Source organism: Nicotiana tomentosiformis, chromosome 5 (assembly GCF_000390325.3).
Source record: "Nicotiana tomentosiformis chromosome 5, ASM39032v3, whole genome shotgun sequence".
In the NCBI taxonomy this organism is placed as follows: domain Eukaryota; kingdom Viridiplantae; phylum Streptophyta; class Magnoliopsida; order Solanales; family Solanaceae; genus Nicotiana; species Nicotiana tomentosiformis.
This window is the reverse complement of record NC_090816.1, coordinates 78,997,898-79,069,986: the sequence shown is the minus strand read 5'-3', so window position 1 is coordinate 79,069,986 and position 72,089 is coordinate 78,997,898. Positions and strand designations below refer to the sequence as shown.

Below are 72,089 nucleotides of genomic sequence, written 5' to 3'. Positions count from 1 at the left end.
GAAACGACTACGCGCTTGGGTGACCACCTGATGTACCTGTCTCAGTACCTGCACAATTAGTGCAGAAGTGAAGTATGAGTACGTAAATCAACGCGCACCAAGTAAGTATCTAGTCTAAACTCAAAGAAGTAGTGATGAGGGGTCGATATCAACACTGACTAGTGGTCCAATAATAACATACATAAAAGTAGACAGGTATGAAACACAACAAGTAGCAATGAAATAGATAGATATAAATAACATGATTCTCCACGTAAGAATAATTATGAAATCATCAAATACCAATAACTGTCTCGAAGGAAATAAAGATAAATAGTATCAAATACGATATCAAATCTCAAGTCAGGAAAACTCATATGTACTATGACTCCCTATCGAATATAAGGGACGAATACTGCCAAGGTCGTATGGCCTGATCCACAAGAATAGTCTTACATAACACCACCGAGGTCGTACGTCTCGATCCATAGATGCATCTCATAATACTTCTGATGTCGTACGGCCCGATCCATAATAATATTTCATAGCACTGTAGAGGCATACGATCTAATCCCGTAGGAATAGAAAACTTTTATCGGGCCACTAGCCCCACTCGCGAAGGTATGTGCGAGTCAAGAAGTCTCGGAACTACCGATCACATAAACACAACCCGAGGATATGAATGCAAGAAAAACATAATTGTTACTGACAATCAAATATCCTGCCAAAACTCAACGTAAAGAGGCTCGATCAAATACGTAAATTCTAGTCTCAAACTCAGTTATAAATTAAAGTAATCAACCATGCAAGATTAATTCAAGTAGTATAGTTAAGGCATGATGTAGGTCTAAGTCTACATGGACATAAACAAAAATTTGGCTTACACACGGACACTTGTCACCTCGTACGTATGTAGAACCCCTTGCACGTAGCACATAAAAAAATAAAATACCTACGCAGATAATCCCTCTTACAAGATTAGGCAAGAGACTTACCTTGCTTCCAAGTCCATTACTCGGCTCCCACACCTCACTAACACCTCAAAACAACGACGAGCAACTCGAAACTAGCCAAAGGACCAGGCAAACCAATCAATATATGTTCGAGAACTCATAATTTACTATTAGAATCAATTCCCAAACCCATCCAGAAAGTTAACAAAAGTTAACCCCAAGCCCACATGCCCGGATTCCAGAATTGTTTTAAGATAAATATTACCCATGGCTTCACGAACTCAAATATATAATTTATTTCTAATTCCATAATTAATTTCGTGATCAAATCTCATTTTTTACAATTTCTAGGTTTTCTTATCAAAATCCAAAAATTTCACTAGTTTCCATGTTAATATACTCTCATAATACATGTATTTTACTTATAATAAGCAGAAATCACTTACCTTATGCAAGTTGTTGAAAATGACTCTTCCAAATCGCCCAAAATCACCTTTGAAAGAGAGTAGATAGATAAAAATGAGCCAAACTCGAGCTCCCAACTTATATTCTGCCCAGGTATTACCCTTTGCTATTGCCATCCAAAGCACCGTAATGTTCGGTCAAAAATGCATATATTTAACCATTGTTACCTTACATTCTAGTACTTTTAATCATCTTTTGACAATTAATTATATTATTTTATGCTTAATATTATATTTTAACTATGTAGGAATTAAGCGGTGCGAAGATGAAGAGATATGAAGCAAAATTGAATAAAACATGAAAGAAAAAAAAGAAGGAAAATAAACAAAAAAAGGAGACAAAGGGGGGACACCCTTTAGTGTTTGTTCCCCCCTAGTGAAAGACAAGAAAAAAAAGGAAATAAGCAACAATTAAATAAGGCTTCTAACGCATTAAAGGAATTGAAGGCAAAAACGCTATTGCCTCCACCTGTGTGCAGGTTTTTCTATTTCGCCCGGGACAATGTTATTTCGGCCATACATGGTCTCAACTCGTATAAAAGGGGTCCTAAATATATCTTTGGGAGGAGAACACGCCACATTGGAGGGGAGAACGCAAACCATACTTGGAGGAGGCTTCCAACTAGTTTTTCTTCTCTCCTCTTCCTTTAATTTCATTGTTTATTAGTTTTAGAGTTGTGGGGTGCTACATGAACATCGTAGTTTGTAGCTTGAATTATTCTTATTATTTCATCGTATTGGTTTATTTATTGAATCTTGTGCTTAATTATTGAATTTCTTGATCACCAATTGAATACTATCTACGAATCTAGAATTGAACTCGGGAGAGAGAATTCTAGATTACATATAAGATTGAGTAGAGCAAGATCTTTAACCTAAGCATCGGGAACAAATTTGCGGTTAGGATAGGAATATACCTAATCGCCTTGCTTGGTTATTATGCATGAATTACTAATGCATTCTTATTAATCCTAATTCCATAGGAATATAGGCGTTAGGTTAGATTGAATAGGCGAGTAGTGCTTCGGGAGAATACTACGAGTAATATTAACCTTGTCAATCCATAAACCAGATAAATTAGTTAGACAATTTAAGTGAAAGACTCAACGGGATTGTTAGTAACCCATAGCTCTGGAATATTTTCTCCCATTGCATTCATCTCTAAGATTGTCGACTTATTTTCTGTAATTGCTTAGTTTGCTACTCTAGATTAGTTTTAGTTAAATATTCATAAAATCGCTTGCAAGATTAATTGTCTTTGTTTAATTTAGTAAATAGTTAATTACAAGTCCCTGTGAGGATGATATCTGGACTTACAATCCTATATTACTTGTACGACCACGTATACTTGTGTGTGCGTTTGGGAGCAACAAGTTTTTGGAGCCGTTACAGGGGACTTAAAAATTAGCTGTTTTTCTAGATTAGAATTTTTTTATTTAGCAAATATACCACTAGGTTGGCTTCCTAGTGGCTAATATATAAATAATAATCCAAAAAACAAGGATCCAATGTTTACAATTTGTCCAAAATCAAAGCTAAAAGATGTAAAGCTAAAGCTAACTAAGCTATAAATGCTAACTATTACAAGTGATATCCTAGACAACTCCCAGCATATGTTGGTGTGTATATGCACAAGCCAAGAGCAAAACCTCAATGTAGCACCTCTAAAGCTCTCACAAGGCGCCAAGTTTTGCATTCCAAAGACAAGGCAAATGTGAATCTCCAAACAACACCATCAACCTTTGGGACTATCCAATCATCCAAGCAGTATGCATATGCAATGAGTATGCGCTTAAACATCCAAAATCTGAGCAGCACAGTATAGCATGAGAGTCTTCTCTTCCCCGTACCAAAGTATGGCTGCAAATTAGACCAAGAGACACACATAGACAAGCAATCTTTCTTCTGGATCATAGGATGTAACATGAGCTGCCAGTAGCAGCCTGTATACAGGCTCCTTTCATGCATTCCAATCCACAAATATGCACTGCCATGACACCTCCAGAATGGGCATGTAAACATGCCAATACCACTGAACAATGTCATTACAGTACACATAAAACCAATAGCAGACAACATAACTTTTAAAACCATTGGATCCTAGCTTAAGTTCAACATTTGAAGCTTTAGAAACCACTAATAAGTTAGAACCATGAGCAAACTATGTGTATATCCTGTAGCTAGTGCATAATCTGTAACCAAACATATAAGTGCATAGGACATACAACAAACTAGAACTAGACATTAAGACAGAATGTGTCCTTATATGATGAGAAGTCCACTGCCTGCTTGCATGAACACTTCCATATACCATTAGAACACATCCAGAACGAGCATGATAGCATGATAATACTACTAGAAAGTACCCTAACAGTTTACATAATACAATTATAACAAAACAACATGCAAGAACATGCATTACCAATAATAACATACTCATCAATCAAGAGCTCTTCTTTTGGCAACCCTAACCTTAAGATTAGGAGTTTGTGACTTGCCAAGATTGATGAGTCTCCTCCCTGCACTTGGCAGTTCAGAGAAAGAGTGAAACTGGATTGTACCTACAAAAGAAAAAAACAAGGTTAGCTAAAACATCTACCACAGAGTTGCCCTACCTTAGCACATGCTGGAATATCACATTAAAGTGCTCCTTTATCTCTTTGATTCTCTTAACCTCAACCACAATACACCAAGGTGGATCTCATTCTCCATCAATGATCCTCTTCATCACATGTGAATCTGTCTCCATTAAAAGAGGATGTAAATCATGATCCACACAGAAAGATAGTCCATCTTTAATTGCCCTAGCCTCAACTACAATATTTGTTGTTTCCTCCAGTAGTTGTGACCTAGCATAAACCAAATCACCTTCACTATCCCTCACACAAAAACCTATAGAACTAAGCTTTGGATTGCCTCTTGATGCTCCATCTGTATTGCACTTATAACATCCAGTGTGTCGGAATTGCCAAGCTACTCTTATGGTCACAATAACTGGCTTGTACTCCTCAAAGAACTTGATCACGTCTGACCAAAGATAAGGTATATAAGGCAGCCAACTATACCTAGCCTTTACCAAGAAGTGCAGTGTCTTGTTGATCTCATGAATAACCCCATTAACTGACATTGATCCCCCATTCCTGTTTGTGTTTCTCATCTTCCACAGCTCCAAAGTAACAACTGCTGATACAATGGCTTCAGTTTTGGACAACAATCAGCATTCCACCATGCCCTAATCACCTGATGTACCTGCACTAATTGAACATTGATCCCAACAACATTCAAAATTATCCTCCAAACCATAGTAGCAGTAGTTCATGTCAAGAAAAGATGCTCAAAGGATTTCTCTTGTAGAGATTGACAGCACCAAACTGGACATATATAGGTATCCTTGCCTTCTCCACATGTCATCAGTATATAATTTGAACCACCATAGCCTCCAAATGAAGAATGAGATCTTGAATGGCAAGCCCTTAATCCACATGTGCTTGAATTTTGTATTAGGATTTTCCCTATGCCTCACTAGATGCCAAGCACTACTCACAGTAAACATGCCTGGAGATGTAGGTTTCCACCAAGGTCTATCCCAGTATCCGTCACGGCCTTCAAACTACACCAGTTTCTTAATATGATCAGCAATGTCTTCTGGAAATGATTGATCAATCAACATCTCATTCCATCCATCTCCCTACCTTAGTTCTACCACTTTCTGTAGCTCCTCATTGATGTGAAATTCAGGAGGCACTAGGTGATACAATGCCCCTAATCCTGTCCAATTTTCATGCCAAACATTAGTGGTACCAGTCTTCATCTCCCACCAAATCTTATGTTCCACTTCATGTCTAGCATTTAGCATTTGTCTCAAAATATGTGAACCTTCCCTAAACTGTACAACCGTGGGCAACTCCTTCTTCCAGTTTTTATTCCACATAAATTTGACCACAAAGACGTAGTGATTCTAAATCTCCACTACAGCTTTGCAAACAATGCTTTGGAGACACCAAACAAGGATCTGAAACCTAGTCCTCCTTCCTCTTTTGGGAGACATAACTTCGGTCATTAGACCAATGTCTGCTTCTCCCTTCCTCCTTTTTACTCCAAAAGAACCTTGCAAATAGCTTATGCAAATGTTCTATAATGTTGTTAGGTGGATCTAGTACTGATAGCAAGTGAATTGGTATACTTTGAAGGACATTATTCATCAACGTTGCCTTGCCACAATAATATAGTAATTTCCCCTTCCATGAATGCAGCGTGGCCTTCACCTTCTTAATAAGATCATCATAATAGTCCTTCCTTCTTCTAGTATAGAATATTGGAAAACCTAAGTATATAAAAGGAAATGCACCTCTAGAGAAGCTTGTGATATCCTCAACTGTTTGAAACAAAGCATTGGACACCCTAGGATGAATATAGTAGGAGCTCTTAGCCTTGTTGATTAGCTGACCTGAGATCTTTTCATAACCACTCAACACTGCCATAATCTTCTTTAATGACTTTGAATGAGCTGATGCAAATATGATAGTATCATTAGCATATGCAAGGTGATTCAAGGGGTCAGTCTACTTTGGCATTCCAAAGCCTACAAAAGATTTGTCATCAAACAGTTTGTTCAATAACCTAGATAAAACCTCAGCTAATAGAATGAATAAGGCAGGAGACAGTGGATCTCCTTGTTTCACCCCTCTACTGGACTTGAAAAATTCTGAACACTGCCCATTCACCAAGACTGAATACCATTTGTTTGACAATAAACTCCAGATCATAGTGATAAAATGCTCAGCAAATCCCATCTTCCTTAACATATGTAGCAAATATTTCTAGGAAACCCTATAATATGCCTTAGTTATGTCCAGTTTAATAACCCCATTAGCATGTTTGGCCCTCAATCTAATATCAATAACAATCTTCTCTGTTAGGAGGATGCTTTCAAAAGTACTTCTACCTTTCACAAATCCTGATTGATTGGAGGATATCAATGAAGGCAGGAACTGCTCCAATCTATCATGAAGTACTCTAGACATCACCTTGTTGATGAAGTTGCTCAAGCTTATTGGCCTCAAATCTGAGAAGATTTGAACCATTGGCTTTTTTGGCAGTAACACCAAGTTAGTGTGTGTGATGGACTTAGGCAAAGCTGCTCCCCAATAGAATTGCAACACCATAGAAAGAATGTCATTGCCAATGATCTCCCATCATTCTTGATAGAATGTACCAGTGAATCCATCAGGACCACTGACACTATCCTCACTAAGTGCAAAAATAGCTTGCTTAACTTCATCTAGGGTAGGATATCTACACAGCTCAAGATTTTGCTCCATTGTCACAATGGCAGGGATATTTGAAAGGAAAGAGAAGTCATTAGGGTCTTCTTCTTGTGTAAATTGTTTCTCATAAAACTCCACCGCAACCTTAGACATATCTTCATGATTTTCAATCTAGTCACTATCACCATTTTGTATCATTTTCAGTTGTAGTTTCTGCCTCTTGCCATTCATATGATTGTGAAGGAATCTAGTGTTTCTGTCTCCTTCATTAAACCATATCATTCCAGCCTTCTGCTTCCTGTATCGCTCTTCAATGCTTAGATACTTCTTCAATTTAGCTTGAGCATTTTGAAGCACAATTCTATTCTCCACAGTTGGATCCTCTTCAAACATCATCTCCTTCACCCTTACTATGTCTTCCCTAATTACAAGCTGCTTAAAAATGTCTCCATATGTCTCCTTGCTCTATTTAGATAGATAAATCTTCACCCTCTTCAATATTTGCTTAAACATAATGAAAGGATCACCTATGAAATTAGCCAATCAGTTTTGCCTCACAACCTCTTTAAAGTTTTCATGTTTAGTCCAGAAATTCAAGAACTTAAATAGCTTGACAAACTGAGATGCTTGTTCACCACAACTCAGCAACAAAGGAGCATGATCAGATCCTATTCTTATTTGATGTTCCACTTCAATAGTAGGCAAGACAGTTTGAAATGGTAAGTTCACAAAGATCCTATCTAGTCTTTTGAACATGCATTCAGCGTTAGGCCTTCCATTCCACCAAGTAAAAGGGTTGCCTTTATACCCTAGGTCAAATAGTCCACTCGAGTTCACACAAAATGCAAAATCTTCATACTCAGGTGGATGAACTGGAAGACCTCCAATCTTTTCATCTTCATGCATTACAACATTGAAATCTCCACCTACCAGCCAAGGCATCTTTATGTCACTTGCTAAGTAGTATATGTTATCTCATAATTCTAGTCTTTCTAGAGCAAAACATTTAGCATACACATATGTACACATGATGTGTTGGCCAGTGTCCTGATGATACATCTTGATAGTCACCTACTGCTCAGTCTCCATTACTAGTTCCCACACCACTGAAGCATCCACAAACAACCAAATCTTCCCATTAATGTTTGACAATGCAACTTCCATATTGAGTCTTCTCTTGTACCTCTGAATATGCCTTGAGTTCTGAAAAGGTTCCATTAAGGCAATGAAAAAGAAGCCATGTTCCCTTTGCATGTTGATCACCCTCTGAAAGGCCTGTTGTGTATTTACAGACCTTATATTCCATATCAATGCCTAGATCATCATTTAGATTGTGAGACTGCCCTCTTGGGCAAGATTCTTGTAGGTTGCAGTGCTTCTTTATTCTGTTGTTTCTTGCCTTTTTTTACCACTCTTAGCTTGAGCTCTAGGTGAAAAATCAGCCTCCCTAGCTATTTCCTTAAAATTGCCTGCAGTGGATTCATCATCACCTTCTTCCCCAACTTGCATATGATCCTTCATTGCATTCTGCATCTCTAATGGTGTGATATTGTGTGTGACAATGTCTTGTAATACCTGAATTGGATTCTTCAGTGGTATGTTAAGCTGAATTTGCAAAGGCTGCCCAGTTCCTGAGGCACAAGCCATTGGCATTGGCTCCATGCCTCTTGCTATCGTTGGTACAATTTCTTGCTCTGTTAGATCATACACCAACTTGTTTACCTCCTCTAACACTTGCTTATTCTGATCCTTATCACCAACAACCTTCTGAATAGCCCAGAATTGAAGCTCATAGACATACCATAGGCTAGGGTTTACTATAGCACCAAATGCAGAATTTACTATTCCATTGAGATCAACAGCCTTATCAACAACTGTTGATGCACTGACCTCACTGTATCATCTAAGACCCTTGTAGGAGCATTGTGAACAGGTCCTACCCCTTCTTCATCCATCGCTTGAGCTGCAATTGTAGAAGAAACCTACCAAGTTTTTCTAGGGTTTACTGTTCCATTGCCTTTCTCCTTTCCTGTAGCTTCTCCACCTGCACCCTCAGTGATTCTAGCTTCCTTAGGTGGCCCATTACCTATTCCAACTGACCCTGATGTGTGTTGCATCATGGATATTTGTAGATATTCAACCCTAATTTCCTACACAATAGGGTTTACTGTAGCTAGGGCTGCAATACTGCCTGGTTTCTTTGCCTGTGAATTGCCAGTTAGAGCATTGTTATTGGCACTCTTATTAGCCTCATTATTGATCTCTAACTCCTCTATTTCCTCCCCCGATGATGCTCTTCTATTATTTGTAGCCTCAAAAGCTCATATTCTCCTTGAACTATCATCTACAGTTTGTGAAGGTATTTCTTGGCATGAATGATTCGTAATAACATTTAGAGCTTCATTAGTAGTCCCAAATCTTCTAGCAACCCAATCAACCGTCCTTTCCTTAATTTTATCCACCCCATTCCCAGTAATATTAAGATTAGGGCTTGAGACAACTGCCGCCTTTTGAATCCCTTCTCCAGTAGGATTGGTAGACTTTGTGGCTTCTTTCACGTTTGAAGTTGTTCCTTTCTGCCCTGGTACTTGCTCCTGTTGATCAACCACTATAATGGCATTATTATTTTCCTCCTCTTTAGCTAAAGCATCAAAAGAATTCTTAGTTGTAATACTTTGTTCCATGTCCTTGTTTTCCACATTGATCACTCTTTTCCCACTACCTCGTCAATTATATGTCCTCTTTTATCTCGTTGATATTTATTCATTCTTCTTTGAATCCATTCCTGCCTTGCATTATTAGGAATAGGTTTTCCTAGAACTTTGCCACTAGTTAACACTTTAGTAGTAGCTGTAACAGTACCAACTAGCTCCTTCCCCTTGCATACAACAACTACTGCTTCTTCCAATTGTCTAAGCTCTGGATTAACAACCTAGCATTCATTCTCCTTGTGCCATTTCATTTTACAAGTTCTACAATAATTAGGCATGTAATCATACATAATTTTAATCCACTTAGATTCTTCAGGCCCAGTCTCATCCTCCTTCTCAACAATCTTAATTCTTTGTGGAAAATTTGCTAACAAGTTTACCTCTACTTTCACCTTAGCACAACTAGGACGAGTACCATTTTGAGCAGCCAAGTCCCCATGTAAAGGTTTACCAACTTCCCTAGCCAATGAAAATATAAAATCCTTACCAAAAAAATTAGGAGGCAAGTTCTGAAAAGATATCCAGGCTATAGCAACATGAGTTTCTTCTTCAGGTTTCCACCATGGATTCCACTTGGTGCATCTCATCTGCCACATTTCTCCTTGAACTTTCAAATAAAAAGCTAGTTTTGACAATAAGTGAATATAATCCTCTATTAATGAAAGCTTAATAAGAACATGACTATCTTCAATCAAGCCAATAGAACACGGGCCCTTCAGTTCACATTGAATTGGGATTGCCTTATATAATTCTTGAATAACAGGTTTACCATATGAAAACATGCCAAGGACTGCAAGTTGTAATCCTTGTTGAGCAATTGACTGCCTCAACTCAGTCTCCTTGTTTGGGGAGGTTGTATAGGTGTAGGAGACGACTGACCAACCTCCATAGGAGGCTGGCCGGTGGCCATGGGAGAAGCTGTGCAAGGAATCGCCTCAAAATCGCAAGAAAATCGCCAGACCTTCTCTCTCTAGGCGTGCATATGGGGTTTTGTTTTTTTTTTTTTTTCTAGATTAGACTTTTTTTAAAGAAAATAGACCACCAGGCATACTGCCTAGTACTTTTTATATTAATAATAAATAGAAAAACCACAAAGAAAGAATACAAGTAAGGGGGACAAAAGCTACAGTAGTTTTTCCGTTATACCTTTGCTATATGATCATCCATCTACGCCTCCAATGCCCTTTGACGCAGTTGCAATAGGCTACTGGCATAATCTCACCAGCGCGAATGATCTCATAGTTGTATGGATATTTTTCGAAGGAGTAGTACATGAGCAAGCACATACTGCACTAAACCTTACCTCACAATTCCTACCGATGCATTAATAACCTCAGCTACTAACTAGAATGTAAAAAATATGAAGTAGAATGAAAAAAGTACTGTATGATCATAATAGAGTTTATAACATACTATATGATTATGCTTATAAAATGGTAAAATAAAATAAGGTAAATAATTGATTGTTGCCCCTCTTTTTTCAACCATGTGCATTCTTCAATTTGTAGGTTCTTGGCTTCTTCTTCTTTCACTATCTTCAAATATTCTTCAATATTTATCATTTTTTCTTTAATCTATTGGACCTTGTGGAGGTGGTTGGGACAACCGCCTTTTGTTTTGTACTTCGCATTGGAGGTTTCCTAATGACAACCTCTTGTGTTACTTTGTCGTCCCAACTATGTTGCCGTTCAGGTGCCTTCTTCTTGTTTTTGTTGGATTCACTTATATGTCTAGGTAAAATGTCTCCCACCCTAGCTACATTGTTGAAGCAAGCATCCAGTGTTTCTTCCTCTTCCCCTTCCTCATGCCAATTCCGACATATATCCACCCCAAAAAAGTCAATAGGATTGCATCCAGGCAATAAAGGCCTTATCTCGTTCCTCGAATTGTCAAGAGCATTTAACGTATCCATGTCATGAGTTACAAGTGCTTGGAGGATGTTAGTTGGAGTCAAGTTATATTGTGCAGCAACACCACTTGTACTAGCTACCTATCCAGCTGAATTATGGATAAAATTATGCTTACAAATCATACATGATGTTGCCGTCCACTAGCAACGAAAACAGCAGCATTAGGACATAATTTTGTCTTGATTTCCACACCTGGAGATGGACTAGCAACCTGATCAAACACAACTACTGTCCCTACTTTTGTTTTATTAGCTTGTCCTGATGTAGCAATAGTTAATTCAGTGTGTAGCTCCTGGGAATCAGCAACAAAGTTTTCCTCACCTTGTTCATACTCTTCTAGTTGGTCAGCCCATGTCATACGAATAGAGGTTACTGCCTCCTTTAGATCGTTTAATTCTGGAAATGTTCATCAATTAAGTCGTCATTAATATTCCTGTTATCATGTTCATCTCTTGTGTTGTCAGCCCTTCCTTTTGGTTATTTTGTTGCCGATGACATCATGGATAAAGTTTGTTGGTTATTTGAATCATGTAACATGTTGCCAGATTGACCAAACAAATCATTGTTGGGTATCTCAAAGACTGAAGTATTCATCTTGACCAGAGGTGCATTAATCTTTGTAGTTGTGTTCATTATCATAGCTGCCTGGGAATCCTTGACCATTTTAGCCATCTCTTGATTGGATAGTTTCATTGTAGGAGTAGCTGCAATATGTTATCTTTAAATGTTTACTTTTTGTAAATATTTTTATTTTCATAATTATTTGATATTTTCTCTTAGTGTGTTTCTAGTTCACGCAACATGACATATGAGGATGCAATATACGAAGATAAGGTTATTGATGAAGACACTTGGTTGACGGAAGACTTTTATGGCCCATATTTTTGGGCTTGTCATGACCAGACCTCTTGGAAGTCTGAATTTGAATATGGGAGTAAGGGTTGCTATTGTGACGAATATTATCGATTAAGAAAATATGAAAAACGACGATGTTTACTAATAACGTTGGTGAATGATTGGTCTAAGGAGAGAGTTGATCTTGCACAAGAAATTGACAGGTTTGGCTTGGCTGTGCGCTACTTAGATGCAGGTTTGAGTACAAAGGTTGATGCGTGTAACGCCCAATATTTTAGTGATGAATTGTGCGAAGCTGAAAAAGATCTTCTAGTCCAAATTGAGAAGCTAAAATAAGAATACCAATCATTAGACCATGTTCTTGTTGATAATGTCGAGGTTGAGGGAGTATATATTATTGAGGATGTCAAAAATAATACAATTTTGGAGTTGGGGCGTGTTGGTCCTCACTCTAAACACTTTTCAACATTGTGTTTGGTTGATGACACGAGAATTGATTCATTCGAGCCTATGGAGGAGTCAATGGATGGGGAACGAAGTGCATATATTATAAAATTTGCGACGCCAAGGAGACAAAACGACATCCCTCACTTAAAGGCAGAAGTGCAAGATGCGATATCTATTGTTTAGTTCCTTTATTTTCACACCACCGCCCCAGGAATGTAACAGTAAAATTGATACAAAATTGGGGGAACAATTCATATCCTCAAAGTAGAAGGAAAAGTGGTGAAGTAGTGCAAGTCGTGCCACGACTATAAATAAGGCGCTTATTGGGAGGCAACCCAACTCTACTGTTTCTTTTTATTTTTTTATTGTATTATTTTTGTAGTATTATTTTTTTGTTTTTGTAGGAGTAAGAGCATGGAGTCAAAGCTAATAGAAAGTATGCAATAAGCAAGCAGATGGTTGAAACTAAGTTTGAGGTACCCATACAAAGGATCATACCAGGGATAAGTCTGAGTATCCCCTGAGCTGCTAATGATTCAGCCTTTGGCCTATCATGGAGTCTCTTTTACCCTCTTATTATTTATTGTATGCATTGAGGGCAATGCACAATTTTAAGTGTGGGATGAGGAGATTGTCTGAGTGATTTTCTGTACTATCCTAGATTAGTTGTAATATTCTTTCTTCATGTGGTGTTTTTTGTTAAAACAAATTGAAAAAAAATGAAAAAAGAATAAAATATCAGAAAATTTAGACTTTCCCCAACGATGGATTTTGTGGACAACTGTCTTGAGGGATTAAGGTCCAATAAGTAATGAAAAAAAAAATATTTTGTTTTTGTTTCTAGTTAGTTTTAGTTAGGTAATGACCCCCCCTTGGTTTTTCTTTTTGGATCGGTTCCTTTCCAGGGGATGTAACTTGAACTGTATAATTTTTATTTATTCTTAGGATTAGATTTTTTTTAGGAGTAGTAAAAGAGGGAGAAGAAAACCTTTGTGACTTGTTTGATACTAGCATATTAAGGCTTGAGCTTGAGTAGTACTTTCCTTTAAGTGCTTGAGTACTGAATAAAATAACAGACTTTCTGACACCTAGGCTTAGGGTTGTGACTTTATATATAGCTTATTCTTATTTTGTCGTCCGCTATGACCCTGTCTGTCTTAGAGTAGAATTAATCCATCTTGATTGATACTTGTGCCATGTGGGGTGAGGATTTCTTACATATATTCCATATTTTGCATCTTAGTCTAGAACTTGCCCTACATGTTATTGAAGCAAAATAAAATTATTACTTTGTTTAGAAGATGATAATAGACTTTCTTTGATATGTCTTGTGAATTTGAGCCTTTTCAGATATTGTATCAATAGTTAGCCCTTTGAGCTTGTAGCCTTTTATTTGGAAGCCGTATTTTTGCCTTGATTCTTTTGTTGAATCTCTAGTTTTTGCACCCTCCTTCCTTAAGTAATATTGCTTAGACTGTGATATTAATTGATATATTTGAAGAAAGGGATGATTAAGTGAAAAATGGTGACAAACGATAGCTGGAAAGTGATGAAGAGGCCCTCTTGAAAAGAATGTGATAGAAAAAAAAGAGAATGAAAGAAAAATTGCTTTGAAAAATATGATTGAGATGTTCTTGATATGAGGGAAATACTTTTGAAATATTTGATGAAGAGAGTGCTGAAAAATAAAGTGATTAGTAGAAAGTAATGGGTGATGAAGTCTAAAAATGCAAAGTGCTTAGGGAAGTTGTAATGACCCGGCCGGTTGTTTTGAGAGTTGTAGCCCCGTTCCCCCATTTAATGCTCATTTTATACTTTATAGTTGTTATGTGACTTGACGGGGTAGTCGGTTTAGGTTCGGAGTGATTTCAGAATGAAATGAGACACTTAGTTTTAAGGTTGTAAGCTTAAGTTGAAATAATTGACCGGAAGTTGATCTATGAGTAAACGACTTCGGAATAGAGTTTTGTTGGTTCTGTTAGCTCCGTTGGGTAATTTTGGACTTAGGAGCGTGTCTAGATTATGATTTGGAGGTCCATAGTGGAATTAGGCTTGAAATGGCGAAAGTTGAATTTTTGGGAAGTTTGACCTGTAGTGGACTTTTTGATATTGGGGTCGGATTCCGATTCTGGAAAGTGGATTGGGTCCATAATGTTAAATGTGACTTGTGTGAAACATTTGGGGTCAATCGGACGTGTTTTGATAGGTTTCAGCGTCGTTTGTCGAAGTTGAATTTCCTTAGTTTCAATAGGCTTGAATTTGGGGTACGATTCGTGTTTTTGAATTTGTTTGATGTGATTTGAGGGCTCGACTAAGTTCGTATGAGGTTTTAGGACTTTTTGGTATGTTTGGTTGAGGTCCCGGGGACTCGGTTTGTTTTCGGATGGTTAACAGATCAAAAGTTGTCCAAGGACCGTTACTCCCCACAAGTTTCTAGACCTACTGAAAATAAACAGGAAGATCAAGACTGAAAGTGTAGTATGTGGAGTTTCCACTTTTCACTTTCTATACCAGCGATACAGGCACTTAAAGGGATTTGAAGACCCAGAAAATGGACTCTGCAGTAAGGGAAACCGGTCAAAGTGGGAAACGCATAGATGCTTTGCCTTCATGGTGGCATTTTTAGGCCTTTAGTATTCCTGAGAGAGGACGGGCGCATTGATTTGTGTGTAGCCAGAGTTGTCCATGTTTTGACTACCCAAGCCAAAAGTACCTTCACGCCCATGATCGTATCAGATATATTCCGAGCTCTCACATCTTGTAAGGCCGTAGTCGGGTTTTTTGAAGGGTGCAATCTGTTATTGCAAATGTGGATGATCGAGCACCTTTGTCGCCGTCCCCGATACATGAACTACGGGTCTACGGGAAAAAACTGCATCGAATAGATTGCTGAAGATGGACCTCTGCTGGTGTAACCGCACCTGCAGAGCGTAGATCGCAGGTGCGAGATTGGAGTAGAGTGTGCAGGTGGTCACAGGTGCGAGGACTTTTGTAGGTACGGCAAGAGGTGCATAAAAGCGGAAGGCACGCAGGTGCGATAGGGATTTCCGCATCTGCGTGACCGCAGATGCGGCAGGAGGATTGCAGAAGCGAAAGTGGGCAGATGAGATGGGACCACATAAGCAGTTTGGATACTCGCAGAAGCAAGTCCGCAGAAGCGGAGTGAGAGACAGCAGTAGCAGAATGGGTCACAGATGCATGTCTGATGTCGCTTCTGCGATGCCGCAGAAGCGGTTACGTGTCCGCAGAAGCGGAAAACCTGGGCAGATTATTAAAACAAGGGTTCACAATTTTGGCTTCATTTCAAGCTATAGTTTGGGCGATTCTTGAGAGGGTTTTCGAGGGGATTCTTGGGGTAAGTCCCTTGTGGTCATTATTGATCGATAATCTTGCTTCCCCATTGATTTCCCACCTAGTTGGTGTGTATTTAAGGTGTAAATTGAGAGTTTGAGGCTAGGGATTTAGAGAGTTTGATTTGGGGATTTGGGTGATGATTGTGTGTCAGATTTTGATAAATTTGGTATGGTTAGACTCGTGGTTGAATGGGATTTTGGGTTTTGTGACTTTTATCGAATTTTGAGACGTGGGCCGGGGGCCGGCTTTTGAGTTGATTTTTGATTTTGATTAATAGCTTATCATTTTCTTATGGAGTTGATTCCTTTAGCCCGTATTGATTATATCGAACTGTTTATGGCTAGATTCGAGGCATTAGGAGGCCATTTCGCAAGGCAAGGATATATTGGAGTAGAGATTTGCTCGGATTGAGGTAAGTAACAGTTCTAAATTTGGTTTTGAGGGTATGAAACCTCATATTACGTGTTATGTATTTGGTTTTGAGGTGACGCACATGCTAGGTGACGGGCGTGTGGGCGTGCACCGTAGGAATTGTGACAAGGTCAAATTCCACGGAACTGTATAGTTGAATAATCTGTTGTTATATGTACATTCTCCATGTATTAGAGAAATTGAACCACAAATCATGTTAGAAATCATGTTTCGACTATGTGTTGGCACTGTAGGGACCCACAGAGGTCGTGTACATGTTGAATTATCTACTAAATTGTTATTTTGTACTCAATCACGATTTTACTTGTATATTATATCTCAGTCTCTATTGTTCCTTGTTGATACATAATATCATTTTTGTTGGGGTTGATTTTCATGATTACTGAGAGACAAGAGACTGGAGGGATTGATGACTGAGCGAGGGCGAGGGCCTGATTGTAAGATATTGATACTATAGCATGTGAGTTGTTCGTGCAGCACGTGAGTTGTCTGTGCAGATCCAGATATTATACTATAGCACGTGAGTTGTCCGTGCGGATTATAGCGCCTGGGCTGAAAGAGCCCCTCCGAAGTCTGTACATACCCCCAGTGAGCGCAGGTGCCTACTGAGTACGAGTGCCGAGAGCCGAGTGCCGAGTGCTGAGTGAATGGGAGGACTGAGTGACTGTGGCCTTGAGAGGATGCATTTGATTTCATTATTGTTGCACTTAGTTGCCATGTATCAGTGTCTTGAAGTTTTTGAAAGATATTACATTCTGTTTCACTTAAACTTGTCGTGAAGTAACTGCTTTGCCCTAATTTATCAAACTTGATAGCATGCCTACCTTCATATGTTGAAATAAATGTAATTGAACTATAACTGTGAAGCTCGTCACTACTTTCGGTTCTATATTTAGTCTTGTTACTTACTGAGTTAGTTGTACTCATACTACACCCTGCACTTTGTGTACATATTCAGGTGTTTCAGGACATGCTAGCTGTTGATTCATTGTGCAGTTGACCCTTCGGAGATTTCGAGGTAGCTGCTCGATGTTTTCGCAGACCCTGTTTCTCCTTTCCTACCCTTCCACTTATTGTATTTAGTTTCAGACTATGATAGACAGTATTTTCCAGACTTGTGATATTTAGATGCTCTTGTTCTTAGTGACACCCCGATGTTGGGAATTTTCGCGTTGTGTTTTGGATTTTCTATCATGTTTATGAGGAGTTTTATTATTTAAACTACTTTAAAGCCATTTTCTGTTAAAAGTGTTGGAGTTATTTCGTAAATGTCGGCTTGCCTAGTACCACGTTAGGTGCCATCACGACAGATTAGGATTAGGGTCGTGACAAGTTGGTATCAGAGCCTAGGTTACATAGGTCTCACGAGTCATGAGAAGGTTTAGTAGAGTCTTGCGGATCGGTACGGAGACGTCTGTACCTATCTTCAAGAGGCTGTCGAACCCTTAGGAAACTTCATATTCTTTGTATTCTTGCCGTGCGGATTTGTTGATTCCAGTAACTAAACTTCTTTATTCTATTTTCTCACAGATGGTGAGGACACGTGCTACCGGATAGGATGGCCAGCCACCAGTACCACCTGCTAGGGCCATGAGAGGCCGAGGTCGCAACAGGGGAAGAGGTGCAGCTCGTACAATAGATAAAGCAGCACCTACAGATCCACCAGTTGCTCCAGCTCAGGAGTAGGTTCCAGATATGGCTGAGCCAGTAGGGCCAACTCAGGCACCGGTTGTGCCCATTGTGATTCCAGGCCTTCAGGAGGCTTTGGCCCAGATATTGACTGTTTACACTGGCCTTGCTCAGGTGGTTTCGGCTCAGGTCGCACCAGCTACTTCTCAGGCTGGGGGAGGTACTCATAACCCCACTGCCCATACTCCATAGCAGGTGATGCAGGGACTTCAGACACCGGGGGTACTACTAGACCAGCCGGTTGCAGCTGCTCATTCCCCGGTGGTCCCCGTTATGACTGATGATGAGTAGAGGAGACTTGAGAGATTTGGGAGACTTTAGCCTCCATCATTTAGCGATGCTAAGTCAGAGGATGCCTAGGGTTTCGTGGATAAGTGCCAGCGAATTCTTCACACTGCGAGTATTCTGGAGACCAGTGGGGTACGTAAGCATGAGACTTTTTGGTAGTACCGGTGAACCAGATGGCCGCGGTGATGGAATCTGGGACGGAGGACTTGTAGTATCTCTCTAGATCTGGCAAAAGCGAAAGACCCCCTAAAATAATTCGAATGGAGGCTGACCGCTGAGCCCACTCTGGCCTCGCGGGGCGGGCCCCTGTGGTTGCGAGCTGGAGCTGCCATAGCTTATGGCTATAGCAATGGGAGGGCCCCAGCAGAGAGAAAAGTAAGGATAACGAGCGCTCCGCCCGCCAAGCGGGCGGCAGGAGCAGCGGGCAAGTGCTTGGTAAGCCAACAGCCCAGTGAACCGGGCGGGGCACTCGAAGAAAGGGGGGCACACTGAGCAAGTACGAGAAATTGGCCCCGCTCTGCTTTCTTAAAAGCAAGGACCACTACGGGAGGTCAAACCAAGGATCTATGGAAGTGGGGGCTCGTCCCCGATCAATATTGGATCAAACAATAGGGGGTCATAGCACTGACCTCTTTTTTTTATTGATTCAATACAATAGGGGAAAAGATCGTATAGTTCCCTACCGAGACAAACTCTCAACGGATCCTCCGCGCGGTGGGAATACCTCTTCCGTGCGTCTTTCTCGTGGCGGAAACAGAACAACAGGGAAAGAACCGGCCCAGGGCGAGCTTTATTTATTTAAGAGAGAATGGGGAGTGAATCGAATTCCGTTTCCGTCCTTTGGGGGCTTTCGGGCCCCTCTCGATCTTTTTCTACGTTGAGAAGGGGGAAGGAGTCTAAATCAATGGACATTAATGAACCATCATTGATGGACGTTGCATATGACAGGATCAATTTGACTCAAGGTCCGGCGCTAATAGAAGTTGCTTACTTTTCTAGTAGCGAAGGAAAGGGCAGGGCTTTTTTCGTAGTAATAGTGGGCGGGTCTCATGAGATCTATGCCGGCCGTCGGAATCAAACGAAGGTCAAAGGACCATTCGATTCATTAAGGGGCATAGCGGCGCCCTCGCCCGGTGCCATTTCCGGACCTAGCAGCAGACGGGCGGGCCGTGCCTGAATTCAGACCAGACCAGACTCTTCTTTGTTTGAGCTGCTCCCAGGAACGCAGACCGAAGATCTCACTTGTCCTGGACAAGTACGTAGAGATCTTCGTGGGACCGTGGAGGGAGTCTCAATCGATCTTTTCTAGGATTCTTTATCATGCCACACATGGAGATCTTTCCATTGATAGATCAGAGGGTCCCCCCTTGAACAAATTCTTAAAGGGTAGGTTACTACCTGCTTCTACGGAAGAGGTTTACTTTGTACCGCCCGGAGGTCATATAGATCGGAATCCGGAGCGATAAGAATGAAAGGTTTGGTGTGGCCATAGCTATAACTACTAGCGCTTCAAATTAGATTCTAAGGGCGCTACTGAAAGCCTTCTTTTAGGTCCTGTAATAGGGAGGTGTAAGCCTCGAAAGCCTTTGGTACTTTGGTAGGGTCGAACGTCTTTCTTTGCCCCAGCTTGGCGAATCGCATCCCCGCACAACAACATTCTTTGTTTGTGCGCCCCTTACCGTTCTCGCTCAGTCTTTCAACGGCTGGGAAGGCAGTCGTAGAAACTAAGCCTATCGCCACGCCGACCATCAAATACGAGATTAGGCCCCTTCTCAAAGATTTGATGGAATGGCTCACCCCACCCAAGAGCGCTTATGTCATAGGGGAACTCATGGCTGGAAACAATCCTTATAGTTTGGTTTGATATCCGGTAGGAATAATAATAAAAAAAAGTCCAGGTTGGTTGGTGAGCCTAGTGATAGGAGACTATCTAGCTTGGTTCGGAGAGCACTTGTTGGGTTAAATATTTATTTGTTGCTAAATGTTACGGCCCAAATGCTGAACTATTGATCCTACTTGTTCGGATGGGTGTTCACCCCAAAGTGTTCCCGGACCGCATGCATACATCCATAAGTAACTTAGTGAAACATGGAAAATTTCATTGAGAGGAATCAGCAAAGAAAAGAAAAACGGGTCAACAACATCAACTTGTGTATTTGAGAGATTGTCCTCGGGCTGAGGAGTGTCCACATGAGTTCGTTGAGGTGTTTACACAGGCCTGTGGTCCTCTTTTATATTCTGTCGAGAGTTCGGATTGCTCCACCTAAGTAGAACGAAAAGAAGGAATTGGAAAAGAAAAAGGGGAGCTATTGTGAAGCCTAGAAAGGCGGAAGTGGAAAATCGCTTATACCGAGTTCCCCAACAGCAGCTTAGCTTAGTAGCAACACTCTTTCTACTGGCGTGGCACTGCTGGATGCTTCTGATCAATAGAACGCGAAGAGGAGGAAAAAAAAAGCTTATGATGAGCATCTATTTGAGTCGATCATTTCCAAGATCTAATTCCAGCTTTTTCTTATGTAGTGAAAACGCCTTACAATCTGACGTTTTACGCTTAAGGGATGAAATGTTCTTGGTGGATGCAGGACTTGGGACCCCTAGAATTTGTATGCAAGATGAGCCTACAGGAGTGCCAATCAACCGAGCCACCAGGTTTGAGAATAAGGTGGGATTCCTGGATCTAGTGGCCGGTGAATCACTGATCAAAGAGTAGATTTTAGAGAGATTCTTCATCGATCTAGTGGCCGGTGAATCACTGATCAAAGAGCGAGCAGCCACCAGGTTTGATGATTTGATGGGATCTACAGATGTATTGGCTGGTGAACCGCTTCTTCTTCTTCTTCCATGAAGATTCAGACAAAACCAAGCTTGGATGGAACTGAACAAGATTTGGCGAACGAATACAAAGGTCAAAGGCTTTATTATTGAGAAAGTAAAAGGAGGTTACTTAGTAGCCATCGCAGGTTTCATTACTTTTCTTCCATTCCGTCGCAGAAGGAAAAGGATATCGAATGATCGATTCACTATTGAGAACATTAACCCCAAAAACACAAATATTATGGTGTTCTAACAGCGGCAGATCAAAGAAGAACTTGATGAGCGAAATCCGCTGACAAAAAAAAAACTTTTTAAATTCCGATGCCTAACGTCCCCTGATAACCTAGGATTAGTGGTGATAGGGCTGATGTGATATCTCGAAAACTGGGATTTGATGGTATCTGTAGAGCGGATCCCATGGGCTTCTCGGGTAGAGGTTGGTTGAAGATGATGTGATGCAAGTGAACGTCTACGAAAAAGCTGTCGTAAAGTTTTGTTCTTCGTTCCGTCGTCGATCGATCTATCACTCAATCACAGGCCGCTCTGTCATTGTCTGATTTTTGGTTGTCTGATCACACTCAAAATTATGTATCTACTTATTGTATTTTTACCCCTGCTCGGTAGTTTTGTAGCAGGTTGTTTTAGACGTTTTCTAGGAAAAGAAGGAACCGCTATAATAACCACTACGTGCGTTTCATTCTCTTCAATCTTCTCTTTGATTGCTTTTTATAAAGTCGCACCGGGAGCTAGTGCTTGTTATCTAAGAATTGCTCCATGGATCTCATCAGAAATGTTTGATGCTTCTTGGGGCTTCTTTGGCGACCGTGAAGTCACCGGATCAATTGCTGAGTAAATAGATCAGATCTGGACGCGGCTGTTGGTCCGCGGCGATATGGACTCGACCTGTTCCTACCCACTCCGGGGTATCATAGCATGTCGGGAATAAGGGAGGACATACTGGACGTAACCACTCCCTTGGTTGGGGGCTGTGCCGCCCTGCCTTTTGATCGATACACAGTTGAGGAGGCCGATCACGAACGCTACAGGTGTGGGAGCGATCCTAGTCAGGGAAGACTAAGACGGTGCCTCGCATATGGGTAGCAAGAGGGCGCTTATGCCCCGACAGTGGGGCCTTATGGGAAAGGGCCCAGCCCAATAGGGACAGCACACCTCCTACTTCAAGCGCACCTCTGTATCGACTGAATCACTCTTTTGGTCTAGTCGGTGGAACCGGTGAACCACGTGAGCTGGTTAGATGCGTGGGGCAGAGGGCTCGTAGTACCCCCTTTGATTGATCCAGCCTTTTCTTCGCTTCGGTAGTGAATCACCTACTAAAAGGGCAGGCCTGCATGCCTTATTTGAGACTACTAAGGCAGGCGGTGGACTCTTTCATTAGGTAAGGGAAGAAGGGGCCTAAGCATGGCAGATGCCGTACACTTGAGTGACAAAGGAAAGCGAGACCTTACCTTTTTTTTCAGGCCTGTTCGGACATACGGTTCCCGCGGAAGATCAAGTTGGTGAGCCGTGTGATGGGAAACCTTCCCGCACGGTTCGGAGAGCACTGAATTAGAATGAGAGGTTTACCACCACATCATTGCATGCAAGGGGAGCTCGCTCGATTCGCAGATTGGTCCGACTCGTAATTCACTTCTGACCCCGTGTTCGATAGCCCGACCGTAGTGATGTTAATTGTGGTTACATTCATAAGTAGCTTGGTCCATCTTTATTCCATTTCATATATGTCTGAGGATCCGCATAGCCCTCGATTTATGTGTTATTTATCCATTCCTACTTTTTTTATGCCAATGTTGGTGACTGGAGATAACTCTCTTCAATTATTCCTGGGATGGGAGGGAGTAGGTCTTGCTTCATATTTGTTAATTCATTTCTGGTTTACACGACTTCAGGCAGATAAAGCAGCTATAAAAGCTATGCTTGTCAATATGACCGGTTCTCTCTATCATTTTCTTCACCGGTTCCACCGACTAGAAAAGGGCTGGTAGTACAAATCATAAGCTTCTAAGAATAGAGTTTACAAAGCTGAAATGAAATAAATCCACTTCAAGCCTCCTCAACTGTGTAAGCTGCTACTGTACCAGATATAAATAATCTTCTATCAGAGGTAATATTTATCCATAACGGAGTACCGAAAGGATAAACTTCTTCAGGAGGCTTATATCCAATAGAGTACTAAATAGATAAATAAATTTACGACGGAGTCCCATATGGTTAAGCTTCTTCAGGAAGCTTATTTACAACGGAGTACTAAATGAATATCCATAATATAATATATTTATAACACTAGTGTGTATTTTCCCTATATATGATGACGCACCTTAATGGAAGCCTTTCTCCTGGTGTAAATATTACTCCTAATAGACAGAGCTTTATAAATTGTACGTATACCTTAATTTTCCTTGTAACTATAAGCTGCACACTATGCTATTATGACTAGACTAAGTAGACGTTTTTTTTTTGCTAATGATTAAGTAGACATGAGGCCAGTGAATTTCCAAGGATCTGATAGAAATTTATGCGGGCAGTTCTTTCAGGTCCAAGATACAAGGGGGGCCAAGTTGGTCTGTACCATAATGAGATTAGTCTCAAAACTGCTAGTCATCCACATATGAAGCAGAGTTTGGACAGAGTAAACCCGGCCCATCCCCCCTCCCCCATTTGTTTGTTCCATATATTTAGAAAAAGAATAGTTACTTTTGTTCACCAAATTGTCAATATTTCAAATGTGTATAGGAGTTAGAATTGAATGAAATGCAATAGGGCAAAAAGCAAGTGTGCAGTGTGAATCATCCCATACACTTGATTAGGGCAAATGTAATTATGTTTTTTCTTTGCGGTGGTGATGATATGGGGGAGAAAGCATGTGGCGAAATTAAGAAAAAGAAGAAAACTTGCCCGATTTTATCACACTTACACTATGTCATGATCCAAAATTAGAGGGTTCATGACTGGCACCTTATAACGAGTGGTGTTCCCACCCATCAAATGAACCTGTATCTTGCCGAATCATAATGTCACAATGAACATGTTACGGATCAAACCGGCTAGCAATAAGGCTCCAGGCAGGCCAACTATGAGATTTTTACACGGCTGCTCTCTTTTTAAATATTATTAGTGTCGGAACCCGCGCGATACGCGGATAATTTGACAAAATATTAATCTTATAAAATTATGATCTAACATATCATATTATTTTAATAAATATTAGTTATTATTTTATTATTTAATATAGTGTACATAAATATAATAAAATCTATATAAAATCAAAGGATACAAAGCACTATAGTAATCAAATAAATTGTTTGTTCCTTGTTTATTCTTTATTAAATTAGAAAGTACTTAGTACTATACATTTACTAATGTGACTTTTTATTAACTTGTCAATTGGCTTAATATTTTATATCACTTCTGTTTTAATAGAACATAAGTATATATTTTCTTATTTTGGAAATATATTTTTTATACTTAGTTATACTGTTCAAAATTCTTCAATTTTCTAAATTTATCAATAATTTTATTGAGTGTTATTTATTTATATTTTATGTATTAATTAAAGATATAAATATTATAAAATTATCTTTATCCCTCTCTTTTCATACATTCTTATCTACTATAATATTTGATTAGTTTTCTCATTTTATATTTTACTAAAAATTTAAATAATATAATTTTTTTCCTAAATTATAATTTTTAATTCATCAAAAGTATAAAGTGATAAGCCTTTTATTATTTTTATAAAAAGCCTAATAATATTTTTAATAATTAATAATTTGTGTTTTATATATAATATATTATCTTATGTATAATATCCTAGTAGTTTCTTATATTTTTGTATTTTGCATTATGAAATTATGAGTTCTATTTATTAAATAAATGTTCCTATGTGAGAAATTTAATTAGTATATATATTTTTAGGCTATCACTTGATTTGTTTTTAGCATTCTTCCTTTATGACTATTTGTTTATTATGACTTTAGTTATATGTATATGTACGTCTTTTCTCATAATACTTCTAACTATAAGTCTCTTTATTGATAAATTATAATCTTTTGCTTCTCCTATTCTATATAGATAGATTTGAATGAGTAGTTTATTTTTTTATATTTTTATTTTTTTATAGATAAATTATAATATATCTATATTTATTAATTCAAGTAGTGTATTAATTCAAAATTTAACAAAATTAGTTAGAAAGATAGTTTATTTTGTCTTAACAATGCCACATGACTTTTTGTGGTTATACCACTTGTCTTAGTATAGTGCTTTTGCTTCTCCTATTCTATAAGGATAGATTCTCATAAATGATAGCAATCTTTGTTTATTCCAAAAATGGCATATTGTTTTTACTTTTTTAGCAGTTTCACTTTGGTAAGTACATTAACTAAGGGATTCTCTCCTATATCAATATACTTCTACTACATTTTCTTTTCCTCTCTCTTCCATAATTTTTTTTTCTGTTCCATAAATAATACTTACCCAAATATATCAAATATTCTGAAAGAAGAATATCTCAAAAATAAGTCCCTCTTTAATGAGGTTGCACAATGGGAATTTTAGTATTTTAATTTCTTTAAGTTTTAAATTTTTTTGTCGTATAATTTTATTTTTACTCAAAATATACCTTTAATATATTTTAAGTATGCTATATGTGTGATAACTTATAATGTAAATATTCCATCAATATGCCATATATATTTTTTCTGTTCCATAAATAATACTTACCCAAATATATCAAAGATTCTGAAAGAATAATATCTCAAAAATAAGTCCCTCTTTAATGAGGTTGCACAATGGGAATTTTAGTATTTCATTTTCTTTAAGTTTTAAACTTTTTTGGTGTATAATTTTATTTTTACTCAAAATATATCTTTAATATATTTTAATAAATTTCAAGTATACTATATGTGTGATAATTTATAATGTAAATACTCCATCAATATGACATATATATTTTTTATATGTATTTTATACCACATATATAAATTATATATATACACCATAATACATATAAACAAACAAAATATACCATACATAATCTTTAAAGTTGTGTATTTTATATTTTATATATACAACTATTATATAATTTATCACATATACCATTGTAATAGAAAATATATAAGAACCACCAGTCGAAATTATAACATGTTAAAATAATATGTTATTATCCAAATTTAAACTCCAGAGAAGGAAACGAAAAGAAGAATTTTGCATGTACAAAAAGAAAATAAGAAGAAAGGCATTAAAAAAGGGAAGACAAAAAAGAATGGAAGGATTGCATCAGTTATAGAAGATAAAAAATCTGAGCGAAAAAATAGGAATAATTGCTATACTTTTGCAATGGGGTTGATTCTTGTCCGGCTGAATTTTAGGAACATTTATTTGAAAGGTATTATGATATGTTAATATTTAGGTGCCGTAAATGTAATTAGCTAATGTTGCTATCGTTTTCCAAATTTTCTTTAAATATTGCCTAGTTATGTTTTTTATCATGCAAAAGTCCAAGCGAAAACTCATAAGAGGGTAGAAAAATAAGCCTCATTGCTTGACCATCGCTAAAAGTTAAGGCAAGACTTTGTGACATGTATGCAAAATGCGTATAAAGTATTTCATGAAAACCATACATGCATCAGTCTACTCTATCAATTTTCTTTAGAGTAAATAAGATTCCGTGTGCTGGGACTTCACTTAATTAACAATCATTGATGTTTTGCAGTAGTTAATTCCGAGAGCGCAATAGCTAGTATATAAAGGATTGCATATGAATATTCGTAACATGCAGCGGAAGATAATAATAATCCTAAGCTGATCTTTTCGTATTTAAAATTTACTTACATGTCAAAAATCGAATCTAAGATGTACCTGGTGAAAAAAGTCTCGTTTCAAAATTCCTTCGATAGTGCGAAGACTTTATGCGTATCCACAACGAGACCGATCCTTGCTATCAATTCTTTGATCAATGAAACTCGTGAACAAATTGAATGAAATATTGGGCTGAAATTTTTCTCAAAAATCTCAACTCAAAGGTAGAAGAACAAGAAACACTTTTCTTGTAATTGTATTTTCTCTCTTGACTTTGTATTGCACTTTCGCTTTTACAAAGTGAGTTTTCTTCTCAAGACTTCCTATGGCAAATTTTCTCTATCACTCTTTATACAACATCACCTATAAAACTCTTTTACTATTTGATTGAGGTGATGACTTACTTAGGGTAAAAGTCAAATCGGAAAAATAAAACTTCTGGAAGAAAAACGTATCCCATTCCTAATGGGATAACATCTGCCGCCGTTAGCTAGGACGTTCCAATTCAATTCCAATTGAATAGAATTATGCGAATTAGTTAATATTTTATATAATATCAATCCCATTCTTAATGGGTTTGAATTAGTCTCACGTCCTCTTGGACTTTTGTGTCGATCCAATTCTATATTGGATTTACCAAATAAGTTTTCATTAATATATTATATGCATACTTTGTACAAATAAATATTAACTATATATATCATATATATATTTCAACTAAAAGATTATTTTAATTTTCTATTCTAAATAAAAATGTCACGACCCAAAAATCTCACCTGTCGTGATGACGCCTATATCAATACTAGGCAAGTCGAAAATCTCAATAAAACACCATATTTTTTAAATTTGAAAACAAAATAATTAAATTCAACGGAAGAAATCTCACAATTTCAAATATAACACTCCAAAAATCCGGTGTCACTGAGTACATGAGCATCTAATGTGAATATAATGTTTGACAGATAAAAGCCACTGCCTGAAAGTACAGAACAGTACAATAATTGAAGGAAAGAGAGACAAGGTCAACGGACGCCAAGCAGCTACCTTGATAGTCTTCAACTGATAGTACTCTTAAATCTAACAATCTCCGTGTCCGAAAGCACCTGGATCTGCACACGAGGTACAGAGTGTAGTATGAGTACAACTAACTCAATAAGTAACAAGAGTAACCTCTGGGCTGAAAGAAATGATGAGCTCTGCAGGTACAGTCCAGTAAAAATAATGGTACATAAATGTAGGCATGTTTTCAAGTTCAACAGTTAAACTCAATACAAATGAAATAAATCAATACTGCATCATATGAGGCATATGACATCTCAGTAGAAAGACCTCATGTAAATACTGATCACAAATTATCCGATCACTTGGTACTGTTTATGGCCAATCCAGCCCAGGGGTGTTCCAACCCGTATATATATATATATATATATATATATGCAAATCGATTAACAGTCAGTCACCCAGTATCGTATAAGGCCAATCCAGCCCTGGAATAACTTATCCCTAAATATAAATGATACTGACAAGATCCATGTCCAGATCACTCATTACAATACAAGTAATGCAAGTCCATGCCCTAGGAAAATTCATCCTAAATATATACATATAAGCAGTAAGTAAGGCAAGTCCATGCCTTGGGAAGTCCATCCAAAATAGCGATGATCATCTACGCTTACTAGGGGTGTGTACAGACTCCGGATGGGCTCCTTCAGCCCAAGCGTAATACAAAGCCAATATGGCCTACTGCAGGTGGGCAGTCCCGGTCCGTATAATAACAAAGCCTATAAGGCCTGCTGCAGGCAGGCAACCCCGATCCATAAAATAGTAAAGCCTATAAGGCCTGCTGCAGGCGGGCAGCCCCGATCCATATAATAGTAAAGCTTATAAGGCCTGCTGCAGGCGGGCAGCCCCGATCCAGAACAATAATAAGGTATAAAGCCATTCTGGCCTGCTGCAGGCGGGCAGCCCGGATCTATTTAATAATATCATATATAAAGCCAAATGGTCTGATGCGTTGCGCAGCTCAATCCCATAAATATCCTCACAATGGACAATTATTACCGAGTGTGAAATATATATTTTTGAACAATTAATTCAACAATAACACGACCCCATGGGTCCCAAAATATAGGCACGTAGCCTAAACGTGATCTTTAATAGGAGCATCAACTCAATTTCTCTAACACGTGTGGAATGTTCAGATAATAACATGATTCATTAATCTTACAACTGCACATGATTTATTCAAGACATAATTTATATGGTGCACATCCACATGCTCGTCACCTATCGTGTATGTCACCTCCAAACAATTTATATCATACCAAATTCGGGGATTCATACCCTCGGAACCAAGTTTACAAGTGTTACTTACCTCAAACCGTGTAATCCTTTACTCCGGTATGCCTTTGCCTCGTAAATTGGCCTCCAAACGCCTTGAATCTAGCCACAAATAATTCGTTTCAGTCAATAAAAATGATAGGAATTAATTCCATAAGAAAATACAAATTTTTCATCAAAATCCGAAATTTCACCCAGAAATCGCCTGTGGGACCCACATCTCGGAACCCGACAAAAGTTACAAAATCCGAAAGCCCATTCAACCACGAGTCTAACCATACTAATTTTACCAAAATCCGACCTCAACTCGACCTCCAAATCTTCAAATCTTATTTTCAAATCCCTAAGTTTAAACCCCCGATTTACACCTCAAAAACATGTAATCTAGTCGGATAATTCGATGATAATTCAATATTATGGAGTAGAAATGATCAAAAGTGACTTATGTCAAGTTTCCCTTGAATTCTCTCTCAAAACTGTCCCAAAAATCGTGCTTGAAGGTCCAAAAATGGCAAAACTCTGAACCCCCTCTGTTTTTAACATTCTGTCCAGGATTTTCGCATCCGCGGTGATTTCTTCGCACCTGCGGTCTTCGCACCCACGATGATTTCATCACGCCTGCGGTCTTCACACCTGCGGTCTTCGCACCCGCGGTGATTTCTTCGCTCTTGTGGTCTTCGCACCCGCGATGATTTCTTCGCGCCAGCGGTCTTTGCACCCACGATGATTTCTTCACCCGCGGTGCCTGGCTGGCCCATGCATTTTCCGTGACTAATTCCTTGCATCCGCGAGCTCGCACCTGCGGCCCTTTTTCGTGCAGGTGCGATCACACCAGCAGCCCAGCTACTTCAGCTCCTCCTCCAAATCCAACAATCTGTTAAGCATCCGAAACTCACCCGAGACCCTCAGAACCCCGTCTGAACATACCAACAAGTGTCATAACATAACACGGACCTACTCGAGGCCTCAAATCATATCAAACAACATCAAAACGACGAGTCACACCTCAAATCAAAATCTATGAACTTTAAACTTTTAAATTCTATATCTTGTGCCGAAATACATCAAATCAATTCGGAATGACTTCAATTTTTTTACACAATTCATAAATGACATAACGAAGCTATTCCAATTTACAAAATCAAATTCCGACCTCGATATAAAAAGTCAACCCCCCGATCAAACTTCCCAAAAATTCAACTTTCGGCATTTCATGTCTAATTCCACTATGGACCTCCAAATAATTTTTCGGACAGGCTCCTAAGTCCAAAATCATGATACAGAGCTATTGGAATCATCAGAATTAAATTCCGAGGTCGATTACACATATGCCAATATCCAATCATTATTTTAACTTAAGCTTTAAACCTTGGAACTAAGTGTTCCAATTCATTCCAAAACCTCACCAGACCCGAACCAATTGCCTCGGCAAGTCACACAACAACTGTAAAGCCCAATTTGAGCAGTAAATGGGGAAACGGGGTTGTAATACTCAAAACGACCGGTCGGGTCGTTACATTCTCCTCCACTTAAACATACGTTCGTCCTCGAACGTGCCAAGAATTGTTTCTACACCATCAAATCACTGTTCCATCTTACCACACACGTATCCGAGGTGTTCTCACATCACCCTATTCTATATAAATTGTATAGGCTTGACAACACAACATAACTGAAAATCATTAATTTAACCTTAGCTCAGAAACTTTGTACTTCAATTTCCAACATTTAGAATTTCTTTTCAAGACCCGAATCTCACATCAACACACTGTATGAGTTTGAATACGTTGTACTAAGCCATAACCATAACCCAAGATATAATCACGTAACATACTACACAACTCGCATGCTCGCAACACCATTTTCGATCACAGTAACTACTCCAAACTAACCCGGTAATAGTATTAAACTCTATATCAAGCCAAACCTCATTCCAAAACCTTCATACACTGCTGATATTTAAGGAAACACATGGAATCTAATAATCAATTATTAGATCAACAAGTCATGGAGCTCTCTCGCCCCAACCCGAACCATAATCACTTTCTAAGCTGACTTTCGATATTATCCTTCCGAATATACTGTAATCAAACATGATAGTACCCATTCTAGGTCCAATGACCTTACATTATTAAACACAACTATCCCAATGACATGCCACACTAATACAACTCAAGCCACAACTGTGCAGCTTGTACCCAAAATGGAAGATGTCTCAAAGTAGAGAACTGTATTGCAAGTTCAACAAGCACCACCACAACTTCAATGCTATAAGCTCATTATATATAGTAAAACTAAGACACACAAACTTAATAAGAGTAACCAGCTCCTTTAGAGCTCATATTATCATCAGTCGCACGGACAACTCACGTGCTATAGTATCAATATCTGGACCCGCACGGACAACTCACGTGCCAATAATATCAGTATATGGATCCGCACGGACAACTCACGTGCCAATAATATCAGTATATGGATCCGCACGGACAACTCACGTGCCAATAACATAAATCGCCTGGCATGGTCACAGGCTTCCAGTCCTAGCATATCATACAGGATCAATTAACAAGTACACATGTATATGATAATGAAATAAGATTCTCATGCTCATGGACTGATATAAATAACACGCCATAGGCGTAAGCATGTGCAAAGTCTGCTATCACACTTCAAATCGGCAAGTTAATGCAGAAATAGTAACTACCCCATTTATTTTGGGGAATTAGCCTCTTTGTAACCTCAAATGTAGCCCAGGTAGTTCTCAACAAAGGTACGAACAAGAGAAACATTATAATTTTACGCTTAACACTCAACTCTAGGCATATCATAGCCTAAGCATTCTTTCGAGTATGCATACTTGCCTTGATGCCCGCACATTGGCTCAAACCTCACATATATGCACACTTATAGCGCGTAGCCATCACAAATAATTAGTGCAACTAGTGCCTCCACTGAGTTAAAATAAAATACTCACCTCAAATAGGCCGCAACCCAAAACAATATACTTCTAAGAACTCCCAGTCTTCCAAATTCATCAAACACATGAATCACTGTAACTGATCCCAACTCCAGCACTAGAATGACTAACACATCTTCCACTCACGATTTTCCCATAAGGAATACTTTCATAATTCTTCCATGCCACATAGAAATAATTTGAATATCAGCAATCTATCAACCAGGTGAGTACTACAATATCAATGAACATCCGTAAGTCAAAACACAATGCGCCTTTTGAAATGCGCACCCTTCTCAGGGATTATCGAGCAGTTATAACATTCATCTAAATATGTAAAACTGACCATTCTGTCCAAAGTTCGTGATCTTCCTTTCAAGAATGAACTGCCACCTTGTACATGTAAATCAAAATCCGGCACAACACATCACATCTATCATGTGAAAGGCACAAGAATCTCATTATAAACTCTGAGTCACTAGCAAATAACATACCCTATTAGTTAGAAACCTCTCGAGAGAGTCATCCACTCTGCTCAAATCTAATTTACTCCGCCCCAAACGAGCCGAATGATATGTGCTCTTTTAGCACGATCAACACTCAAAGAAGTAACCCTGCCTTAACACGACCAATCGAATTCATACTTCGTGTGCACTACATCCTTCAAAATAACAATTTAATCATCTCATAAAGTGTAATATAACCCGTATTCAAGAAATTTTCTTACTCAAGTCATCCCCGATCTCAACCTCTGCAAGTCGTAACCAACCACAAGTATGCCTCTAACAAAAACTAAAATTTAACATATATCCATGAAATTGAATTGTCAATAGCAGACTCCCCCACTTGGCTCAAAGCCATAGATTAAAATACTTGATAACTCACAATACCCATACTTTATTACTGCCTTAATACCGCAGTCAGTTCAACAAAAATTCTTCTCAAGCTCAAGACACACCAACCATAAAATACCTCAATCATCCGCTAAATCTCGCATTCATTATCTTAACACTCAAGTCAACTTTCTCAACCGGATTCACATTCAAGTCTCAGCACATACACTCCGCTGGCAGAAAAGAAACTCTCTATTCACATCATAAGGAACACACTTACATAATTTACTGCGTAGGGGATAACCCACCTGCTTAGTCTCAAATTGGCATCTTGTTATACCCTTTCGCAGCCACAATTACCATGAAATCACTTAATCTTTCTGAGTCCAAACTCATTAATCACACACAAAAATTTAATTTGTCCCAAAATTTAACAACGTGAAAGATCTTTCAAAACATTCACACTCGAGATTGTACGTCACATCAAAACGAAAATAAAGCACCCAATGGCCTTCCTTTACATTTAAAGGAAACACTTCTCGTCACATTCAAAACGTCTTAACAAATCCCGCAGTTACATCATTCTCATCACAAATCCATTCTATCGTTCATCGAGCCACAAATTCCACTCGTAGTGACATTACCGGGCATATGAATCTAAATGTACAGATTACAACTGAAGCTACCGAGCCTAAGGTGCGGTATAAACCTGGCCTCAAGTCCTCCAGACTGGCCCATCACCAAAACACAGAATACACATCTTGAACCTCGTTCATAAAATTACAAGTCGGTGATGCACAACTGATACCGAGCGCTCATATGGGCATACGAATACGTGGAAGGAATTCAAAGAGTTATGTTTCAAGCTGAATCAATTCCTCACGATAGAATACAAGAAAGTGAAATTTTCCTAAGGGTTCTGCAGCCTCTCGAAGATAAGTACCGACGTCTACGTACCGATCCGCAAGACTCTACTAAACCTGCTCATGACTCGTGAGACCTATGTCACCTAAAGCTTTGATACCAACTTGTCACGACCCAAAAATCTCACCTGTCGTGATGGTGCCTATATCAATACTAGGCAAGCCTAAAATCTCAATAAAAGACCATATCTTTTAAATTTGAAAACAAAAAAATTAAATTCAGCGGAAGAAATCTCACAATTTCAAATATAACACTCCCAAAACCCGGTGTCACTGAGTACATGAGCATCTAATATGAATAAAATATTTGACTGATAAAAACCACTACCTAAAAGTACAGAACAGTACAATAACTGAAGGAAAGAGAGATACGGTCAACGGATGCCAAATAGCTACCTTGATAGTCTCCAATTGATAGTACTCTGAGATTTAACAATCTCCGTGTCCGAAAGTTCCTGGATCTGCACATGAGGTGCAGAGTGTAGTATGAGTACAACTAACTCAATAAGTAACAAGACTAACCTCTGGGCTGAAAGAAATGATAAGCTCCGCAGATACAGTCCAGTAAAAATAATGGTACAGAAATGTAGGCATGCTTTCAAGTTCAACGGTTAAACTCAATACAAATGAAATAGATCAATATTGCATCATATCAGGCATATGACATCTTAGTAGAAAGACCTCATGTAAATATTGGTCACAAATTATCCGATCACTTGGTACTGTTTATGGCCAATCCAGCCCAGGGGTGTTCCAACCCGTGTATATATATATATATATATATATATATATATATATATATATATATATATATGCATATTGACTGACAGTCAGTCACCTAGTACCGTATAAGGCCAATCCAGCCCTGGGATAATTTATCCCTAAATATAAATGATACTGACAAGATCCATATCCAGATAACTCATTACAATACAAATAAGCAAGGCAAGTCCATGCCCTGGAAAATCCATCGCAAATATATATATATATATATATATATATATATATATATATATATATATATATAAGCAGTAAGTAAGGCAAGTCCATTCCCTGGGAAGTCCATCCCGAATAGCGATGATCATTTACGCTCACTAGGGGTGTGTACAGACTCCGGAGAGGCTCCTTCAGCCCAAGCGTAATACAAATCCAATATGGCCTACTACAGGCGGGCAGTCCCGATCCGTATAATAACAAAGTTTATAAGGCCTGCTGCAAGCGGGCAGCCCCGATCCATAAAATAGTAAAGCCTATAAGGCCTGCTGCAGGCGGGCAACCCCGATCCATATAATAATAAAGCCTATAAGGCCTGCTACAGGCGGGCAGCCCCGATCCAGAACAATAATAATGTATACATGCATTCTGGCCTGCTGGAGGCGAGCAACCCCGATCCATTTAATAATATCATATATAAAGCCAAATGGCCTGCTGCGTTGCGCAAATCAATCCCATAAATATCCTCTCAATGGACAATTATTACCGAGTGTGAAATATATATTTTTGAAAAATTAATTCAACAACAACACGACCCCATGGGTCCCAAAATATTGGCACATAGCCTAAACATGATCTTTAATAGGAGACTTAACTCAATTTCTCTAACACGTGTGGAATGTTCAGATAATAACATGATTCATTAATCTTACAACTGCACAGGATTTATTCAAGACACAATTTATATGGTGAACGTCCACATGCTCGTCACCTATCATGTATGTCGCCTCCAAACAATTTATATCATACCAAATTCGGGGATTCATACCCTGAGAACCAAGTTTAAAAGTGTTACTTACCTCAAACCATGTAATCCTTTACTCGGGTATGCCTTTGCCTCGTGAGTTGGCCTCCAAACGCCTCGAATCGAGCCACGAATAATTCGTTTCAGTCAATAAAAATGATAGAATTAATTTCATAAGAAAATACAAATTTTCCATCAAAATCTAAAATTTCACCCAAAAATCACTTGTGGGGACCACTTCTCGAAACCCGACAAAAGTTACAAAATTCGAAAGCCCATTCAACCACGAGTCTAACCATACTAAGTTTACAAAAATCCGACCTCAACTCGACCTCCAAATCTTCAAATCCTATTTTTCAAATCCCTAAGTTCAAACCCCCGATTTACACCTCAAAAATATGTAATCTAGTCGGATTATTCGATGATAATTCAATAATATGGAGTAGAAATGATCACAAATGACTTATGTCAAGTTTCCCTTGAATTCTCTCTCAAAATCGCCCCAAAAACTGTGCTTGAAGGTCCAAAAATGGCAAAACTCGGAACCCCCTCTGTTTTTAACATTCTGTCCAAGATTTTTGCATCTGTAGTGATTTCTTCGCACCTGCGGTCTTCGCACACGTGGTGATTTCTTTGCAAATGCGGTCTTCGCACCCACGGTGATTTCTTCGCTCCTGCGGTCTTCGAACACGTGATGATTTCTTCGCGCCTGCGGTCTTCGCACCCGCGGCAAAAATTTTTGCACCCGCGGTGCCTGGCTAGCCCATGCATTTTCCGCTTCCGCGACTAATTCCTCGCATCCGCAAGCTCTCAACTGCGGCCCATTTTCGCGCAGGTCCGATCACACCAGCAGCCCAGCTGCTTCAGCTCCTCCTCCAAATCCAAATTCGATCCGTTAAGCATCTGAAACTCACCCGAGGTCCTCGAGACCCCGTCCGAACATACCAACAAGTTCCATAACATAACACGGACCTACTCGAGGCCTCAAATCATATCAAACAATATCAAAATGACGAGTCGCACCTCAAATCAAAATCTATGAACTTTGAACTTTCAAATTCTATATCTTCTGCCGAAATACATCAAATCAATCTGAAATGACTTCAAATTTTGCACGCAAGTCATAAATGACATAACGAAGCTATTCCAATTTACAGAATTAGATTCCGACCTTGATATCAAAAAGTCAACCCCGGTCAAACTTTCAAAAAAATTCAACTTTCGCCATTTCAAGCGGACCTCCAAATAATTTTCCGTACACGCTCCTAAGTCCAAAATCACCATACAGATCTATTGGAATCATAAAAATTAAATTTTGAGGTCATTTACACATAAGTTAATATTCGGTCATTATTTTAACTTAAGCTTTAAACCTTGGAACTAAGTGTTCAAATTCATTTCAAAACCTCACCGGACCCGAACCAATTGCCCTGGCAAGTCACACAACAACTGTAAAGCCTAATTTGAGCAGTAAATGGGGGAACAAGGTTGTAATACTCAAAACGACCGGTCGGGTCGTTACAAGAAAACTTCAACTTGTTCAAAATATTAATTATATCCTTTGTGCTACCAAAGAATATAATAATATTTCATTTAAAATAATAACTAAATTTATTTGACTAATTAAATTCTTTAATTTAATTATCAAATAATAAAGTAATTAATCCTTTAGTAAAGATCAGAACACTCGTTAGTGTGCGACCCCATAGGTTCAATACTAACCTAGTAGTAAATTAATCACATCAATATACTAATCAAGGATGGCGTCTAGCAACACTCCTTAATGACCGGATAGAATGAAGTATACAATTTACTCTCAAGAACCAGTAGAAGAATAATGTAGTAATCCTTCTGTCCTTTTAGCTCTGAGTCACCCTAAGATATGGTTTAACTGTGAAATCCTAATAGGCGACCAACTATGTGTTCATGTCAAATATAATCGACCATTGAATGACCTAAGAAACTCTTTTCTTCTTTCATTCAATTGCCCTGGCCAAGGTCTTAATTTGGTCGTTTATAATTCATGACAACATGGAGCTTAAACTCATTACCAAGAGTTGACAGATTCCATCTTGACCAATCACTAATTCTACAAGTATTTAATCATACCCAATATCCTTTCAACTATCTCCTTAGGGCCATAGATGTCTAGTATCAAAGCATAATAAATAACTTATCAATTACTATGACGATCTCAGGTCAAAGGAAATTCTTACATCACATTCTTCAAGAGAATATCCTATTGACAGTTTATGATAATTCTAACCATTAAGAATTATCCAATGAGTCAGTTCAATGATCATATATCTATATGCATCATATATCTATGTTATTTAGTTAATGAGATCAACTAATCATTATCACATAAAGACAATCACACAAATATTGATCTAAACGGATTACTAATGTCCAAATTAATAATCCTACGATCAAGAACAAATTTAGATTAAATTATAAGAAACTTTACTCTCATTATCATGATCTCCATCACAATGTCAAGTCTCAAAATTTAATCAAGGACCTTATCAAATTAATCAAGCAATTAATAACAATGATAAAAGAATATCAAATGCCATATATATTTTATATCAAATAACGTTCATAAAAATATGTTCAAATCATCAAATATGAGACTGGATCTAGGGCATATATACTATATCCATAACAATCTCCCACTTGCACTAGAGCCAATCGCTCTTGTACTTCATTTCCAATTTTCACTTGTGCTTGTCAAGCTCCTTTGCGCCAAGAGCTTTAGTGAATGGGTCTACACCATTTTCCTTTCCATCAACCTTTTAAATCTCGACGTCTCCACGTTCAATGATCTCTCTTATTTGGAACTTTTTCAACTCATTGCACCACCATTTAAGGTGAATACATAATCAGAAATAGATTTGGTATCATCTCTATCTGAAGAGAAACTTGCATCATTATAACCTTCAAGTTTCAACTCAGAATCTCCATAAATGAGGAATTGGTCTTTAGTCCTTCTTAAGTACTTAAGAATGGTCTTCACCACATTTCAATGTTCCTCACTAGGATTTGCCTGATATCGGCTAGTCACTTCAAGTGCATAAGCCACACCAGGACGTGTACATGTCATGGTATACATGATAGCTCCCACTGCACTAGCGTATGGGATCTTACTCATGCGTTCTCTCTCTTCAGGTGTTTTAGGACAATCCTCCCTACTGAGAGTAATTCTAGTGCCTATCGGTAGATAGCCTCTTTTGGGATTATCCATGTTATACCTTTTCAAAATGGTATCAATGTACAAATACTAGGAAAGTCCAAGCAACTTCCTCGATCTATCTCTATAGATCTTTATTCCTAATATATAAACTGCTTCTCCCAAGTCTTTCATGGAGAACTATTCAGATAGCCAAATCTTAGTACTTTGCAATGACGGTATATCATTCCCTATGAGCAATATATCATCAACATACAGTACAAATAATATAATTATGCTCCCACTAACCTTTTTGTACACACAAGGTTCTTCTTCGCATCTAACAAAATTGAACTTTTCAATTGTCTTGTTAAAGCGAATATTCCAACTTCGAGAAGCTTGCTTTAGTCCACAAATGGATCTTTATAGCTTGTAAATTTTATTATGATCAGACGGAGATGTGAAACCTTCAGGTTGTGTCATGTACACATCCTCTTCTAGCTCACCATTAAGGAAAGTTGTTTTCACATCCATTTGCCATATTTCATAATCATAGTATGCTGCTATAGCAAGCAAAATCCGAATTGATTTGAGCATTGTCATGGGAGAGAAAGTCTCGTCATAGTCGACTTCTTATTTTTGACGATATCCCTTGGCAACAAGATGGGCTTTGTAGGTCTCCACATTTCCGTTTGCTCCAATCGTTTTCTTAAAAACCCATTTACAAACTATAGGTTTTATATCCTTTGAAGGTTCAACTAAAGTCCATACTTTATTTTCCTTCATGGATTCCATTTCGGATTCTATGAACTTTTGACATTTCTCATAATCAGAACTTTGTATAGCCTCTTCATAGGTCTTAGGGTCATCATCATTATGATCAACCTCATTTGATACATCATCTTGTACCATTAGATTTAATCTAGTTGATACATGACGTTCTCGTGTAGACCTTCTAAGAGGTGCTTGTAGAACTTGTTCACCTTGTGTTGGATTTGGTTGTTGTTCAATTTGGTTTGGAACTGGTTCATTAACCTGTTCTTGAACTACATTTAGTTCTTGAACTTCAACCGTTGAAGATGGCAACTTCCTTGTCAACTTCAAAACATCCAATAAAGGTTCTTCAACTTGTATCTCATGATCTTGATTTTGTGTTGATTCATTAGTTCCTTGAACTTCATCAAGTTCTATTTCTCCACTATAATTTCCTTCCAAAAGAAATTCCCTTTCCAAAAAGGTTGCTCCTCTAGCCACAAACACTTTATGGTTAGAAGGGTGATAGAAATAATATTCCATTGTTTCTTTTGGATACCCAATGTACCTATATTTATCAGATTTTGAGTCAAGTTTATCAGACTGTAGTTTCTTAACATAAGCTGGACAACCCCAAACTTTAATGTGTTTAAGGTTAGGCTTACGTCCTTTCCATATCTCATATGGTGTTATAAAGACTGACTTAGTGGGAACTTTATTAAGTAAGTATGTTGCTGCTTCCAAAGCATATCCCCATAAATTTAGTGGAAGATCAGTGAACCCCATCATAGATCTCACCATGTCTAATAAGGTTCAAATTCTCCTTTCAGACACACCATTGTGTTGTGGTGTTCCTGGCGGTGTCCACTATTAGAGAATCCCATTCTCTTTAAGATACCTAGTAAAATCTTCACTAAGATATTCTCCACCTCTATCAGACCTTAGTACTTTGATACTTTTACCAGTCTGTTTCTCAACTTCACTACGGAACCTTTTGAACATTTCATTAAATTCAGATTTATATTTCATAAGATACACAAATCCATATCTTGAAATATCATCAGTGTAGGTGATGAAGTAAGAATATCCACCTCTAGCTTGAATTTTCATGGGCCCACAAACATCTGTATGAATTAGTCTCAATAATTAAGATGCTCTTTCTACACTTCCAGTAAATGGAGATTTGGTCATTTTTCCTTTGAGACAAGATTCACAAGTTAGATATGATTCAAAATCATACTGTCATGACCCAAAACCTAACTGTCGTGATAGCGCCTATCGTGATACTAGGCAAGCCGATATTTCCTAAATACTTTCAATATTTAATAGAAATGAATTAAGATATTTAAGATGATCAGAGTTTTTTTTCTCCATAAAAATAGGGTAAATACAATAACATAAGTGCGGAAAATTTAGCCCGACATCGGGGTGTCACTAAGTACATGCGCATCTATACCAGGAGTAGTCTAATACAACATCTAAGGAATAAGAACTGAAATGCGATAAAGATAATGAAGGAGAGCAAAGCCCTGCGAACGCCATGCAGCTACCTCGATAGTCTCCGGAATCAGCTGCTCAACTATCAACACCCACTTTGACCGGGAACACGTGGATCTGCACACGAAGTGCAGGGTATAGTATGAGTACAACCAACTTAGTAAGTAATAAAATTAAATAAAGAACAGAGAAGGTAGTGACGAGCTATACAAATACAGTTCATTTTCAATAATCCCAGTAAAGAATATACATGCTTTCAAATCCGGCAATTTAAGTCAACTCAGTTTTATACAGTTCAAGTTCAGGTGATCCGGATATAAAATCTTTCAGAACTTTCCCAACAATGACAGATAACAACTAAGTGCATCAATAAATGAAAAACAAGTACAACCTCTCAGGGCAACAGTCACTCAACTCGTCACAATAGCTCAATCACTCGGCTCTCAGCCCTCAGTACTCACACTCAATAGGTACCTGCGCTCACTTGGGATGTGCAGACTCCGGAGGGGCTCCTTTCAGCTCAAGCATTATATCGCTGCGGCGTACAGCCCGACCCAACCATATAAGTATCCATAAGGCTCGTTGCGGCATTCAACCCGATCCATATACCCTCATATATCTCACAGCTCAACACTCAGGCCCTATCTTAGTCACTAACCTCTCCAGCCCTCTCGGGCATCCAGAAATCATACAAATCAACCAAAAGAGATAATATCAAGTATCAACAAGAAAACAAGAAGAAATGGAGATATGACACGCAAGTCAAACTGTGATTGAGTACAAGATAGCAAATAGCAGCTAATTTAACAAGAACCCGACTGCTGAGGGTCCCAACAGTGATATCATATGGCTTAAGCATCATTTCTAACATGAATGACGGTCAAATTTCTAGAAGACAAAGAGAACAGGTATTAATAATAAGCTATTCAACTTTACAGTCTCACAGGACGGACCAAGTCACAATCCCCCACGGTGCATGCCCATATGCCCGTCACCTAGCATGTGCGTCACCTCCAAAATAATCACATCATACCAAAAATCCGGGGTTTCATACCCTCACGACCAGATTTAAAAGTGTTACTTACATCAAGCCACACAAAATCCTACTCTGAAATGCCTTTTCCCCTCGAATCAGTCCCCAAACGCCCCGAATCTAGCCACTAGCAGTACGATACAATAAATATAGGCTAAAAGAATCAATTCCACAAGAAAAACAAGAAATTGTAAGCCAAAATATGAAATAGGCTCAACCCGTCCCCGGTCCCGCGCCTCGAATTTTGATGAAAGTCACAAAATATGAACACACATTCCCTCATGAGTCTAACCATACAAGAATTACTCGAATCCGACCTCAAATCACCTTCCAAAACTCGAAATTATAGGCTATGAAGTTTCAACCATTTTTCCCAATTTTCCAACTCAAATCCCTAATTAGAAGATGAAAATAGAAATAGATTCATGAAATGTCATGCCCCAAAACTGGGGACGAGACCGGCACTCGATGCTTCACCTATCTTTGCGTACCAACTTGCGACTGAGGGAATCTGAACATATATTGTCATACTTTGGCCACGGGCCACATTGCAAGACAATTTGCGAAGCAAAATATAAAACTGAATGGAAACCAATGCTGACTAAACATCAATATAAAGCTGGGCCGGGAAGGCCGTCATAACTACTACAACTGACAAACCAACAAAATATACATACAAGTCCTACAAGCCCAACATATTGCACTAACTGACAGGTTATGTCTACAAGCTTCTAGTGATGGATGTACTGTGATCGGAACAGGGACTCGACCTACCCATAACTTATATACATATATACACAAGATGTACACAAACTCTAGACCAGGCAATTCCAAAGAACGTGGAGCTTAACGATAAAGCTGAACTCGGGCAACACCTACTGCAGAGGTTTACCCATCTGTTTGTCTGAACCTGCACGCATGAAATGCAGCATCCCCATAAAGAGGGACGTCAGCACGAAATAACGTACCGAGTATGCAAGGCAATAAAATAATTGAAAGATGAAACTGAACTGATAATATAATAACTGAAAGTAACTGGGAGTCAAAGATGATCTGGAGATATACTTACCTGTTGATACTGACTCAATTCTCTCAATATAGTAAATAAAATAGATGCCCGGCCTTATAGGCTCGGAACGTGTAACAGCTCCGCCATAGTAGGCTCGCTCATAGGCGCTCAGCCATACTAGGCTCTGTATCTTGGCCATGCTGGGCTCGCTCATAGGCGCTCGGCATATTAGGCTCGGTATATAACTTACCATCTGATCAGAGGTTGCCCAATAGGGGCCGGCCCACCGATTATAGCTCGATGGTAGGGAAAATACTGTAATACTGTATATATATTGACCCTCTACTCTCTTGACCATAGGAAGACAATACTCAATTGAATATAAAGGCTCGATACGGGAGAATACTGTAACTTATGAGACTAGGATAGTATATATAAATTCGGGAGTATGAACTTCTCTTTATGCCTCGTTATCAAACACATGTAATTACGAGATCATGCCAAAATGAAGGAAAGGCTTAACATTAACATACCTAGAGTAGGAAAAAATCCGTATGATATTCTTGGGTAAGATTTCACCGTACTCCCTTAGAATCGCAAAATCTCGTTGCTATTACGCAGTAACATTTCGTATGAAATCTTTGCTTAAGATCGTTACTTTGCTTTGCGGCTCAAGAAATTCTCAAGCATCATCCCCTTTTCAATTAAATGAGTTCTACTAATATTCTAATAGTAGTAGAGAAAAGGAAATAGTTTCACTTTGTCTCCAAAAGTGAAATGATTACGTGGGACTTTTTGATCACACATGTGTTATACTTTTGATCAAAATGTTTTGTCAAGCCTCCAGCTAGCTAATCATAAGAGAACCCCTTCTTTAGGTGTATCCACATCCACCTACTAAGTAGTGATTAATCATTCTAGCTACTTACACGTGGATTAATGCCCACACAATTAAGAATTATCTCAAATTACTTAAAATACTACTCACTTTTCGCACACTTTATACACCTTGCTATCATGGTCATATGGTACCTTGTATGGCACTAGTCCATAAATATGGGGTATTGTATCTTCGACCGTATTTTATCTCAAAATGTCAAACTTCGACGCAATTTATTTTCTTCGATTTCCTTACCCTGTCACCTTCCTGAATTTACTCATCACTTGTTTGAAATAACATAATGCTTATAATCTTAAAATAATCTCATTCCCGAACTTACATCGATTAACTTACGGTGAAACTTTAACGTACGAAAATGCGGGATGTAACATCCTTCCCCCCTTAGAAATATTCGTCCTCGAATGTTTACTCTTAGATACTTTGGGAACATTTTGCCAGAGTCTCCTCCGTACACTAGACTAAAACTAACCTGCACGTTTCCAGAAAACATACTATACATGCCACATATGGCCAATGTCTATAAATAGCAACACTTGGCCTCACACAGCGGTCCATCATAAATTCTGAATGTAAAAAATAAGAGCTTACCTGATGACCTACTGGACTAAATAGAGTTGTGCTGAGGTATTCCACCTCGAGCCATATCTTTAGTTTTAAATAAGTGGGTGTATTTAGACTTCATTTCTTCCTCTGCTTCCCACGTCATCTCTTCCACATTCTTGCTTCTCCATAAGACCTTCAGGGAGGCTACATCCTTATTACATAGCTTGCAGATTTGTCGGTCTAGGATGGCAACCGGAATTTCCTTGTATGACAAGTCCTCCGTAATCTATACATCATCCGTGGGCACCACTCGGGTAGGATCGTCAATAAACTTCTGTAACATAGATACGTGAAAAACCGGATGGACAAACTCCAATTCCGAGGGTAAATCTAACTCATAAGCTACTTGACCCACTCTCCAAATGATCCTATAAGGCCCAATATACCGTGGGCTAAGCTTGCCTTTCTTGCCAAACCTCATCACGCCCTTCATAGCTGACACCTTTAAGAATACCCAGTTATTAACCCCAAACTCTAAGTCTCGTTGCCGCACGTCAGAATATGACTTCTGACGACTATGGCCTGTCAACAATTGCTCCTGAATAAGCTTTACTTTCTCTATGGCTTGCTGAACCAGGTCTGGCCCATGTAACCCAGATTCTCCAACATCAAACCACCCTATAGGAGATCTGCATTTACGCCCATACAAAGCCTCGTACGGAGCCATCTGGATACTGGAGTAGTAACTGTTATTATATGCAAACTCGATAAGAGGTAAATGTTCATCCCAACTTCTTTTAAAATCTAACACACATGCTCGTAACATATCCTCGAGCGTCTGAATTGTGCGCTCGGCTTGTCCATCAGTCTATGGATGAAAAGTTGTGCTGAGATTCTCCTGACTCCCTAGACCTTTCTGAAGTGACCTCCAAAAATGTGCTGTAAACTGAGCCCCATGGTCAGATATAATAGATACTGGTACTCCGTGTAGCCGCACCATCTCCTTAATATATAACTTTGCATAGTCTTCTTCTGTATATGTAGATCTGACCGGTAGGAAATGAGCTGATTTCGTGAGCCTATCGACTATCACCCATATGGAATCAAACTAACAATGAGAACGAGGTAAACCCATGATAAAGTCCATGTTTATCGCCTCTCATTTCCGCGTCGGGATCTCTATAGTCTGCATTAGCCCTTCGGGCTTCTGGTACTCTACCTTCACCTGCTGGCAACTAGGACACTGAGCGACAAATTCAGCAATGTTCTTCTTCATATCGTTCCAATAGTACACATCCTTAATGTCATGATACATCTTCGTCGATCCAGGATGAATGGAGTACTACGAATAATGTGCCTCTGACATAATCCTGTAGCTCTACTACATCTGGAACACACAGACGGCCCCTATATTTGAGAACCCCATCTCCCTTGAGCTCTAAAAACGGCTTCTTCTGCTGCAGAACTCGCTCTCTCAACTCGACCAACTCTGGGTCCTCATACTACCTCTCCTTTACTTCAGCTATGAGAGATGATTTTGCAGTATTTTGGAGTACAACTCCACCATCACCAGAGTCTACTAACTGAACACCCAAACAAGCCAATTGATGAATCTCTCTAGTTAATTGTCTTTTCTCAGCCTCTACATGTGCTAAGCTACCCATAGATCGGCGACTTAAGGCATCTGCTACCACATTAGCTTTGCCTGGATGATAGAGAATGTTAACATCGTAATCTTTCAATAACTCAAGCCATCACCTCTGTCGCAAATTAAACTCTTTTTGCTTGAAGATATATTGCAGGATTTTATGATCTGTAAATACATCAACATGAACGCCATATAAATAATGCCGACATATCTTAAGTGCATGGACAACTGCGGCTAACTCGAGGTCGTGGGTCGGATAATTCCACTCGTGCTTCCTTAACTTCCTTGAATCATACGCAATTACCTTCCCATGTTGCATCAGGGCACATCCTAACCCGACACCTGAGGCATCATAATACATGGCATAACCATCTGGACCCTCAGGAAGTGTTAGAACTGGCGTTGAGGTCAACATGTTCTTAAGCTCTTGGAAACTCTGCTCGCAAGCCTTTGACCACTGAAACTTAGTTGCTTTCTGCGTCAACTTCGTCAATGGTGCCGAAAGGGAACAAACACCCTCTACGAACCTCTGGTACTATCCTGCTAATCCTAGAAAGCTATAAACCTCTGTCATAGTGGTAGGTCTAGGACAGGATTTCACAGCCTCAATCTTATGAGTGTCTACCTTTATACCTCCATCGGATAAATGTGCCCTAAGAATGCTACAGACTTCAACCAAAACTCACATTTAGAAAACTTAGCATATAATTTACTATCACGGAGGGTTTGGGTACTGTTCGCAGGTGGTCCACATGCTCATCCTCTGAACGTGGATAAACCAGAATATCATCAATAAATACTATCACGAACAGATCTAAAAATGGTCGGAATAGGCTATTCATCAAGTCCATGAATACGGCAGGTGCATTCGTCAAACCGAAGGACATGACAAGGAACTCAAAGTGGCCATATCGGGTCCTGAAGGCTGTCTTGGGAATATCTTTCTTCCGAACTCTGACCTGGTGGTACCCCGACCTTAAATCTATATTTGAAAAGCATCTAGCGCCCTGCAACTAATCAAACAAGTCATCGATCCTTGAAAGTGGATATTTATTCTTAATAGTTATCTTGTTCAGCTGCCTATAATCGATACACATCCTCAGCGAGCCATTTTTATTTCGCAAAAACAGTACCAGTGCACCCCAAGGTGAGGTACTGGGCCTAATGAAACCTTTCTCCAGCAAATCTTATAACTGCCCCTTCAACTCCTTCAATTCGGCAGGTGCCATTCTATACAGAGGGATGGATATTGGTTGAGTTCCCGGAAGCAAATCGATGCCAAAATTAAGCTCTCGCTTCGGAGGAATACCTGGAAGTTCATCTGGAAATACATCTGCGTACTCTTTGACTACTGGAATAGACTGAAGTGTATGTATCTCAGCATCTGCATCTCTAACTCGCACAATATGATAAATGCACCCTTTTGCGATCATTTTCCTCGCCTTCAAATAGGAAATAAACCTACCTCTGGGTTTCGCTCTATTACCTACCCATTCAAGGACTAGCTCACCCGAAAAATGAAATTTGGTTGTCTTTGCTGACAATCAATTGTGGCATAGCAAGCTGCCAACCAGTCCATGCCCATGATAGTATCAAAATCTAACATCTCTTGCTCAACTAGGTCGGCTGAGGTCTGACGACCACAAACTATCACCGTACAACCTTGGTAAACCCGTCTAGCAATAATCGATTCCCCGACCAGTGTAGATATCGCAAAAGTATCACTTACTATTTTAGGCACTATACCAAACTTCCCCGCGACAAATGGGGTAATACACGATAAAGTAGATCCTGGGTCTATCAAGGCATAAACATCCTGAGAGCAAATGGTCAACATACCTATCACAACGTTTGGGGAAGACTCCTGGTCCTGTCGACCCGCTAAAGCATAGCTACGATTCTGGTTACTACCTGAACTGGAACCTCTACCTCTGCCTCGACCTCTACCAGCCGAAGACTGAGACTCACGCCCTGAAGGATGCACGGACATAAATGATCCTGTTGCTAAATTCTCTAGTTGTTCCATACCCCTAGAATCTCTATTGGGGCAATCTCGCATCATATGCCCCGGACGTCTACATGTATAACAAGCATCAGAACTGGCTCGGCATTGGCCCAAGTGTCCTCTACCACAGATGTCACATAGCCGAGGAAATGACCATGTCTGCCCTGAACCTGTCGCTGCAAACCCGATGCCCGTGAGCTCTTACCTGGTCCTGACAAAGTATAGCGGTCATACCTGTAACCCTGTAACTGAGGTGGCAGAGGCCTAGGTGGCCGTTCGAAGTACTGGGGCCTATAACTAACCTGAGACTGCTCCTGAGACCTGGCAAATCTCATCCTCTTACGCTGTCCTGACTCAGTCCTCTCTGTACCCTACTGCCGACGCCTACCCCTTTCTACATTCTGGGCGAATGCCTGAATCCGGGAGATATCCATACTATCCTGCAATGCAGCGGTGGCACATACCTCGGTCAACTCTGGAGCCAATCCTGCTATAAACCTGTGGATCCTACCCCGCATAGTAGCAACTATAGATGGTGCATATCTAGCCAATGAGTCAAAATAGAGACTATACTCCCGAACACTTATATTGCCCTGCTTGAGGGCTAGAAACCAATCGACTCGAGCATGTCGGATCTCCCGTGGTAAGTACTGCTCAAGGAAGGCATCTAAAAAATTCTCCCAAATAGCTGGAGGCGCATCACGTCCCCTGGACCTCTCCCATCCCTCATACCAAAGGATGGCTATATCTCGTAGTCAAAAAGCTGCTAGCTCAACTGCCTCTTTCTCCATGGCATGCATAACCCGAAAGATCATGTGAAGCTGATCTATGAAATCCTGCGGGTCCTCCCTATGATCTGTCCCCGTGAACTCTAGTGGATTCAAAGCAATAAACTCTTGGACTCTTGAACTCCCAGACCCCTCAGAAGATCCTGCACTAGCGGATGCCCTAGCCTATTATTGGGTAGCTGCCAACTGTGTCAACAAATGCAACGCACTCCTCAAGTCCTGATCTGATGGAAGCGGAGGGGGAATTGGATGTGCGGTCTCCCTAAGAATCTCCTCAGGTGGTGAAAGAGCCGGTAATGGCTGAGTAGGGGTCTCTCCCTAGGCCTCCGATTGGGCCCCATCTACTGAGGGTACCCTGCTGGTCCCCTCAACTACTATTGTATCTCTCCTCTGACTAGCCGTAGTCTTCCTAGTCACCGTCATCTGTGCATGCAAATGCCAACACGTAAGTTTAACTCAAATTTCCTATAACTCAGTTCTATAAAAGGATTTAGATTTGAAAGAAGGGTAACCAACTCCTAAATGCCCTGTAGTCCCCTGCTTATATAATGTGGTGCACAACACATCTATAAACAAGACCCTACTAGACATGGCTTGTAGACTCCCTAGGACAGAACTGCTCTGATACCACTTTTGTCACGCCCCGAACCTGAGGGCGAGAGGACTGAACCTAGTCGCACAAGCTACATCTCAAGCTAGGAGAGGAGCACAGATTCCTGCGGCCCGTACTCCAGAGTAGCGGGTCTATGTTGATCAGGTTCCGGGAGTTATGCCAGCACAACCCGTTATTCTAGTTCTGCCTGAGGTCAGGCTAGAGGCATCTGAGGAGGAGCATAGGAGACTTGAGAGGTTCAAGAAGTATGACCCTCCTACTTTCAATGGCGCAGTTACTGAGGATGCACATGATTTTCTAGACAAGTTCCATCGTGTTCTCCGCACCATGGTCATGTGAAGGTGAGCGGAGTCTCCATTACTATATTTCAGCTATCAGGGGTAGCATATAGGGGGTGGTAGGCTTATGAGAAGGGTAGGGCAGTTAATGCAGCTCCACTCACTTGGGCTCAGTTTTCAAATATGTTTTTGAGGGAGTTCATTTCATAGAACTTCTGGGATGCGTAGCGCACAAAGTAGTTGCATTAGGGGACTATAACGGTGTCAAAGAATGCCATCAGGTTCAGTGAGTTGTCCCGTCATGCACCCGCTTTGGTTTCTATAGCCAGAGAGAGAGTCTGCGGATTCATCGATGGGCTCAATTATGATCTTAAATTCAGTATGGCTTGGGAGTTGGAGATGGATACTCTATTTCAACAGGTAGTGGAGATCACTTAGAGGATGGAGTGTATGCGTGGCCAGGAGAGGAAGGATAGGGAGTCCAAGAGGCCCCGAGATTCTGGAGGATTTAGTGGTGCCCGCGCTACAGCTTTAGCTCTTCATGGCAGAGCTTATGTGAGTTGACCAATTCATTTAGCACTTCTAGGTACTCACTGTGCTCCAGCTATTCCGAGGTCGCAAGTCGCCTATTGGGCACAACCACGTTCCAGTGCACCTCCTGCACGGGGTGCCTTCAGCGGTCAGTCTAGTAGACCGGGTCACACTCAGTTTCAGCATCCACGCCCACATAAAGGTTGTTTCGAGTGTAGTGCTACCAGGCATATGGTGAGGGACTATCCCAGACTTTGGAGAGGTTCCACTTATTCGTATGTGTCATCTTACTTTGCTTCATATTTGGATAAATCTCATGATTCTTTGAGTGCTCCTGTATATGTGTCTACGCTTGTGAGAGATTCTATTATTGTAGACAGTGTGCATTGGTCTTGTTTAGTCACAATCAGGGGTTATGAGACAAGAGTTGACCTTCAGCTACTTAGTATGGTGGATTTTGACGTGATATTGGTCATGCATTCGTTGTCGCCCTATCACGCTATTCTGGACTATCACGCCAAGACCGTGACATTGGTTGTGCTAGGATTGCAGTGATTGGAGTGGAAAGATACATTAGATTATATTCCTAGCCAGGTGGTGTCCTTTGTAAAGGCATAGTGAATGGTTGAGAAGGGGTGCAAAGCATATCTAGCCTTTGTAAGGGATGTTAGTGCTGATACTTCTACCATTGAGTCAGTTCTGGTAGTGAGAGATTTCCCAGATGTTTTTCCAGCAGACCTACCGGGCCTGCCGCCCGATAGGGATATCAATTTTGGTATTGACCTGATACCGGGCACTCAACCGATCAGTGGAGTTGAAGGAATTAAAGGAAAAACTCCAGGAGTTGCTTGGTAAGGGTTTCATCCGGCCGAGTGTCTCGCCTTGGGGGTGCTCTGGTTCTATTTGTGAAGAAGAAAGACGGCTATATGAGAATGTGTATTGATTACAGGCAGTTGAACAAGGTTATAGTCAAGAAAAAGTACTCACTACCACGTATTGATGATCTGTTCGACCTGTTTCAAGGTGCTCGAGTATTATCGAAGATTGATTTGAGATCAGGGTACCACCAGTTGAAGATTGGGATTCATATATTACGAAGACTACTTTCAAGACTTTCTATGGTCACTATGAGTTCTTGGTGATGTTATTTGGGCTGACCAATGCCCCAGTAGAATTTATACACTTGATGAACAGTGTATTCCAGCCATATCTTGATTCGTTCGTCATCGTGTTCATTGACGATATATTGGTGTATTCTCGTAGCCGGGAGGATCTTGATCAGTACTTGAGGATCGTGCTCCAGACCTTGAGGGAGAAGAAGTTATATGCAAAATTCTCCAAGTGTGAGTTTTGGCTTGCTTCGGTGACATTTTTGGGCCATGTGGTGTCTAGTGAGGTGATTAAGGTGGATCCGAAGAAGGTGGAGGTAGTTCAGAGTTGTCCCAGACCGTCTTCTACTACTGAGATTCGGAGTTTTCTAGGCTTGGCCGGGTATTATCGCCGTTTCATGGAGGGGTTTTCATCCATCATAGCTCCTTTGAACAGATTAACTCAGAAGGGTACTCAATTTAGGTGGTCCGACGAGTATGAGGAGAGCTTTTAGAAGCTTAAGACTGCCTTGACCATAGCTCCAGTTCTTGTTTTGCCTTCAGCATCGGGTTCATATACAGTTTATTATGATGCTTCGTGGATTGGCATTGGGTGTGTCTTGATGCAAGAGGGTAGAGTAATTGCCTATGCATCGCGTCAGTTAAAGCCCCATGAAAAGAACTACCCAGTACATGATTTAGAGTTGGCCGTCATTGTTCACGCATTAAAGATTTGGAGGCACTATCTCTACGGCGTGTCTTATGAGGTATTCACAGATCATGGAGTCTACAGCACTTGCTTAAGAAAAATGATCTGAACTTGAGGCAACGAAAGTGGCTAGAGCTATTAAAGAGCTGTTAAAGAACTTGAGGAGAGCTTTTAGAAGCTTAAGACTGCCTTGACCACAACTCCAGTTCTTGTTTTGCCTTTAGCATTATGTTCACAATCAGTTTATTGTGATGCTTCGTGGATTGGCATTGGGTGTATCTTGATGCAAGAGGGTAGAGTGATTGCTTATGCATCGCGTCAATTGAAGCCCCATGAAAAGAACTACCCAGTACATGATTTAGAGTTGGCAGTCATTGCTCACGCATTAAAGATTTTGAGGCACTATCTCTACGATGCGTCTTATGAGGTATTCACAGATCATGGAGCCTACAATACTTGCTTAAGCAAAACGATCTGAACTTGAGGCAACAGAGGTGGCTAGAGCCGTTAAAGGACTATGATATCACCATTCTATATCATCCCGAGAAGGCCAAAATGGTGGCCGATGCCTTGAGTAGGAAGGTGGAGAGCATGGGGAGTCTTGTTTATATTCCGGTTGAGGAGAGACTGTTAGCATTGGATATTCAGGCTTTGGCCAATCAGTTCATGAGGTTGAGTGTTTCAGAGCCTAGCCGGGTTCTTGCTTGCATGATTTCTCGGTCTTCTTTGTATGAGCGCATCAAAGCACGTCAGTATGATGACCCCTACTTGCTTGTCCTTAAGGAGACAGTGTAGCAGGATGATACCAAGGAGGTTTCTATTGCAAATGACGGGGTGTTGCCGATGCATGGCCGATTTGTGTACCCAATATCGATGGGTTGTGAGAGTTGATTCTTGAGGAGGCCCACAGTTCATGGTATTATATCTATCCGGGTGCCGCGAAGATGTACCAGGATTTGAGGCAGCACTACTGTGGAGAAGAATGAAGAAAGATATAGTCGAGTATGTGGCTCGGTGTTTGAACTGTCAGCAGGTGAATTACGAGTATCAGAGGTCGGGCGGTTTACTTCAGAGACTTGATATTCTAGAGTGGAAGTGGGAGCGTATCACCATGGATTTTGTTGTTGGACTTCCACCGACCTTGAGGAAATTTGACGCAGTGTGGGTTATTGTGGATAGACTGACCAAGTTTGCACACTTTATTCCGGTTGTGACTACCTAATCTTCAGAGCAGCTAGCTCAAATTTATATCTGTGAGATTATTTTTCTTCATGGTGTGCCAGTGTATATTATCTCCGATCTAGGCACGCCGTTCACGTTGTATTTTTTGGGAGCCATACAGTGTAAGTTAGGCACACAAGTCGAGCTGAGCATGGCATTTCATCCCCAGACGGACGAGCAATATGAGCCCACTATTCAGATCTTGGAGGACATGCTACGTGCATGTTTTATAGATTTCGGGGGTTCATGCAATCAGCTCCTACCGCTCGCAAAGTTCTCCTACAACAACAACTATCAATCAAGTATTCAGATGGCTCCTTATGAGGCCTTATATGGGAGGCAATGTCGTTCTTTAGTTGGTTGGTTGAGCCAAAGGAGGTTAGGTTGTTGGGCACTGATTTGGTTCGGGATGCCTTGGAGAAAGTCAAGTTGATTTAGGATCGGCCTCGTACATCAGAGTCAGGCAGAAGAGTTATGCTGATCGGAAGACTCATGATGTAATATTTATGGTGGGAGAAAGAGTTCTGCTCAGAGTTTCACCCATGAAGGGTGTGATGAGGTTCGGTAAGAGGGGAAAGTTGAGTCCTAGGTATATTGGCCCTTTTGAGATCCTTGAGAGAGTTGGAGAGGTGGCCTATAGACTTGCATTTCCACCTAGCTTATCGAGAGTTCACCAGGTGTTCCATATTTCCATGCTTCGGAAGTATTATGGTGATCCGTCACATGTTTTAGACTTCAGCTCAGTCCAATTGTACGAGGATTTGACTTACATTGAGGAGCCGGTAGCTATCTTGGACAGGCAGGTACGAAAGTTGAGGTCAAAGAGCATTGCTTTAATGAAGGTTTAATGGAGGGGTCAACCGGTCGAGGAGGCGACCTTGGAGACCGAGCACGATATGAAGAGTCGTTATCCTCACCTTTTTGGCACTTCAGATATGTGTAATGACCCAGCCGATCATTTTGAGCATTTGCATTTTGTTCAGCTATTTGAAGTTATAAGCAGCATAAAATGGTGTATTATGACCTGTGTGTATCGTCGGTTTTGGTTTTCAGGTATTTCGAAATTTTGGAAGAATGAATTTCATGTTTGAATCTTTAAGTTGAAAGAGCTGGCCAAGTTTGACGTTTTTAGTATTTAACCTCGGTTCAAAGTTTTGATGTTTCCGTTAGGTCCGTATGGTAATTTGGACTCGGGCGTATGCCCGAATTTGTATTTGGATATTTCTAGAAGGTTTTGGCGCTAACTGGCAAAAGTTGAAATTTGAAGGTTTGGAATATTCATAAGTTTGACTGAGAGTTGACTTGATGATATAGGGTTCAGATTGTGGTTCCGGGAATTGGAATAGATTTGTTATGTCATTTGGAACTTGTGTGCAAAATTTGAGTTCATTCCGAGTTGATTTGATATGTTTCGGCACGAGTTTTGGAAGTTGAAAGATTCAAAGTTCATTATGTTTGATTTGAGGTACGATTCATTGTTTTGACGTTATAATGCGTGATTTGAGGCCCTGAGTAGGTCCGTGTTATGTTATGAGACTTGTTGGTATATTTGGACGGGGCCCGAGGGGCTCGGGTGAGTTACGGACGTGGTTAAGATCATTTTTATCTCTAGTTGCATTGTTGAAGATTGTTGGTACTGGTATAGCCGCATCTGTAGAGCATTGTCACAGAAGTGACTTCGCAAATGCGGGCTGTTCTTCGTAGGAGCGAAAAAAAGCTGGATGAGGGAATACCGCAGAAGTGGAAAGCTGGCCGCATCTGCGCATCCGCAGGCACGAGATTTCGATCGCAGAAGCGGATGGCAGCTTGTTTGGGCGATTGCACAGAAGCGGATTTAGCCTCGCACCTGCGATTGCGCAGAAGCAGAACATTGTCCGCATGTGCGAAAGGTCAGCTGGTTAGTGGAGTCCTTAGAAGCGGAGCTTCTGTCGCAGAAGCGACGCCGTAGAAGCGGCTATTAGTATCGTAGATGCGAAGGTGACTGGGAAGAAGCTATAAAATCGAGGGTTGTCCATTTTTATCATATACTGAGCTATAGACCTCAGATTTGGGCGATTTTGGAGGCGATTTTCATCATATGGATTGGGGTAAGTATTCTATCCTCATTTTTGGCATTTGGTTGATGATTTCAAAAGAGAAATTGGGGATTTTTGTCTAAAATTTCATAAAGGGAATTTTTGAGTTTTGAGCATCGATTCAGAGTCGGATTTGAGTGAAACTAGTATGGTTGGACTCGTAATTGAATGGGTTGTCAATTTTTTGAGTTTTTTCAGGTTTTGAGGTACGAGCCCGGTGTTTGATGTTTTGGTCGACTTTGGGCTTTTGATTAAAGATTTGACCTTTATCATTGGGAATTGTTTTCTTAGGCATTATTTGATGTATTTGAGTTGCTTTTGGCTAGTTTTGAGTCGTTCGTACGGGATAGCATTTCTAGATTATTGTTCGGCTTTCTCGGTACTGGATTTGGCTTGTTCGAGGTAAGTAACACTTCTAAACATTGATGCTGGGGGTATGAACCCCTGAATATACGTGTCAGGTGCTTAGGTTAAGGTGACGCACATGATAGGTGACGGGCGTGTGGGCGTCCACCGTGTGAATTATGATTCGGTTGATTCTATGGTACGGTGTGTTTACCTAATCTTTTTCTTATCCATGAAATTTCTACGCTGGAGACTGATATTGGGGAGCCATCTGCTCAGGAGTGTGAGTAGTGGGAGTTTTTAGTCCTCCCCTAGCCTGAGAGATGGCTGGTGCCACCGAAAATGTACTGGCCTGGGCCACACTCTCCATAAGGCCCACCAAACGAACACTAGCGTCGTGAAGCGCTGGAGTGGCGATGAACCCCTCCGGGACCTGAGCCGGTCCAACAAGCACAGTCTGAGCTAGAACCTCCTCATCGAAATCCACCTGAGGCTCCACTGCTCGTGTTGCTGCTCGAGCTGTAGGCTGAGCTCTGCCTCTGCCTTGGCCACTATCGTGAACTCGGCCTCGACCTCTGTCCCTCGTAGGAGCTGCCACTGGTGGCTCCGGCTGCTGTCCAGCTGAAGATGCAGTATGTGTTCTCGCCATCTGCGATAGAACAAGAGTAGAAGAGTTCAATCATCAATAATATAACAAAATCGCATGACAAAGAAGAACAGAAGTGAAATTGTTCCTAAACTCTGTAGCCTCTGGAAGATAAGTACAAATGTCTCTGTACCGATCCTCCAGACTCTACTAAACCTGCTCCTGACTTGTGAGACCTAGGTAACCTTGTGATCTGATACTAACTTGTCACGACCCGGAATTCCCACCTTCAGGACCATGACTGCACCTAACATTTCACTTGCTAGGCAAGCTAATGTTAGAGAAATCCTTGAACCAGTTTTTAAATAATTCAAATAAGTAAAACCAATTAAATAGAAATGGAGCCAAAATAAAGTATGAAATAGCATAATAATCCAATATCTAGTACAACCCGGATCTGGAGTCACAAGTACACGAGCTTCTACAGGTTTTACAAATAGAGTCTGAAATAAATAACACTGTCTCGAATGAGATGAACAGTAAATAAGGAAGGAGGAAGGGGACTTCAAGGTCTGCGGACGCCAGCAGATCTACCTCGAGTCTCCAAATAAACTAATCCGAGCTGATGCGTCTAACGGACAGCTGGTACCAGTACCAAAATCTGCACAAGAAGTGCAGAGTGTAGTATGAGTACAACTGACACAATGTACTCCGTAAGTGCTGAGCCTAACCTCGACGAGGTAGTCACGAGGCTATGACAGCACACCCACGTAATTAAACCTGTACAGACGAAAATATACGCACGACATAACAACAAATAATGATTTAACATGTACGATTGGGAGGGGACATGAAAATGGGTACAAGATACGGTAACTACAACAGGAAATGACAACATGAAACAGTCAATAAACCTTCAACAAATAAAAATAGAGAAAACGTAATAAATAAAGACTGCACAGCATTACCCATCGTGTGTTTACTCTCAACCTCACCATGAAACAATAACAATGGCACGACATCACCCGTCGTGCTTTTATTCTCAATCTCTCCATAAAATGATAAATACAGTACGGCATTATCCTTCGTGCTTTTACTCTCAATTTCATCATGAAACGATAAATACGGCACGACATCACCCTTCGTGATTTTACTCTCAATTTCATCATGAAACGATAAATACGGAAGGGCATCACCCTTCGTGCTTTAACTCTCTTCCTTACTATGTATAAATGAATAAATGAAACAATAACCGGCACGACATCACTCTTCATACTTTAACACTCTCCCTTACTATGTAGCAAAATATATATAACATTTGGGAGGAAGAATAAGCAAGAATAAACCTTACGTTATCAACGGTTCCACAATACCGAACCTCAACTTCCAATAATGCTAAATTATCACAAATAGTTCATAAATGTGAAAAGTTGATCAATTAAGTAATAAACTAGTCTAAGCATGGATATCAGAATCAAAAAAGGAAGTAAATTACAATAAACAATCCCACTCGCATGCTTTAACCCAGTAACAATGCATAACTAGTCGTCACCTCACATATACGTGGTACCTGACATTTTAAACATGTAGCAAATAGGCAAACAAGTCCTAATCCCTCAAGTCAAGGTTAACCACTACACTTACCTCACTCCGCAGTCAATTCAAAGATCTACCGGGGTATTTCCTCTAGAATCTGCCTCCAAACCAATAGTATCTAACCAAAATTGACTCGATAACGTCAAATAATGCTAAGGTAATCAATTACAATACATAAAGATAGGATTTTTACACTTTTCCCACAAGGTAAAAAAAATCAACACCGGGCTCGGTTGGTCAAAACCCGAGGTTCAGACCAAAATTCATTTACCCATTCACCCCGAGCCCGATTATGTAATTAGTCTTGAAATCTGACCTCGAATTGAGATCTAAATCCCGAATTTCTAAAAAAAACCCAATTCTTCCTAAATCCCTAGTTTTCTACCATGGAAGAACAAAGATTAGGGCTAGCAATTAATGGGTGATGTTAGAAATGGAAGAAAATGAGATAAAGTGTGCAAACCTATGAATTGGTGTTGAGTTTTCCCTTCAAAATCGCCTTTAGGACGAGCTCAAATGGAGAGTTTATGAAAAATGGAAGAAATCCCGTTTGGATTGTTTTAAATCACTGGCGTCAGGCCTTCTTCGCCTTCGTGAAGAGCCTGACGCAATCGCAAAAGGTAGCGGCCAGAATAGCCTTCGGCCAGATGGTTCTTTCCCCCTGACCACCGCGTTCGCGTCCCCTGGTCCGCGTTCGCATAGGACCAACCCAGTACCCCCCAGACCTAAAGCCTTACACGTTCACGTAAGTATGGGCGCGTTCGCGTAAGTATGGGCAGACCCCTCACTGCTCCGCATTCGCGTCCATCCCCTTGCATTCGCGTAGAACAAATCCTCCCCAATCCTAGATTCACCTTCGCGATCATGAGAAAGACTTCGCGATCGCGAAGCACAACACATGAGATGACAGCTGAAGCTCAAAACCAAATTTGTTTCAAAGTCCGAAACATCCGTATCCTATCCGAAACTCACCCGAGTCCTCGGACCTCAAAACCAAACATGCACTCAAGTCCAAAAACCTCATATGAACTCGCTCGCGTGATCAAAATAGCAAAATAACACCTAAAACTACGAATCGGACACCAAATAAAATGAAATGTTTAATGAAACTTAACAATTTCTATTTTAACAACCGGACGCCCGAATCACATCATATCACTTTCGTTTTGCACCAAATTTGGCAAACAAGTCATAAATATCATAATGGACCTGTACCAAGTTTCTGAACCAAAATTCAGACACGGTATCAACAAAGTCAAACATTGATCAAATTTATGAGTTCTTTAAACCTTTAAACTTCAAATATTCAACAACTTGCGATAACTTGATTTAGGGACCTCCGAATCGCGATGTGGACCCACTGAGACTGTCAAAACATAGATCCGGCTCTGTTTGCATAAAATGTTAACCGAAGTCAACTCAAATAGATTTACGTACAGATTTTGGATGTTGATGTTGCTATGTATGGCGGGAGCTGGCATTGAATACGTACCTGCATTTCGGTCATAGCTGCCTGTTATTCTTGGAAGCTTTAGAATTATTAATCTGTTCATGTACATTTCAAACAAATTATGTATTTATTTCATACCAGATTTGTGAACTCTACATCTTAGAAGCTCATGATTTGTACTACCAGTCCTTGGTATTTTGTATAAAAGCTCAGTTATTTCATCTTTTAATTTCTCAATTAAATCTCATTTGAATAAGATTGTTGCTATTTGGCTTACCTAGTGGGTTGGGCTAGGTTCCATCACGACTAGTTGGATTTTGGGTCGTGATAAGTTGGTATTAGAGCTCTAGGTTCATAGGTTCTACGAGTCATGAGCAAGTCTCTAGTAGAGTCTTGCAGATCGATATGATGAAGTCTATACCTATCTTCGAGTCATTTTATGTTGGAGTCTACGAAGATGCAGCATATCTTCGAGTCATTTTATGCTGGAGTCATTTTATGTTATATATATTTTGCTACATGGTAAGGGAGAGTGTTAAAGTACGAAGGGTGATGTCGTGCCGGTTATTGTTTCATTTATTCATTTATACATAGTAAGGAAGAGAGTTAAAGCACGAAGGGTGATGCCCTTCCATATTTATCGTTTCATGATGAAATTGAGAGTAAAATCACGAAGGGTGATGTCGTGCCGTATTTATCGTTTCATGATGAAATTGAGAGTAAAAGCACGAAGGATAATGCCGTACTGTATTTATCATTTTATGGAGAGATTGAGAATAAAAGCATGACAGGTGATGTCGTGCCATTGTTATTGTTTCATGGTGAGGGTGAGAGTAAACACACGATGGGTAATGCTGTGCAGTCTTTATTTATTATGTTTTCTCTATTTTTATTTGTTGAAGGTTTATTGACTGTTTCATGTTGTAGTTACCGTATCTTGTACCCATTTTCATGTCCCCTCCCAATCGTACATGTTAAATCATTATTTGTTGTTATGTCGTACGTATATTTTCATCTGTACAGGTTTAATTACGTGGGTGTGCTGTCATAGCCTCGTGACTACCTCGTCGAGGTTAGGCTCAGCACTTACGGAGTACATTGTGTCAGTTGTACTCATACTACACTCTGCACTTCTTGTGCAAATTTTGGTACTGGTACCAGCTGTCCGTTAGACGCATCAGCTCGGATTAGCTTATTTGGAGACTCGAGGTAGATCTGCTGGCGTCCGCAGACCTTGAAGTCCCCTTCCTTCTTCCTTATTTACTGTTCATCTTATTCGAGACAGTGTTATTTATTTCAGACTCTATTTGTAAAATCTCTAGAAGCTCGAGTACTTGTGACTCCAGATCCGGGTTGTACTAGATATTGGCTTATTATGCTATTTCATACTTTATTTTGGCTCCATTTCTATTTAATTGGTTTTACTTATTTGAATTATTTAAAAACTGGTTCAAGGATTTCTCTAACGTTAGCTTGCCTAGCAAGTGAAATGTTAGGCGCAGTCATGGTCCTGAAGGTGGGAATTCCGGATCGTGACAAGTTAGTATCAGATCACTAGGTTACCTAGGTCTCACGAGTCAGGAGCAGGTTTAGTAGAGTCTGGAGGATCGGTACCGAGACATTTGTACTTATCTTCCAGAGGCTACAGAGTTTAGGAACAATTTCACTTTTGTTCTTCTTTGTCATGCGATTTTGTTATATTATTGATGATTGAACTCTTCTACTCTTGTTCTATCGCAGATGGCGAGAACACATACTGCATCTTCAGCTAGACAGCAGCCGAAGCCACCAGTGGCAGCTCCTACGAGGGACAGAGGTCGAGGCCGAGTTCACAATAGAGGCCAAGGCAGAGGCAGAGCTCAGCCTATAGCTCGAGCAGCAACACGAGCAGTGGAGCCTCAGGTTGATTTCGATGAGGAGGTTCTAGCTCAGACTGTGCTTGTTGGACCGGCTCAGGTCCCGGAGGGGTTCATCGCCACTCCAGCGCTTCACGATGCTAGTGTTCGTTTGGTGGGCCCTATGGAGAGGGTGGCCCAGGACAGTACATTTTCGGTGGCACCAGCCATCTCTCAGGCTGGGGGAGGACCAAAAACTCCCACTCCTGAGCAGATGGCTCCCCAATATCAGACTCCAGCATAGAAATTTAATGGATAAGAACAAGTCATTTGTGAGTCATTTTACGCATTTGTGAGGGTTTGCAATTGCGACTTCTGCACCTGAACATAAGGGCTAGAAAAATGGGACTTAGTTTCATTTTCATATTTTGGAATCCTAAACTCGGTAGGAGGCGATTTTGAGGAGGGATTTTCACCTACAACTATTGGGTAAGTGATTTTGATCAACTTTCAATTATATTACATGATTATTTATGAGATTTAACATCAATTCATGAATTTCTAAGAGAAATTTTGGGGAATTTTATCTATATGTTTAACAATAAAAATTTGAGATTTGAGAGTTGAATTGAACTCAGATTTGAAAATAAAACACACATATGGACTCATGGGGTTATGGTTAGTCAAGATTTACCTTTGGACTCGGATTTTGACCGGGTAGTCCCGGGGTTGACTTTTGGAAAATTATGTTAAGATCTTAGCTTTATTAATCGAAATTGGTTTCTCTTGCATTGTTTGATGATATTAAGTCATTTTTTGTTAGATTTGAGCCGTACGAAGGAGAATTTTAAGAGAAAAGCTATTTTTGAGTGTTGATTTGGCCTTGTTGAGGTAAGTATCTTGCCTAACTTTGTGTGAAAAAACTACCCCTTAGAATTGGGTTTGATTGGACTATTTGAATTATGTGGAAGACGTGTACATGAGGTGGCGAGTGTGTACACGGGCTTATATGTGAAAATTGACCGGTTTAGACTCTTAGGTTACTTATAAGAATTTAATTAAAGTTGTTATACTTTGTCTATCTTTCATTGTCAAGTTTATTCTTACATGCTTTAATTGAAGTTGTTATTACATGTTCTATTTTTCATTGTCGAGGTTACTCTTCTATGTATTTATTAGTAGTTGTTATTACATGATGCCATTTCCATTGTTGAGTTATTACATTTCATGGAAATACCTTCATTCTTGAGTTTATTGAAGTTGTGGCTATTAAGAGCTACTAACATGTTTTGCGATTGAAGTTGTTGATTATTGAAATATCTTTCCTTGTTGAGTTATTTCCCGTTTATTTTATTGTTATGGAGATTCTTGTACATATTGTGGTTGAGCCGTGGGCTATGTATTATGGTGATATTGATATTGTTGATTTTGGCAATATTGTGGCATATGGGCACGTGTGGTGCGAGTTAATTATTGTGTTGCGATATTGATGCGCATGCGGCGGTATAAGGGTGGTGTATTGATGTACATGCGACGAGATAAGGTGGAATTTATGCGCGTATTGCTAGTAAAGGAATTACTTAATGCCACGCGGCGAGATAAGGGGGCTACAACGCGTGAAGCTATTTCGGAAAAAATATTTTAAAATATAAATGCAAGTCTCACACGACGATAGAAGAAAGATTGTGGTTGTGACTTGTGAAAAGTGATTATGAGGTGTGGTACCTCGGTGTGATTCTTGTTGTACATTGTGTGTTGGAAAGACTTGTTGATTTGAATAGTTATTGTTCTGTATCTTTACTTTACTCCATTCATGTTTTGATTATAATTGGTTACTTGTTATCTTTATCATATGACACTCTTTGTTGTCATTTGTCGCTTTTATTTTCGTTGTTAGCCTTGTATTGATAAATTGCTTTATTGTCATTTGTTGCCTTTACCTCCTTGTTGTTAGATTACATTAATATTTTGAACAAGTTTCTGTATCTAGTAGGTGTCTTGACCTGACCTCATCACTACTCTACCGAGTTTAGGCTTGATACTTACTAGGTACTGTTGTGATGTACTCATGCTACGCTTTTGTACATTTTTGTATAGACCTAGGTACTTCTACCCGTGCCGGACACCAGTGAGTTGACTTAGATGCTTCAGAGACTTCAAGCTATACCTGCTTGATGCTCGCAGGCCTCAGAGTCACCTTGTGCCACTGTGTCTACTACTGTTTATCATCAAATTAAAACAATATTATATTTAAATATTCTTAGTGTACTTTCTTAGAGCTTATGACTCTATGCCACTGATTTTGGGACTTTTATGACTGTTGTTCCATTTTGAATTTATTATGCTGTTTATCAGTTTAAATTAATATCTCAATCGTTATTTCTGCTAAATTCTTAATGTGTGTTAGGCTTACCTAGTCTTAGAGACTAGGTGCCATTACGACTGCCTATGGTGGGATTTTGGGATTGCGACAAATCTAATTCAAAGTGTTCAATTACCTAATAATGATGAATAAGTATAACTTTAGGTTATTCACAATAATTGTCATATTTGTAATAATGTAACTAAATTATTATTTCACACTAACGAATAACTAATAATCGATGGCCACCCCTATTCTTATTCCATATGATTGATAAACAGTTTTTAATTCTTTAACTTGAGTAAATGAAGGAGTAAATTCAAGTTATTTTAACACTTCGACTATTGGTAGAGAATATACCTACAATGGAGTTGAGTATATTCGATCATCTATTGGTTTACATTAATAATAGAATTATAAATCACTGGTGGGGTAGAGTATAGACTGTATATTCTTTTAAAATTCACATGAAAGTTTTGGAATTCATTGGCGGTTCAAATATTTTGAATTTAAAAAATTAATATCCCCTGAGTTATATTTTTCGATTGGAACCTCTTTATTCTACTTTGGATCTTTTTTCGCTGGTTAGTATTATCAAATATAAATATATATTTTGGATCTTTATATATATATATATATGATAGAAAAAAAAATTAGGAACTAAAAGACAACAAGTAAAATAAATTTTTTTATTTATTATCTCCCTTCATAGCAGCATACATTTTTCTCATATAAGGCAGAAAAATTAATTAGTGAATGTTACTCTCTTGCCTGACTCTGTCTTCTTGGATCTCTTGGTTAGCCTATCTAGTGACTCCATGATGAAGATTGTGTCCGTGCTTGGCCTTGGCTTCAGATGTATTTCTCTTTTAAGTGAATGGGTTGTCTGTTTACACTAGTTTACTTAGAAGAATGATGAATAATATTGGATCAGATCAACTATATTTATAGGCAGATTTTGATACTAAATGGTTCCTTTTCATATGTCTTCTCGTAAATGACATGACTGTTGAGAGTTTTCACAATCGATTGAATGCTTTGAATCGGCATAATCATTGGATTTCAATTAATTAGACAAGTCCTTTGCACATTGGCTACCAATACTTATTCACATTAGATATTAAATCAACTACCTAAATCTATGGTTGTCAGTAGACTCGTATGTGTTGTCGTAACAAAGTCTCATGACCAAGTTCGTTGCAGATGGAACGTTTATTTTTGCCCTTTTTCCCTGTGCCAGATGAATTATGTACAATTGCTGGGTATACTGATATTTACTGTAAGCTTTGAATAGGAATTTCAACTCCAACTATTTGGCCCCTTAATCCAGTCACCAGAACAAAGACAACATACTAATATATAATCTCCCATCAGTTTATTGTGAACCAGTGATCTATTTTTATAATGGTCTATTATACACTAGTGGTCGAGTACTGTGCATAGAAAATCTGCAGAAATCCAAAAGAACAATGAAGAAGAAGATGAGATGCGAACAATTACCCGAAGGAATTACATAATATACCACCTAAAATGAATTATCAATCCAATGTACTGCTAATTTTGTCCCCAAATCAACAGATCTAAAATTTGTGCTTCCTCTCTGTAATCGATAAATCAAAACAATGAGGGTCTGAGAGGAATGAGAACGATCTCTGCGTGAGGAATGGAAGAAAAATAAGTTGCAATGGAGGATTTAGCCGTGGAAAATGGAGATTGGGAAGTGCTAAAACGGGGGGAATCGGTTGGAGGTTTTGGGGTTCTTTCTTAAATTCCAAAAATATTACATTTATATAGGTTGGGCCAAAGTGTAATAAGTAAAATATTAGAGATAAAGTCTGAGCTTCCCCTCCCCCTCCCCTCCCCCCACTTAATAATTAATCCAAATCCCATTTATGCACTAATTAAGTAAGAAGGTCAATCCTACATTAATTAAAACTTGAAAGGTGAATTTGCAATTCAAGTTTAAAAAAGGGTCAGGTGGCCAAGAGGCCCAAGGAACTTGTGGTCATTTCTTATTTAACGGTTTTGAAAAATACATGTTTCAAAAATATTTATTCTCTTTTTAATCAAAGGTGTGAAAAAAAAATATTAATTCTATTTATATTTAATAAAATTAAATACACATGAACTTTCTATTTGTTATCTTAATTGGTCTTTTTGTTGCTCGACTCTGATACACTTAGCTACGGACTACCTCGTGTCTTTTAGAAACTAAATATTTCACACATTACGAAATAAAAATATTTTTCAAACTAATATTTGTTTTGGATTTTTAGAGTATAAAGAGTATAACATGATTTAAACTCAATGATTCAACATTTAAGGTTTTTAGCATTGAACCTATTATACTTTTAACATTATGGGTTCACATCTATTCCCTGGATGATTATTCAACTTATGTAATATATTAATGTTAAAACTTTTCAAAGCAGTGCCAATTATTTTCTTTTTAAACTAAAACATATTAAGTATTAATTTGTGATGACCCGATAGGTCATTTTGATTATTAGCCCTTATTTTCGTATTCCGAAACCTCCATTAGCTCCATTTGATATTTTTTGGTTTGCGTGCTTAGTCCGTACTTTTTGAAAAGTTTTATGTGAAAATTTGAAAAAAAATATAATTTTTGGCTTTAAAAATAACTTGGGTTGACCACAATCAACATTTTGTGAAAACGACCTCGGATCGGTATTTTGACGATTTCGAGGTCCGTATCATGATTTTGGACTTGGACATTGCCCGAAATTAAAATTTTAGGTCCCTAGGTTGATTTGACTCATTTTTCCAAAAACTAAAATTTTAAAAGTTTGAAAATTTCCTAAGTTTGACCGTAAGTTGACTTCATAGCTAAGAGGTTCGGATTTTGATGTTGAAACTTGGAATAGGTCCGTATGCTATTTCAAACTTATCTGAAAAATTGGTGCAATTCGAAATTGATTTGACATGATTCAGACGCATATATGTGATTCTAGTTAATCTTGAGTTTACTATGAAATTCCATTTATTTAGATGTTCGATTCGCATAATTAGATGTTGTTTTGGTGATTTGATTGCGCGAGCGAGTCATATGATGTTATTACACTTGTGTGTATCAGATCAGTTTCGGACGCGTTTCAGGAGAGTTTTGGATGACTTGAACTGCTGGTGCAATGCCAGTTCTGGTGTTCTGATGCAGATCCCGCATTTGCGAGATCTGGCTCGCATTTGCGAAGAATTGTTTGCATTTGCGAGCATGGGCTGGGCTGGGTGAATCTCGCATTTGCGAGGATTTTGTTCGCTTTTGCGAACTGTGGCCGTTCGCTTTTGCGAAGGAAGTGGTCGTATTTACAATCACAAGCCAGTTGAGTCTGCTTCGCATTAGCGATGTTTCTGGCCACATTTGCGATGGTGGAGTTTTTGTATTTGCAATCTAAATGTCGCATTTGTGATTTCTGGGCTTCTGTGATAGGGTTTGCATTTGCGACCATTGTCTCGCATTTGCGATGCTTGAAATTGCGAATAAGACATCATAATTGCGATATCTGCAGCTTGGTAAAACAGGAAAAAATCAGGACTTAGATCATTTTACACTATTTCTCAATCTTAAACACTCTACAGACGATTTTTCAAGAGACTTTTCTTCCCAAATTCATTTGTATGTGATTCTAATCCATTTCCTTTAAATTACCTATTACTTTTCATGAGATTTCAACATCAAATTTAGGATTTTTACGGTAGAATTTGGGATTTTTGTAAAATTGAGATTTAGACATTAAATTGAGGTCGGATTTCGAAACAAATCACATAACCAGGCTCGGGAGTGAATGGATAATCGAGTTTTGATCCGAACCGCAGGTTTTGTGTAATGATCCGGCCGGTCATTTTGAGAATTTAAGTCCCATTCGGCGGCATAAGGCCCTGAACAGCTTCGTATTATGTGTATTGACTAGCGTGCGTGGTTGAATTAAGTTACCGGATGATTCGGAGTGATTTGGGACACTTGGTCCCTAAAACAGACGCTTAAGTCTTAGAATTTTAAATGTAGTTGAAACTGTGTGAAGACGACTCCGAAATGGAGTTTCGTCAGTTCCGTTAGCTCGGTTGGGTGATTTTGGACTTAGGGGCGTATCCAGATTCTGTTTTGGAGGTTTGTAGCTCATTTAGGCTTGAAATGGCGAAAGTTGAATTTTTGGAGATTTTGACCGAAAGTAGACTTTTTGATATCAGGGTCGGAATGCGATTCCGAAAGTTGGAACAATTCTGTTATGTTATTTGGGACTTTCCTGCAAAATTTAACGTCATTCCGGGTTGGTTAGATTGGTTTCGGCACGAGTTTTCGAAGTTGGAAGTTTTGGAGGTTCATAAGTTCGATTCGTGGTGAGATTTATATTTTTCGGCATTGTTTGATGTGATTTGAGACTTCGAACTAGTCCGTGTTAGGTTATGGAACTTGTTTGTGTGTTTAGATAAGGTCCTGGGGGCCTCGGGTGTGTTTCGGATGGGCTGCGGGCCATTTCCTTCTATTTTTGAACTGATGTTTTCTTTCATCTGGTTTCCTTAATTGCATTCACGTCCCTTCCTTCGCGTTCGCGGAGAGTAATTTTGGAGGAGGGAATATTTGTTCTTCGCGTTCGCATTCCTCATTCCGCGATCGCGGAAGCCAGCCTTTTCCTTCATCCCACGCGTTCGCGTAGCTATGCCATTCCACCCTTCGCATTCGCGTACTACTTCACGCGTTCACGAAGAGCAGTCGTTGGGCCATCCGACTTTTCCTTTACGCGATCGCAAATGTGTTGTCACGTTCGCGAAGCACAACTGGGCAGCTTTTGGTTTTTTTCTTCGCGAACGCGATTGTTCTTCCGTGTTCGCGATGCTTAAAGACCTGGGCAGAATATAAGTTTCCAAATCGATCTCGGTTTTGAGCGATTCCTTGTGAGTTTTTTTCAAGCAAATCTATTGGGTAAGTGTTCTTCACCTAGAATTTATTATGTTCCATGATATGTTTCTTTATTTATATCATTTAATTTGTGCTTTGAGTTGGGAAAAAAGGAGGTTTTTGGAGAAACTTTTCAAAATGAAAAATCATGATTTGATGGACGAATTGGTATCGGAATTTGATAATTTAAGTATGGTTGAACTCATATCGAAATGGGTGTTCGGATTTTGTGAAATTTGTCGGGTTCCGAGGTGTGGGCCTGGGGGTCGACCTTTGGACCGATTTTTAGATTTTTGATAAAGATTGAGGCTTTATGGTCTGGAATAGTTTCTTAAGAGTTTTATTTGTGCCTTGAAGTTATTTTGGTTTGATTTGAGCCGTCCGGAGTTCATTTCACCCGAGAAGTTCATTTTTGAGTATCGGTCTGTCTTTTTTGAGGTAAGTATCTTGCCTAACTTCGTGAGGGGGAACTACCTCTTAGGATTTGAGTCTTCTATGCTAATTATAGTCCGTGTACGTGAGGTGACGAGTACGTGCCCGGACTTATTTGTGGAAAATTGGCCTTTTAGGTCCTTATATTCATTGAATATGTAGTTGTTCTCGTTACGATTACGTTTCTTAATTTCTAGCTTCACATCTACCTGCTCTAATTGAAATTAATTGCTTCATGATCCACTCTTGTTCATTTGATTCATATGTGCCTTAACTGAAATTGTTATCTCTTCTATTGCCGTATTGTCTTTTCCCTAACTGCTTATCTTCATCTGAAATTATAATTATCTCTTCTGTAACTGTTCATCCTTAATTGAGGTAAATGATTATCCTTATACTACTTATCCTTAATTGAAGTCGTTGTATCTCTCTCTTAATTGCCCAACCTTAAAAGAAGTTAGATATCCTATATTTTAGTTGACTTGTCCTTATTTGGAATTATTCGTCTTGTGTTAGCTCCCTCGTTGTCGAACTGTACATTGTGGATCGTTGTTACAAAATATTTCCTTTCTTGTTAAGATGTTCTTATTAGGACTAGCGTTCTCTATTGTGGCTACTCCTTGTGAATTAGTTCCTCCATTTCCTTGAGTTCTGGAATTTCTGAGTTGACGTATTTGTCGTATCCTTGTATTATTATCATTGTTGTTGTTGTACTTATTGTGGTAATGCTTTCTGCCGTGCGGTTGTTATTGTGATGCACGAGGTTTCTGCCGTGCGGTTGTTGTTATGGGATTGCACGAGGTTTCTAACTTGCTATTATTACTATTGATATTGTTACATGCGGCGTGACAAGGCAGAATATATATATATATATATATATATATATATATATATATATATATATGTGGGTTGCGCATGTGGCGAGGCAAGGTGGGAACATTATTATGCACGTGTGGCGAGACAAGGTGGGTTGTGTCTAGGATTGATTTGTGATGATTTGCGATGGCCTGGGGCATTCTTGTTGTTGATATTTGTGTAGTGGTACACTTACCCATGTGAGCTTTATCTTGTTAAAGTTATGAGAAAATAATCTACGTGTTGTCCGTTCTTTTTCCTTATGCTTATTTGCTGGTATGGTCTATGTTAGGACACTTGCACAAGCATACACGTAGTTAAGCAATCTTATCGGATAAAAGGTTTTCTTGATATTGTTGAGCATAGATGCTCACCCTTGTTTACTTGACTTCTATGTGAGAATGGCTCTATTGACACGTGAGTCGTCAGTGCGGTTATGAGGTATTATGAGGGCACAGGATGCCAAGTGTTAGGGTTCAGGTATTGAGACCCGTGAGTTGTGATTTGACCGAGGTTCGGTACCTCGTGGAGCTTGATGACTAAAACCTGATGTAAAAGCGGTTGTAGTTGCTGAGTTATTATTTGTCCTTGCTGTATTTGTGATTCCGGATTTAGGTTGTGTTCCATTCACTTTTCTGTGTCATTTTTATGGTATTCCGCTGATACTTCTTGTTTCCTTTCTTATTGCCCTTACTGTATTATGAGCCATATTGCATAGTCTTTATGTAGATATCATATTTATGTTGTTCATATACTTATACTTGTTCGGTTTATTAGATTAGTGGGTGTCTTGACTGTTTCTCGTCACTACTCCACTGAGGTTAGTCTTGATACTTACCGGGCACCGCTGTGGTGTACTCATTCTATACTTCTGCATATTTTTGTGCAGATCCAGGTATTTGTTCGTTAGCAGCTGTGCGAGTTGTTGCTGTGGAGACTCATGGTAAACCTACTGCTGCGTTCGCAGGCTTCGGAGTCACCTTCTAGTTTTTGTTTTGCACTGTTTATTCTTATTTCTAAGCAGTTGTATTTAGGAATTTGTGGCAAACTCTGTAGAGCTTATGACTTGTACTACCGATTTTGGGAATTGTAAATTTTGAGAGATTTCTATTTCAAATTGTTAGATGATATTTAAGTAATGTTGTTGTTTCAATTAATGTTAGGCTTACCTAGTCCCTAAGACTAGATGCCATCACGATACCCAAACGGAGGGAAAATTGGGTCGTGACAAGTTGGTATCAGAGCTCTAGGTTAATAAGTGCTACGAGTCATAAGCGAGTTTAGTAGAGTCTTGCGGATCGGTACTGATACGTCTGTACTTATCTTCGAGAGGCTGCAGAACTATTAGGACAGTTTCACTTCCTTTATTCCTATCGTGCGAGTTCATTGATCTCGAAGTTTGAACTTTTATTATTCCATTCTCTCACAGATGGTGAGGACACGAGCTGCAGTTCCTGATGACGTTACCCCCCCAGATCGGATGTCGCTAGGGGCAGAGGCAGAGGCCAACAAGGAGCATGTGCCGCATCTAGGGCACCTATCAGATCAGCAGTTGAGGAGCCGCCAGTAGTTCCAGTTGGGGGGCAGGTACCGGAGGCGCCTGCTGTTACCCCCAAATTTTAGAAGACTTTAGCATAGTTCCCGAGTATGTTTGGCACATTGGCTCAGGCGGGGTTGATTCTGGTTGCATCAGCTACTTCACAGACCGGGGGAGGACCTCAGACTCTCGCCGCCCATACTCTAGAGCAGCGGGTTCATATTGGTCAGGTTCTAGGTGTCATGGAGACATAGCCTGTGGTCCCAGTTCAGCCCGTGGGTAGGGCAACAACATGTGAGGAAGAGCAACTTAGACTTGTAAGGTTCAAGAAATATGACCCTCCTACATTCAGTGGTTTGGCTTCAGAGAGTGCACAAGGTTTTCTGGAGGAGTGCCATCGCATTCTCCGGACTATGGGTATTGTTGAGATGAATGGGGTTGCTTTTACTACGTTCCAACTTAAGGGAGCGGCTTATCAGTGGTGGCGGGCGTATGAGTTAGGTAACCCGGCCGAGTTAGCTTCACTTGCATGGGTTCCGTTTTTA

General features: G+C 39.6%; 1 protein-coding gene and 1 pseudogene across 1 annotated transcript; one reads left to right on the top strand and one right to left on the bottom strand.

Annotated features, from left to right (window-relative positions):
- Positions 1–6,834: 6,834 nt before the first annotated feature.
- LOC138892627 (uncharacterized) lies at positions 6,835–7,605 on the bottom strand. The gene is made up of 2 exons (XM_070176362.1): positions 7,225–7,605; positions 6,835–7,128 (listed from the first exon to the last, which is right to left on the bottom strand). Exons 1-2 carry the CDS (start codon positions 7,603–7,605, stop codon positions 6,835–6,837), a joined length of 675 nt encoding a protein of 224 aa, XP_070032463.1.
- A 10,884-nt stretch (positions 7,606–18,489) lies between these two features.
- Positions 18,490–23,045, top strand: LOC138891544 (small ribosomal subunit protein bS1m-like; annotated as a pseudogene).
- The last annotated feature ends 49,044 nt before the right edge of the window (positions 23,046–72,089 follow it).

What these genes read in the sequence shown, in the direction of transcription:
- LOC138892627 (XM_070176362.1), bottom strand. Translation starts at nt 7,605, where the DNA reads ATGCCTTGGCTGGTAGGTGGAGATTTCAATGTTGTAATGCATGAAGAT. An exon ending in AACATGAAAACTTTAAAGAG is followed by an intron (nt 7,129 to 7,224) that starts GTTGTGAGGCAA and finishes CTATCTAAATAG; the next exon opens with AGCAAGGAGACATATGGAGA.